The 59,015-nt window shown below is 38.1% G+C and overlaps 1 protein-coding gene across 3 annotated transcripts; it reads left to right on the plus strand.

The window, feature by feature from the left end:
- Nucleotides 1–17,035: 17,035 nt before the first annotated feature.
- On the plus strand, nucleotides 17,036–56,680 carry Mis18bp1 (MIS18 binding protein 1). Of its 3 annotated transcripts, none has more exons than XM_048415572.3 (16): nucleotides 17,036–17,190; nucleotides 20,866–21,488; nucleotides 24,641–25,104; nucleotides 28,389–28,462; nucleotides 30,647–30,777; nucleotides 33,991–34,078; nucleotides 35,207–35,355; nucleotides 38,425–38,528; nucleotides 40,099–40,195; nucleotides 42,939–43,737; nucleotides 46,778–46,950; nucleotides 48,585–48,745; nucleotides 50,790–50,935; nucleotides 53,130–53,223; nucleotides 55,604–55,658; nucleotides 55,827–56,680. In XM_048415572.3, the coding sequence occupies exons 2-16, from the start codon at nucleotides 20,957–20,959 to the stop codon at nucleotides 55,919–55,921; spliced, it is 3,162 nt and encodes a 1,053-aa protein (XP_048271529.3). In that variant the 5' UTR covers nucleotides 17,036–17,190; nucleotides 20,866–20,956; the 3' UTR covers nucleotides 55,922–56,680. The 3 variants fall into 3 exon arrangements, with proteins under 3 accessions (XP_048271529.3, XP_048271531.3, XP_048271530.3); XM_048415574.3 differs by lacking the exon at nucleotides 17,036–17,190 and adding an exon at nucleotides 18,194–18,341; XM_048415573.3 differs by lacking the exon at nucleotides 17,036–17,190 and adding an exon at nucleotides 20,325–20,538.
- Nucleotides 56,681–59,015: the final 2,335 nt, after the last annotated feature.

Consider the following 59,015-nt stretch of genomic DNA (forward strand, 5'->3'; position numbering starts at 1 on the left):
AGCCGGGGCACCTAGCCTCATGGGCTGAACAACTACTGGATACTTGGGTTTTCTGTTGGTCGACAGTCATTGTTGGACATGCTGGACCAATAGACTTACTAACCTGTAAGCCATTCTGATAAAACCCCTTTCTGGGACAACCCTGAAAGACACTGGCAAAATGAAATCGTCACAGTGGGCAGACCTTCAGGCAGTACACATGGCCATGTGTTTTGTTTGGAAGAAGAAATGACCTAATGTGCCATTGTTAACTGATTTATGGGCTGTAGTCAATGGATTGTCTGGATGGTCAGGGACTTAGAAAGAGAACGATAGGAAAATTGGTGAGTAAGACTTCTGGGGAAGATGTGTGTGGATAGATCTCTCCAAATGAGAGAAGGGTGTGAAGATACTAGTGTCCCATGTAAACGCTCATAAAAGGTGACATCAACAGAGGAGTTCAATAATCAAGTAGATAGGAGGACCTGTTCTGGTTATGGGACAGTCAGCCTCTTCCCCTAGTCATTCTTGTCATTGCCTTCTGGAGGTTATGCATGGGTTCTCAACATGGAGTTCTTGTCACCAAGGCTGCCTTGGCTACAGCAGCTGCTGCGTGCTATATATGCCAACAGCAGAGATCAACACTGAGCCCCAGACATGGTACCATTTCCTGGGATGACCAGCCAGTGACCTGACCTGGTGGCAGGTTAACTATGTTGGGCCATTTCTTCCACGGGAAGAACAATACTCTGTCCTTACCGGAATAAATACTTACCGTGCGGATTTGCCTTTCGCGCTCGTCATGCTTCTGTCAAAGCCATCTGTGGACTTTCAGAGCATCTTATCCAACATAACGGTATTGTTTCACACCATTGTGGGAGCATGGGCTCCATTTGTCTTCGCATGTTCCTCACCATCCTGAAGCAGCTGGCAAAGTTACAGTGTCAATTAAGTGGCAGCAGCCTAGAAGACTGGGACATCATTCTCCAGAAGGCGGTATACGCTTTCAATCAGTATCCAATATATAAGATACAGTTTCTTCTGTCGCCAGAATCCACAGGCCCAGGATTCGAGGGATAGGAAAAGGGAATAGTCCCCTTGCTGTCACTCCATTAACCCACTAAGAAAATTTTTGCTTCCCGTTTTCACAATCTTAAGTTCTGCTGGCCTAGAAGTTTTGGTTTCAAAGCGGGCAGGCAGTGCCCCTGCCAGGAGCCACAACAAACATTCCACTGAACTGGCACTCTGACTTTCCCCTGAAGAGTTTCTGATGCCCTGAAGCCAATAACAGGTGAAGAAAGGAATGACAGTTTTAGGAGGAGTAAATGATCCCGAATACCAAGGAGAAACAGACACTGTAACTATGTCTCCACAACGGAGGTAAGAAAGATTATGCCTGGGGTACAGGAGCTCTTTTAGGGCATTTCTCAATGCCACCATGTCTTATAATTAAAATCAGTGGGAAACTACAATATCCTATTCCAGATATGGGTCACTCCTTCAGGAAAAGAGCCAAGGCCTGCTGAGGTGCTTACTGGAGGTAAATACAGGATAGGTAGAAAAGAAAGGTAGCTATAAATACCAGGTAAGGCCACGGGACCAGTTGCAGAAACAAGGATTATCATGAATGCTTCTGTTATAATTTGTTATGAATGTGTTTGTACAGATATTTACATTTTCTTTCCTTGATTTCTTTATCATGTAATAGAACATCAATAAAGAAAGTATCAGTGATTATGTTTACTTTTGAGATACTAAAGGAATATTCCCTCAAGGGATATTGCCACCTAAATTTATGTGTTTGCAAGGGATTATACAAGGGATACAATTATATAAGGAATAGTTATAACATGTTAGGTGTAATTATGACCTTGTTATTGTTTTCATTTGGACATTATGCATGACATAAGAAGATATGACCATGTGTCAAACAGACAAGGGGTAAACTTCTAATGGCTACTCTACATCTGAAATTAACTAAAATCAAGTAGCTGGATACACTCGTGGGGGATTTTTTCTTAATTAATTTGAAGTGGGAAAAATCCACTTTTACTCTGGATCTTTTGCAGTGGGATATGCACATTTATTTATTTGTTTGTTTGTTTAATTTTTCCAAAATAGATTCTCACTATATATCATCTCTGGCTATTCTATAACTCACCCTGTAGACCAGGCTGTCCTTAAATTTACAGAGACCCGGCCAGGTGGTGGTGGCGCATGCCTTTAATCCCAGCACTTGGGAGGCAAAGGCTGGCGGATCACCGTGAGTTCAAGGCCAGCCTGGTCTACAAGAACTAGTTCTAGGACAGCTATCACTGTTACACAGAGAAACCCTGTCTCAAAAGAAAAAATTTTTACAGATACCCAGCTGCCTCTGCCTCCCAAGAGCTGGGACTAAAGCTGAAAGCCCACAACATCCAGCAGAAAATGTACCTTTAAGCCAGACCTTTTGAGAAAGGAAGATCCACTTTTAATCTAGGCCATACCTCCTGTCATCAGCACACATGGAGGACATAAATGACTGAATCTCGCTCTTTGCTTGCTCTCACTTTTCATTTTTTAAAAAGATTTATTTATTTATTTATTTATTTATTATGTATATAACATTCCTTCTATGTATGCTTGCAGGCCAGAAGAGGGCACCAGCTCTCATTTTAGATGGCTGTGAGCCACCATGTGGTTGCTGGAAATGGAACTCAGGGACTCTGGAAGAGCGGCCAGTGCTCTTCACCTCTGAGTCATCAGTTTTTCACTGGCAGTAGGACCTACTTCTTGGCTGGGTGGTGGTGGCTGCAGCAGCGGAGTGAGCCTTTAATCTCAGCACTGCGGAGGCAAATGGATCTCTGTGAGTTCAAGGTCAGTCTGGTCTACAAAGTGAGTTCCAGAACAACCAGGGCTTTTAAACAGAGAAGCCCTGTCTCAAGAAATTAAAAAAAAAGTCTTAGGAATTCTGTTACATACTGAAGACTAACTGAGACATCCAGCTATTTCAGACTAGGTAGATTGCAGCCTAGTATATACATATAGTGTATATTTACACTATAATAAATACACTATACATATGATATTAATATATAATATATATTCAGAAGCACAATTAATAAAAGCTCAGAAAGATAAATTGGGGTTCAACCTGAAGGTCCAAAAATCAAAACAGCCAGTCACTGACTCTTGCCTCTACCTCAATCCGAAATGAAGATCTTGCCTCCAGAAAGCCTCAGAATGAGACTGTGACTGAGAGCTGTCTCCTCCCATGTTATAATCCTCTCCAGGGCTCAGATTAAAGGTGTGCATCCTGGGATTAAAGGCATGCACTGCCTGGCTTCTATGGCAACTAGTGTGGCTACTGACATTAACGGTGTGTGTTATCGCAGCCTGGTCTGAAAGGCTGGCCAGTGTGGCTGTTTTACTTGCTGAACTTCAGGCAAGTTTTATTTATGAAAATAAAATAAAATACCACTGCAATATTTATTCTATAAATTCTGTTCCTCTAGACAACCCTGACTAACACACACACACACACACACACACACACGCACACGCACACGCACACGCACACACACAATACTAGCCAGGTATTGGTACATAACTACATTTCCAGCACTCTGGAAAATGAGGCAAGAGCATTACAAGTTCAGGCCAGCCTGGGCAATGTAGTAAGTTTGAGGCCAACTTGAGCTACATAGTCAGATTCTGTCTCATTTAAAACAGTTTTTTAAAATTTCTAAACAATTTTCCCTCCTAGCAGAGTATTCCCTTTCATAAGCCTTGTTTAGTTTGAACTTTTAATCACCATAGCAGTAAAATTCTAAAGTAGCTAAGTCTTGTGAGACATCCTATATCTCAAGAAACAAATTTTATAAAGGCAGGGTTGAGAACTCTGGTGATGATGTACAGTTCTTGGGTCAGAATGGTCACTAATCTAACACTGAATAAGATTCCTGCTCGCAAAAGAAGGGAACTTGACAAAGTTATGGGCAATAAATCTCAAAAGAGGCAAGGAAGTAGATTCCATAAAAATTATTTGAAAGGTTAATGGCTTTAAAATATAATGAGCCAGAAGCCGAGGTCGGTCGGGAAAAATATGCCAGCGAAGCAAGGTGTGAACGTGTTTGGGCAGAGAGAAAAGGCAGTTTGAATGAAGCTGCTTTTGACATCAGTCTGTACAGTGGGCAGCTCTGTAACTAACCTTAATGGCTTCTGTCTTTCCGGTGGGATATTCCAAGCACCCATAGACGTTAGAGGGAAAGGCACCAATGAAGTCTCAAGTGCCATCGTGTCCTGAAGCGGGGCTGTGCTGTCTGATCATGCTTGTATTGACTCCCAAACGTACCAGTGCACCTCTCAGTGCACAAGATGTACTGAGCTGCCTAACGTTCCCAGGCAAGGACCCTGACAGGATTACTTCAGAATGAGATTTCTTATACACAGTCACTTGAGGCTTCATGGTCAGGCCTCCTGTCTTCCCTGGGGCTTGGAAACAAAAAGAGAAAAAAGAAAAAAAAACGACAACAAAACATGCAACTCTGTACTGAAAATGACACTTCCTTTCTGCAGAACTGAGGGAGCTAACATTCTAAGCGTCTTACCAGCACTTGCCACAAAGTCTACACCACGTCTTGTCTCACAGAAATAAAAGCGCCAGTATCATAGACAAAACTCCTACACATTGCGCAAGTCAAGTGGTAAGATCACCTGCACCTTATCCCACACCTATTTCTGAGTTCTCTCTTACTTTGGAGCCCATTTAAAGTTTTCAGTCTTTATATGACCCAGTGAAGGCGTAAGTCACAGACAATCCCACACCAGTTTGGAATTATGATTAATAGAATGGTTATTTATTCAAAGGGGAAAAAACTTACAGATTACCGTCCCAGACAACAGCCCCTCCGTGCGAACAGGAAAGGAGTCCAGGGGCCGGAAACGGAGCCGGAAGACAAAGAGAGAGTGGAGGACAGCCGCTGCTTTTTTTAAAGGGAGAGACCACGCCCCAATGGGCTGGTAACTCAGCGGCGATTGGCTGAAGGAGCTGAAGGAACTCCCACAGCATCTCCCCCTTTTGTTTAAGTAAGAGAGTTCTAAGCCTACTACGCAATTATATACAATAAGTACAAACCTACGAAATTATATACAATAAATACAAATATCCTATTCTAACTAGCTTAAGTCTTGTATAACAAATAACTTGGCCAAGTCATGAAAGGAAAGTAACTACATTTATATAATCTTCAATCCCATCGAAGATCTGAGAAGGGAAATAATGTTATCTGAGTAATTAGGAAGTGCAATCAAACAACTTCCAGAACATGTACCAAATCGCAGAGACAACTGGCTACCTGGACAAACACCCAAAGTCACATTTGCAGCGTTGAAGCAACCAACTTTGGCTAAGGCCTGATGTAACTGACATACCATTTTCAAAGGCAAGAAACTTCAAAACTATCTTACCCTGTCTTGGCAGGATATGACAGTCTTGTTTTATCCATTTACGGATATTCTGTAACTCTGTCAGTAGTTGAGGTATGAGCATTTTTTTACCCAAAGGCCAGTTCTGCCAAGAAGAAAGGCTCCAGGTGGAGTGTCTTTGGTGCTCAACATTCTCTCGGGCATAGATCAGTGTTGCCAGGAGTGATTGTGTCTCCCTACCATAGAACTCTGAATTAGATTAAAGGCCATTTTCTACAGCTCTTTGAAGAGGTTGAAGATTATCTATCTATACTGAATATAATCTCTATATATCTAAAGAACCTGATTAGTCTAATTATAAATGACAAACTTAGATGACTGTTGATCTATATAATTCTCAATATCTATCTAACTTAAAGACTGAGATAATAAACAAGTGTGCAATAAATGAGGACAATGAGACCTCCAAATATAAACAATGTGCAAGTATACATTGCAATATGGTAAATATATATCAATACATAAACAATATATAAGTATCTTAATCAGAGGTAGAAGTGTACAATGCAATATGGTAAATATACATATATCAATACAATATATATATACAAATACATAAAAATGTTTTAAACAGAGGTAGAAGCATGAAGCATGCATGCATAAAATAGTCAACATAATTTAACTTTGTATCAATATATAAGAATCGATACCAATATGTTTGTCTAAAAGCAATAACTCACAAGTACAAATCTATTTATCCCATAATCCAATTATCCCTCCTTTTTTTTTTTTTTTTTTTTTTAAGATTCCTGTGCTTATAAAATTCCTCCCCCAACCCTCAACCGTATACTAATTATAACCAACCCCTAAATGATGTCCCTAAACCCAAGGACAAACTTTATTGGGAGAGGGGACGTCGTTCTCTAGAATTACTTCCAGCTGTCATGGGGGCGACGTTCTTTCTGGGGGATCCTGTGAAAGTAAAATGATGGTTAAATTTCAAGATCAATGTCTTTTAAAATTGCAAATAGTCTCTGAGTATTTTGTGGAGGTCTGGCCAGAATGTTGTACAAGATGTGCACCATTTCAGCACGTTGGAACCGTCTTGTGCAGCTGGTACCCAAAACAGGTCTTGTAGTAGCGCTATCAGTATCATGACGTCATATCAACCAGGTGGAGTTGTTGTTATGGGGCCCCATCTTCTTCCTGGAAACTTCAAATGTCACTGTAGGAAAAACTCATTGTTCATTGTGGAAAACTTAAACATTAATTATATAGACATATACATGAATACCTATATTCAATGAGAGACATGATAGATATATTTAATGAAGGTATGATAGATATGAAGAAAAGTAAAGATGTTTTCTAAACTCATATTTCTTTCTGTCCCATATCATGGCTCTTGACATGAGACAGAAACTCCAGAAACTCTGGGTTTTTCTTTAAACAACAGGCTTGGAATTAGAGAGGGACTGAGCCAGAGTTCAACTCTAAAACCAGCTCTATAAATTTAGAAATATGATTTAGTATATGGTACTTACAGAACCTATTCAGTTTTCTTGATAGTCCCTATTGGGCCGTTATTTTCCATCTGTCAGTATTCAAATATCCAGGGTCCCTTGAACTTTTCAAAGATCAGTGTTTTCCTGTGGAGATAAGAACAGAACCCTGCCCCCATTCTATATGCTTTTCTTACCACCTGTATGGTTATCATCATTGTAGATGCTGTCATTTCTCCTTTCCAAGAGGTTTCTCCTCTTCAAATCGAACCTTTATTAATTTTGATGGTATCCACAATTTTTCTTCTCCTGTGGAAACAAGAGCAAAACCCCTTCCCCAACGTAGCACATCTCCTGGCTTCCATTGAGAGGTCAGCACGTCTTTGAAATAAACAGGTTGGTTTAGTTCAGAAGTTTTTTCCATTATCCAATGCCTCTCTGCTGCTGTTGTTCCTTTCTCATTAGCATTAAGAAAATTCAAGGTTAATAAAGCATTATGCAATCTATTTCTGGGGGTATCTTTCATCCCTTTCTGTTTGTTTAGCATATCCTTTATAGTACGATTTGATCTTTCTATAACTGCCTGACCTGTAGGATTATTTGGTATACCTGTAACGTGTTTTATATTATAATAAGCAAAGAAGCGTTTCATTTTCTTAGATACATATGCTGGACCATTGTCTGTCTTTATTTGTGCAGGTATACCCATGATGGCCATAACTTCCAATAAATGTGTGATTACCGAATCAGCCTTTTCTGAGCTCAGGGCAGTTGCCCATTGAAAACCTGAATACGTGTCTATGGTGTGGTGTACATATTTTAATTTACCAAATTCCATAAAGTGGAACACATCCATCTGCCAGATTTCATTCCTTTGAGTACCCTTTGGGTTACTCCCTGCAGGCAATGGTGTTTGATTATAGAAAGAACAAGTAGGACATCTCTTTATAATGTCCTTAGCTTGTTGCCATGTAATGGAAAACTCTTTCTTTAAGCCTTTACTATTGACATGATGTTTTTTATGAAATTCTGAGGCCTGCAGAACGCTTCCAATCAATAATTGGTCAATTTCAGCGTTACCTTGTGCTAGAGGCCCAGGCAGACCGGTATGGGACCGGATGTGTGTTATGTACATTGGACAAAGCCTATTCCTAATTATGTCCTGTACCTCGATAAACAATGAAGTCAACTCTGTGTCATCTGGTATGAATTCAGCGGTTTCAATATGCAAGATAACTCTTTCTGCATATTGTGAATCTGTAACTATATTAAGAGGTTCTTTAAAATCCCTTAGCACCATAAGAATGGCATATAATTCTGCCTTCTGGACAGAATTATAAGGGCTTTGTTCCACCTTACTCAATTCTTCTGATTTATAACCTGCTTTCCCTGATTTATTTGCATCGGTATAAAATGTCCGAGCTCCAGTTATTGGAGCATCACGTACAATTCTAGGAAGAATCCAAGAAGTTCTCTTTATGAGGTTAAGTCTATCACTTTTGGGATAGTTGCTGCTAATTTCTCCCAAAAAATTAGCACAAGCTCTTTGCCATGGTTCATTATCTTCCCATAACTTTCTTATTTCCTCAGTAGTAAAAGGCACTATAATTTCTGCTGGGTCTATACCTGCTAGTTGACGAAGTCTCAGTTTACCTTTTATAATTAATTCTGAAACCTTTTCTACATAAGTTTTTAATTTTTTACTTGGTTTATGAGGTATAAATATCCACTCTAAAATAATATCTTCCCTCTGCATTAAAATCCCTGTAGGAGAAATTCTGGAAGGCAGTATGACTAGGATGGAACTAAGATTCGGGTTGACCCTATCCACATGTGCCTCCTGTAATTTTTCCTCAATCATTGTCAGTTCCTTTTCTGCTTCAACTGTCAATTTTCTGGGACTATTCAAATCCTTATCACCATCTAAGGTTTTGTTTAAATGAACTATTAGATCAGGTGTTATCCCAACAGCTGGTCGTAGACTGGAAATATCTCCTAACAATCTTTGGAAGTCATTAAGAGTCCGTAACCGGTCTCTCCTAATTTGTGCCTTTTGTGTTCGAATTTTCTCTAACCCTATTCTGTAGCCTAGGTAATTAATAGAATCTCCTCTTTGAATCTTTTCAGGGGCAATTTGTAATCCCCACCTAGGCAAAACTTTCTTTACTTCTTCAAACATACTTTCCAAAATATCTTTATTTGAATCAGATAATAAAATGTCATCCATGTAATGATAAATTATGGACTTGGGAAATTGCTTACGAATTATTTCCAGTGGCTTATTAACAAAATATTGACACAATGTGGGACTATTGAGCATCCCCTGTGGGAGGACAGTCCATTGATATCTCCTAGTAGGCTGAGAATTATTATAAGTAGGCACTGTGAAGGCAAATTTTTCTCTATCCTTTTTTTGCAAAGGTATAGTGAAAAAACAATCTTTCAAATCAATAACTATAAGAGGCCATCCTCTTGGTAATAGAGAAGGCAAAGGAATTCCAGATTGTAGCGGACCCATAGGCTGAATTACCTTGTTGACAGCTCTTAGATCTGTCACCATTCTCCATTTACCAGATTTCTTTTTTACAACAAACACAGGAGAATTCCAAGGGCTGGTTGATTCTTCAATATGGTTAGCATCTAGTTGCTCTTGTACCAGCTGTTCCAAAGCCTGTAACTTATCTTCAGCTAGAGGCCACTGCTTGATCCATATTGGCTTCTCAGTTAGCCATTTTAAAGGTAGGGCTGTTGGTACCTCTAAAGGTTTGCTATTGGCTGTGTGTTCTTGTACAGCCTGAATGGCTGGTGACCTTTTTCCATAATACCTCATTATATCCTTCCCAGAATTGTGAGTTCCTGGAACTACAGGAATGTTAATCTGGGTATTCCATTGCTGTAGCAGGTCACGGCCCCATAAATTTATTGCAATATTTGCTATATATGGCCTTAATCTTCCTATTTGCCCTTCAGGCCCTATGCATTCCACCCATCTTGTGCTTTGTTTTACACGAGATAGGGTTCCAATTCCCAGGAACTGAACATCTACCTCATGAAGAGGCCAATTCGGATGCCAGGATTCTGGAGTAATTATACTTACATCCGCACCTGTGTCTAATAAGCCTTCAATAAAAATGCCATTTATACAGACTCTTAGCTTTGGTCTTTGATCGTTAATATACGTTTGCCAAAATATACGTTTACTCTGTCCTCCTGAATTTTTTGACTCATTCTCCACATGTAATTCATCATTTAGACCAGTATTACTTTTTACGGCAGACATTGGAGTTTTTAATTTTCTTGGTGAGACACATTTTCGACTGTAACTGGGAATGACTGGGCCACTTTTGGCTTGGGGGCCTGCGAGAGGCCCCTCAAGGAGTTTCCCGATGGTATTGGGTTGCCTTGTCTGTCTGTTGTTGACCTGCATTCGTTGGACCAATGTCGGCCTTTACCGCATCTTCTGCATATACCTGAAGGCTGAGATCTCCTACTTTTGTCATTCCCAGAGGAGATATTATTCCTAGGATTTCTTTGCCTGCAATCCCTTTTCAGATGTCCTAATTTACCACAATTAAAACACCTGGTAGTTTGATGTCTCCTCATAGCTTTGGAAATCGCTTCTCCTACCCAGGATTCATCGTTATAGCTAAACATCTCAACATTCATTGTATGCTGTATCCATTCTTCCATTGGTGCTGATCTAGATCTTAAAGGCCCAATTATCTTTTTACATTCAGTATTTGCATTTTCAAAAGCTAGAGATTCAAGAAGTATTCGTCTAGCTTCTGGGTCTGTTACCCCTATGTCCAGAGCCTTAATTAATCTTTGCACAAAGTCAGTAAAGGGTTCTCTCTGTCCCTGCCTAACCCTGGTATATGATTCGACCCTTTTTGCTGGATCTTGTATTCTATTCAAAGCATTCAAGGCTGCTTTGTGACATAAGGACAGCACTTCTTCATCATAAAGAGCTTGGACCTGTGGATCAGCATATGCTCCTACACCAAGAATTTGATCTTGGGAAACCTCCACACCTTTTGCTCTTCCTTGCTGTTCCATATGTTTGGATTCTTCTCTGAAATAAATTCCAAACATCAAGGAAGGCCCATCATCTAAAACTGCAGACACTAGCTGAGAGAAATCATGGGGGGTAGCTCTGACATTAGAAGCCCAAGTCCTTATCATTTCCTTAACAAATGCAGAGTGCAAGCCAAAGTTAACGACAGCTTGCTTAATTTCTTTTAAATCATTCATTGCTATTGGTGTCCATCTAGCTTCTTTAACTCCCTTTGAGCCTTTGGAAGTTAACCCTTTGTCAGAATAAATTACAGGGTATGTTGTTAGGACCCTGGGTAAGCCAGTTCTAACAGCTGGTAGTGGCATTGTATCCTGTCCTTGTGCCTTCTTACTCTGTTCACCAGCTCCAATAGTTTCTTCAATCATTTCTAATCTTTTTATCATTGTATCCCTTAAATCCTGAATCTCCTGACCTACCCGTGTTTCTAGTAATTTCACTAAGGTATCAGTTTTTTGGTTCCCATTCTGGAGGTTCATTCTATCTGTTACCTTATCAAAACTTTGTGGTAACATCTGAACGTCAAATTCAACAGCCTGTACCCTTTCAGGTAACTTCCTAGTACCCTTGGACATGGAGTCAATTTTGTCTATCATAGTATCCACTTGTTCAGATAACCCCTGATTTTCAATAATTTTAATCCTTTCAACTAGTTGTTCAATATTAGTCCGTAAAAATCGTATCTTTCTTAATGATAAAATATTGAAAAGAAAACTGAAACCTAGCAATAAGTAAATTAATATATTCCCATAGTCATATAAACCTTGCATGACATAATCCATTGTATTAATAAAGAAAACAGTAAAATTGGCGTTGGAAACAAAAACTGCCATATTACCTCTTGTCTAGTTGGCGGCGCTGTTGCCAAGTTGCGACTAGAACCACTGCAAAGGTGACTTAAACAGGTCCTGTTTCAGTGTCTGCCTTAGTATTTGTTAAAAACTAGGAAATATAAGTTGCTCAAGAAAGAAAGTTTAATTAAATCAATTCCATACACGGAACCAGAAACCCAGAATCCAGGGGTAGAAAAGAGCAACCCGGAAGCCGCGTATGCCTCCACGTGACCGAGTCGTTCTGATTCACGCCACTAAAGCACCGCACTTACAAGGGAAATTTAAAAACAACTCAGAAAAGAGCAAACCAGGCAGGCAGAGACTGTCCCGAGCCTGTGGAGCTTGGGAGGCGTGGGGTTTAACTGAACTGCTGGCTCCACACACAGGGCACAGGCCGCAGCTGAGGGAGGTCTCGTGACTAGCCGAGCTGGTAGCAAGCAGTTGAGTGGGGGGGAAGGGGGGGTTCTACAACCAAACGTGGGGCGCCAGATGAAGGCGTAAGTCACAGACAATCCCACACCAGTTTGGAATTATGATTAATAGAATGGTTATTTATTCAAAGGGGAAAAAACTTACAGATTACCGTCCCAGACAACAGCCCCTCCGCGCGAACAGGAAAGGAGTCCAGGGGCCGGAAACGGAGCCGGAAGACAAAGAGAGAGTGGAGGACAGCCGCTGCTTTTTTTAAAGGGAGAGACCACGCCCCAATGGGCTGGTAACTCAGCGGCGATTGGCTGAAGGAGCTGAAGGAACTCCCACAGCAACCCAGTATATGAGTTGTAGAAGTATCCCAATGTTTGTTGCTTACAGAATAAAAAGCTGATAAAAGTCTTTTTAAATATAGAATAGAGCAACTAGTATCAGAGCCCAACATATTATCTCTATTTTATACAGTCCAAGACCATCAGCCCACCCAAAATTGTGACAGGTCTTCTTACATTAATCAACATATTCAAGAGGATACTTACAGGCATGCCCACAGGCCAACCCAACCTAGGCAATTCCTCATTGAGACTCCCTTCCCAGGTGACACTGAACTTTGTCAAGTTGACACTAATGTTAACAATCACAGAGACATTCAGACACACTACTGTCAACGGACCCATAAAATGCTATGCTTTCCTGACCGTGATGAACTTCCCTTGAACTGTGAGCTAAAATGAGCCCTTTCTCCCTTGAGTGACTTTGGCCATGGTATTTCTCGTAGCAGCGGGAAAAGAACAAACACACAAATGTAAACCAGAACTACCGCCTTGAGATTCTGTAACACTCCCATCAAAATGGCAGTCATTAAGAAAGCAGCCAGAGATGGGGACCCCAGCACCCAGGAGGCAGTGACAGGGGGATCATGAAGTCAGGGTCAGGCAGGAGAAATGGCTCAGTGAGTGATTGCGGCACAGGCCTGGCAATCTAAGTTCAACCCGTGGAACTCAGCTTCAAAGCTTAATGTGGGGAGCATCTGCAGTCTCGGCACTCTAATGGCAAGATGAGAGGACAAGACAAGAGCATCTCCTGGAACCTTACTTTCCAGCTGTTAGGTCTCAGGCAGTCTGAGAACTGAGTTTTGTCCATCTCCCACTTACGGCTCATATGTAGAAGCCCTGTATTTATAGGACTATTGTAACAAAATATTACAGGCAGACGCCTTGATTTAGAATCATCTTTTTCTACAGTACCCACGTGTATTTATAAACAGAACCTTTACTATGGCAATTAAGAATAAATGGAATCATAAGGGTAGAGCCCTAATTTGACTACACTGGTGTCCCTTTTAAGAGAAGGAACAGACACTAAATATTTATCTTTTCTTGCACTACAGAAGATCCCCGAAACAAGATGATGCAAGCTTCCTGTCAAGCCTTTTGTTTCTTTAGCTTCCCTTCCTGAATACTGAGACTCTTAAGCTATTAGACAGAGAAGAGCCCCTGGTGCAGGCTGTCTGAGATTGGGCAGAATCGAATAATGAGGAAGTCTATAAGAGCGCTGTCTGATAATGAATCAGAATCACATGGGATGCACCAAGCACCCCATGGCAGGATAGCATGACAAGGAATGTCAGAGCCAAAGGAAGGTGAGAAGAGTGTCTGTACTTTGAAGTCACCAAGCACATACAAAAATGTAGCCCTGTGACTATAATGAGATTCTGAGAAATTATTGGGCTTAAGGGTATTCTGAAACTCTTAAATTCTGTATGTGGAGCTTGAGCTGGGTATGGAATCTTTCAGCTCATCTTTTTCTATCATCACTTTGTCCAGTCACAGCAGCATCGTGAAACTGACATTGTTCTATTCCCCGGTTTTCACAGATGTTCAAAATGGTCATAATGTCACTAAGTTCCTTACCAGCGGCCACTTAAAAATCTCCAATACAGATAATTCATGTATCTCTGTAAACAGCCCAAGCCATAGACCATCAGTACTATCTGGACCTTTCAAAGCAGAGCTGTTAGTATTTTTTTAAGTCAAGGGATGTTGTGAAACCCATTCTGGGAACTACAAAACAATCATTAAGATTCCATTTCTCTAGAGTCACTCCTAGCACCAACATCCGTATTAGTGAATGTCTCTAAGAAAATTAACCAACTGAATAGATAGATGGTAGATAGGTAGGTAGGTAGGCGGGCAGGTAGGTAGGTAGGTAGGTAGGTAGGTAGGTAGGTAGGTAGGTAGGTAGAATAATGATGGGAGAAGGATTATTAGGGGAATTTTAACTGATCCATTCAACCATTACGGTTGTGAAGCCCCCGTAGTAGGCTGTCTAGAAAGTCAAAGACCTCACAACCAGGAAACCCAGTGTGTAACTTCTCTCTGAAGCTGAAAAACCTAAGAACTAAAAAGTACTTCTACCAGTACTTGAGTGCAGAAGTCAAGGAATTTGGAGTTCTGTTGTCCCAAGACAGGCAAGGGTGTCTTAGCTACAGGAATGGAGGAGGAAATGAATGTCTATTTTTCCTCCACTCTGTCCTTTCATACCCTTTGACCCCTCAACCAATTGCCTAGTCCCCACCTCCAGTGAATAAGCATGAGTCTCCTTTACTCCGGGGCTCTCAATCAAACATCCCCTCTTCGTGTCTCACGGGGTGGGGAGTTTGGGGGGGGGGTGGGAGGGTGGGGGTTCTTGCAAGTTGAAGGTCAGTCTGTGGAATTTAGTGAGATAATGTCCCAAAATAAGGTTTTGTTTGTTTGTTTTAAGTGGGTAGGAGTGGACTCAGGGGCAGAGCACGCTAGCCTGCAAAATGCCCAAGTTCAATTCCCAGTTCTGAAGGAAAAAGGTAAACTGAGTTTTAAAGGGCCTTCACAGGCGTACACAGGGATCATATTTTACCAATTATCTGGGAATCCTTTACTCTACTTACTCTAGCCATGCACCTAAAAGTACTATCACAAAGCACAAGGAGACAAAGCAGATGCTTTGTAAGAGAGCAAGGAAGGGGAGGTATATGAGAAGGTTTGGAGGAGAGGAAGGGAAGGGGGAAATAATATAGTCTTTCAAGAACAATTTTTATTAGCCTTTAAAAGAAAGACACCTCAGGGTAAGCAAATTGTAAATCTTAGCAGTTGACCAGAGAAAGAGAGAGGAAAGAAGGAAAAAGGCCACACCAATAGAGTTAAGAAAGCGTGGAGAGCAAAGGAGTCCCTTATCCTGGCAGCTGAGAAGCAATAACTGCGCTTTGCTGTGGAGTCTGCAGACAGTCACACTATTCCTTTCACACGCAGGTATCTTTGGTTTTGTTTGTTTTTAAGATTTATTTATTTGTTTCGTATACAGCGTTCTGCCTGTATGTACCCCTGCAGGCCAGAAGAGGGCACCTGAGCCATCTCCAGTTCCACGTGCAGACAGTAATATTAAAATAACAATCACGCAGGCTTAAGAACTGGGCGTATATGACCTTACTTAAGGCCCTATTCTTTCCCCTAACGTCTAAGGCAGCGGTTCTCAACCTGTGGGCCGGGATCCCTAGGGCCAAAAGACCCTTTCACAGGGGCGACCAAAGATCATCAGGCAACACAGATAACAAAATTACAGTTAAGAAGTAGCGAGGAAAATAATTTTATGGTTGGAAGTCACCATTATATGAGAAACTATGTTAAAGGGTCTTAGCATCAGGCAGGTTGAGAACCACTGCTCTAAGGGCACTGCTCAGGGGCAGAGTCTGACCCTCAGCCATGAGTTCCAAAGGTCAGACAGAAGGCAAGAAAAAGCATTCTGGCTGGAAAACTGGTTCAGTAGTAGTGTTAACCGGCTGCTTCTGCAGGACTTGAGTTAAATTTCCAGCACTGTCGTGGTGGCTCACAGACATCTGTAACTCCAGTTCCAGGGCAGTCAACTTTTTTTCTGACTTCCATGGGCACCCCGTACACATACCAATATGCAAGAATTCATACAGAAAAAAATATTAAAAAAAAATAAAGCCACTGGGAACAGAACTATATTATCGTCCCGGCTCTCCCCTGTGTTCCTGATCCCCCTTCTCCTCCCCAAATTAGGACAGTGAATCGCTGTGTATTGCAGGCTGCCCTCCAATTCTTTATCCTCCTGCCTCAGCCTTCCAGCGTTGGGGGAACAGGCTTCCAACTGGTAAGGCGCACTTTAGGGACCCCGGCCACGAAACGCACTGCCACCGACGTCCACTGAGAAAAGTGTTTTATTTCACCACGGGGCTTAGATTCTTTTAAAGAGAATTACATTTCCGGCCGGGCTAATTCAAATTAAACGCTAAAATGCGAATATAACTTTATGCTCAGTCTACTTCCAGGGAACAATTTTTTTTTCTGGGGAAAAAAAACCAAAAAACCAAAGCCTGGATGGTGAATTGAAAGAGAAACCCCTTCAAAATCACTAAGCATCTTTTCTCCTCAGAAGCGGACTTGAGTGAAAAGGAAAGCGCCTCTCGGCGCGCAGCCCCAGCCTCACGAGTGTGGCCCGGAAGGGTCAAACTTCTTCAACTCCGCCGCTCTGTGAGAACTCTGGGCGTCAACTGTCGCCGGCTTTTCCCACGCAGAGCATCACGGGAGGAGTGGCGAGGCGCTCCTGGGCGGCCTCCCTCTGTGGAGAGAAACAAACTCCACGTGTCACCCGGCGCCGCCCGGGCCACTCGCCGTCCGCTCACACAGCCCAGTCCCGGCGACGCCGGGGCGCGCGCCTCGGGGGTCCTGGAGGCACGGAAGACGTTCGCTAACGTCACTCCCGAGCGCGCCAATCCCGGGCGCCGGGGGGCGGGCCCTTCGGATTTGAATTCCAGCGCTGCTGTCTGTGCCGAGGAAGCGAGTCCCCACAGGGCAGCGTAGCTCGCACTCGTCCGTGTCCCTGCGGTCACGCGTGTCGCCCCTGCCGGGGCTTCGTCCCTGGGCTCGGGGCCGAGCGGTCGCCACGGCCTGGTGCTGCTGCCTTCGCCCAGGTAGGTCGGCTCGGTCCCCGCCGTCCCCTCCTCGCCCCCGCTGAGGCCACGATCGCGCAGGGTTCGCACAGCCGCGCGCCGCCCTCGCTGCTGTGGAACTCCGAACATCGGTTCGAAACTCAGGAGTAGCCGGGAGGACCGTCTCGTTGTCTGCGGGCCGCTTTCTCAGGACGGGGTTTCTCTGTAGCCCTGGCTGTCCTGGAACTCGCTCTGTGGACCAGCCTGACCTTGAACTCAGAGACCCACCTGCCTCTGCCTCCCCGAGTCCTGGGGTTAAAGCGTGCTGCGCCCCGCTTGTTTGTATTTTTGAGGTTATAATTTAATTGCATTTCTCCCTTCCCCACTCCCCTCCCCCCAAACCCTCTTTACACACCTCCCTACCCTCCTTGAAATTAAGTGGTTCCTTTCTCGCCCGTCACAGTTGCATGCATATATGTACTTTTATAGATGCATATATATACTTTTATATCCCTAGATGTAACCTGCTGAGTCCCTGTAATGTTACCTGTGTGTGTGTTTTCAGGGCCGACCTATTTTGTTTTTGTTGTTGTTTTACGGGTTTCTTAAGTGTTTATTCTCCTAAGTGCATGCCTTCGATTTTTTTTTTTTTAAAACGTGGCTATAAGGCCTGTTTTGCCTTTTAATACTGAAAAAATTTAAAGTAGTTTTTGTTGTTCGGTACATTGAATTGAGTTTTATAAATGAACTGTCACGGGGAGAGCACGGCCCTGCCAATTAGGATGTCCCAGCAAGATCTGTCTTTCGAATACGCTCGTTTTATCCACGCAAACATTTCTTTTGATATCGTACTAATATAAAAATTAAACAGACATCTCCCCAAGCAGGCCACAGTTTGGGCAGAAATGCTACTGCAGGGGTCTACTGGGGAATCTCTCCTAGAGGGGAAGCTTCGGAAGTGTGCGGGCTGGAGCTAGCTAGCTCTTTTAGGGCTCAAGCTTGGGGTTGATTCACTAGCAAGTCAGTAGCCTCTTGGGGTTCATTAGCATATGGGCCCTGTCCTGGGCCTGCATCTGAACTTCCTGGTGGCGTTGTTTTCTCCTTGCCACCACTATTTCAAGGTACACAAATCAGCTTTTGAGCTGTGTTCCTTACCTCACCTTGACTTGTGGTTTGCTAATTGTCACTTCAGGGTAAGTGTTTGAACCTAATGCCCTCCAGGCTAGGCAGGCTGCTAGCATCTTTAACCCCATCCGCCCCCACCCCCGCTGTAGCCTCCTGTTTTACCTTTCTTTTGAAAAGTTTAGGATCTGTTGTTGACCTCTCTCTGTAACCCCCTTCGAGGCCTGGGACTTACGATCCTGCTGTGCAAATATTTAGCTAGGACTTTGGGCCTGTGTTTCAGGCCAACTTTTATCCGTCCTTGAAATGTCTTTCTGTTGGTATAGACTGGGCTTGTTTTCAGCTTACTTGCAATTTTTATTTGAGACCGTATATCAGGCAGATGATGAGGATGAGGTTAGGTCACCTTGACCAGACTCTGCCAGTTTCCCCTGCGACTGTACAATCTATTCGATTTTTTTTTTTTCTGAGAGTATCCTTTCACTGGTATTGTTAGTGGATATTACTAACCCCTCTAGGGCTGTAGCTCCGTGGTTATATGCCTAAGGCCCTAGGTTCAATCTCTAGCAATGCTAAAATAATACATTAATGAATAAAGCATATCAACACGTAGTTGTAGAGCAAACATTTGTGAGAAAATTACAATGGCTTTTCTGTCACAGGGCCAGACTTACAAGATAGGTTTGTCAGCTGTTGAAAATACTGTGACCAGCAGGGTGTGGTGATGCAGACCTTTAGTCCCAAGTCCTAGAAGGCAGAATCTGAGTTTGAGGCTGGCTTGTTCTACAGAGCAAGTCCCAGACATGCAGAGAAACACTCTCTCGAAAACAAAAACAGAAAGAAAATAAAGAAAAAGAAAAACTACTTCTCCGTATTCTCTCCTTATAATAAATTATTAGATAAAGTGGGATTTTTTTGTATATGAATTTTCAATTGAGAAAAAAAATGATATCCTTTGATCTAATTGCTTTAGTAATTATTTTTTTGAGACAAGGTTTCATAGCCCAGGCTGGTCTTGAAGTTTCTGTTTTGTTTGAGCCTCCTGAGTGCTAGGATATGGTGTATGCGCCACCATGCATCATACGTATTGGTATTTTCCATGCTAGGTCTTTGCCATTTAGATGATGTAAAAAGTTAATAGAATAAAATCAGTAGTAAAAGATGCTATAAATCTTGACTAGTAAGTTCCAGGTACCTAGGATTGAAATATTAATTTTCCAAATATTACTACAATGTATAGTTCTACACTTGAAATTTTTATTTCTATTTATGGAACATAAAATTTCTATATATGAAGAAAGCCAGGCATGGTAATAAGTAATTATAAGTAAGCTTGTAATTCCTACACTGAGATGGCGAGGGCAGGGAGAACTCAAGGTTGATGCCAGCCTGGACTATAAACCAAGAATGTGTTGCAAAAAAGAAAGAAAAAAACAAATTTAAGAGCATAAATATTTAAATAATTTTCTCTAAAAATTCTAAATAGTAGTACGTTTAAAGAATTGTGATAAATTAAGATTCTTCTTTTATTAGAAGTTTTTAACTAAAATCTTACAATTTAAATATTCTAAAATATGATAGAGCCAGATTATTTATATGATGACATGGGTATATCAGTATTCAATAGAAGCATTGTAGCTGCTGTCTGAAAATTGTAAGTGCATAAAGGGAAGTATCACTTTTTTTGTTTGTTTGTTTTGTTTTTCAAGACAGGGTTTCTATGTAGCTTTGGAACCTCACCAGGTTGGCCTCGAACTCACAAAGATCTGCCTGCCTCTGCCCCTCCCCCCAACCAGTGCTGAGATTAAAGGAGTGCGCCACCACAGCCTGGCTAGTTAATTTATTTTTTTGTATCTTTATGTAGTCCCTAATGCAGATGTCATTCCCTTTTTATGCAAATACTGGATTGGAATTTTTTTTTATTTTTTTATTTTTTTTATTTTATTTATTTATTTTTTTTTTTTTGAGACAGGGTTTCTCTGTAGCTTTTGGAGCCTGTCCTGGAACTAGCTCTTGAACTCACAGAGATCCACCTGCCCCTGCCTCCCAAGTGCTGGGATTAAAGGCGTGCGCCACCAACGCCTGGCCCCTGGATTGGAATCTTAAAGACTTGGTGTTTGAATACATTTCACTGCTGCAGTAGAATGCTTGTAGAGCATGCTCAAGGTCCTGAGTTTGTTTTCTAATATCAGAATCAAAAATGGACGGGGAACCTCATCCTGGGTGGCTCAAAAATCCCTTAAAGGAACACAGTCCCATAGCTGTCAGGTAAATTTCAAAAACAAATATTTGATATTTATAAGTCAGAACTTAAGGATATTAACTAAGTTATTTGTTGAATGGTGCCTTTTTTTCCTTTATTTTTTGTAAGTAGGCAATTTTAAATGCTAAGCTGCTTTTCTCTTGAAAAATGATGAAAATTGTAATTTAATAAAAAGATTAACTATTAGTCTGATTTGTGAGCTATAAATTATCCAGTGTTGATAAGAACCAATTAAACTTTTTAATGGTATTTTTTAATGGTAGAATGTTGTTACAGAAAATCAGTATATTTAAAAATTACCAGACAATAAAAAAAAGTTGATTTTATTACAGGTTTCTCTGGACTCCTGTTGAAGTTCCGCCCGGAGATTTGTATTCACTGACTTTTCTATAAGAAGAATTTTGTTGCCACTGCCTTATCAAGATGAATGTAACATATTTGAACCATTCAGGAATTCATTTGTCTTCTGGGAAATCTCAAATAAGAAATATGCCTGAAGACGCAGTCTTTATTGACAACATTCCTTCAAACACACTTACTCCTATAAAAGAATTGGCGAAATATCGGAAGTCCTCTCTAAAACTGAATGGTCATGACAAGAATCAGTTATTAGAAATGGCAGCTTCTAACAATAAGAAGAAATGTCACTCCACCATGCTTTCAGAGGCTACCCTTTCAAACAGCTGTCCTGATATCAGTGTTATAAAGTGTAACATGGATGGATTAAGAAATGAAATGAACTATGAAACACCAAGGAAAATCTTTCAAAGAATGAAAGAAAAAATACAGCATGACAAAGAACAAGCATCGAGCAGCAGTAGCATGTTGGGACCACCACAGTGTGAACATAAGAAAGTCTTCACCTCTAACAGAGATAAGAAAATTCAGTTGCAACAAACCTACCTCTGTGAAGAAAAAGAAAAATCATTCCAATCTAATAATACTTCATTAGGAGGTTAGTTTAATTACGTATGGATTTAAAGACAATGTCTTTTTCACTGTTTAATGTATTAAACACTTTTAAGTTCTTGGGATAGCATAATGAAGAGAGTACCAAAAATGTCTGCTCACATTCTGGAGAAATTTTTTTGTTGTTGATTTTTGAGACATGGTTTCTCTGTATTACAGTCCTAGCTGTCCTGGGACAAGCTCTTGTAGACCAGGCTGGCCTCGAACTCACAGATCTACTTCTCTCATTCTGACTTTAAAAGTAATTTTTTTTTTGTACAATAGAAGAGAATAAAACATGGCGGGGGGCGGGCATAGTGGCAAATTCCAGCACAGAAGAGGGTATAAGGAGCATTGCTTTGTGTTAAGTACTAGCCTGGACTATTGGGCTAGATAGTGGACTAACCTGAACTACTGAGCTATATAATGGAACTTTGTCTCAAAAAACATTTAAAGGTGTAGTAAAGACAATGGGTATAATTGAAAGCTGTGCTATAGTCAGAATAAGCGTCAATGGGAAGATGAGAGATTTTAGGTGCAAAGGTTTGTGAGGTAATAGATACAATTTGGAACAACTAACCTAAGTTCAGAGACTAATGAGTTTAGGGCATCCTGAGTGAAGAGGCGGCTTAGGGAGCGTGATAGATAAGAAAGTCACTTAGGAAAATGAACCCAAGAGAAACATCTAGAGAGAGAGACATGTGGAGGGGGGTGGAGGAAGGGAAAGAAAGAGTATGTCTTATGATAGGAATAATTGTTGATTTGATAGCATGGTCTAGAAAAACAGAGAAGTGGTAAGAAATGAAAAATGGAAACCTCCCTCCCTTCCCCTGGGGATTAAGTCTGAAGCCTCACCTACTTTATGTAAACACTGTCACTAGCCTTGTGGAGGCTTTGTTTTTGACAAGGTCTTGCTATGTAACCCAGGCCAACCTGAACTTGAGAGATTCTTACCTTAGTCTTCTAAGTTCTAAATTGAAGGTATTTCCACCATACCTAAGAGGTGTAAGAGAATTTGGGGTACAGATCAAAGAGTACACAAAACAGTGTTTCTTATACGAAGTAGGAGGGTAAAAGAACAAATGATATAATTCAGCATGATATATATGTGTGTGTGTATATCATGTGTATACATATATGTTATATATACACTGCATATATGCATGTATGTGTGAGTACATGAGTCAGTAACAGGATTTGAAAGCAGATGAAATTCTTGTCTGAGATTCTAATGACTGTCCAAATATGCACACATTAAAAAGTGATATTTTTCTTCTCTGGCACAAATTTTAAGTATTATTCCTTTTATGTATGAAGAAAAGCCCACGTCTGTATTCAGAAATATATTAAATGTAAAGATTTAGAATATAAATCAGAATAAAAGGGAAATAGTATGACTATTCCATATTTGTCTAGTTGACAAACTTTCATTTCTTTGAAGGCCTAAAAATTATGTTAAAAGCTGGGTGTGGTGATATATTCCTATAGTGCCAGTATTCATAAAGCTTTTCATACTTGAGGCCAATTTAGAATACATGAGACCTTACCACAAACAGAAGAAGTCAAAAGGATTTGCTGTTAGGTCGCAATATTTTTGAATTTTAAATGGTAGGTAGGAAGTCATTAATTGTCCATGGCCTTTGTCATGACCACCCGAGAAGGACCTACACTAGGCCTTGACTTCCTGTTGTACACAACAGCCTGGAATGCGTTGCTAATCTGGAATTTGAGTAAAGCCTGCTCAGATAGCTCCCATGGCTTTTGATGGACTACACAGTCTTTGGTGCTGCTTGTAAGAGGAGGAATCAGGGCAAAGACTACTTACAGAAAACTTAATAGTTGCTTTTTTTTTTTTTAGAAAAGGTGAATTGTAATTTGGAGATACTTGCTTTTTTTTTCTCCCTCAGTATAATGTAAGTATAGAGAGTCAAGTGAAGGCAAGAGGAGATAGTAAAGGCTCTCTCTCTCTCTCTCTCTCTCTCATTGTTTCTGAAGTGCCAACCTACAAGAAGTTCCTCGGGAATCATAAAGCGTTCACTGTCTTAGTCATTGTTCTGTTGCTGTGAAAAGACATAGCAACTTTTATAAAAGAAAGCATTTAACTGGGAACTTGCTTACAGTTTCAGAGAATTAGTCCATTCTCATCATGGTGGGAAAGCACGGTGGCGTACGTACAGGCAGGCTCTGGAGTGGTTGTCAGTAACTGAGATCTACATCCTAGTGCTCAGACAGAGTGGGACCCTCTTATTCACATCACCACACCTGCACTTCCTCCAACAAGACCATAGTGCCTCTCTCTGGTGACTAAGCCCTCTACTCTTTGAGGTTTTCGGGGTAAGGAGCATTCTTAGTCAAATCACTACACTCAGAAACAAAAGATTTAACACCAGCAGAGAAAGAAAGCAGAAAGGCACAATTTAAGTTATGGTAAATGCTTGTGAGTTATTTGGTTGTTTTATATGTTTGCAATTGTCAGTTTTGTTTTCTTTTTCCTTTTTGGTTTTTCTAGACAGGATTTCTCTTTGTAGCTTTGGTGCCTGTCCTGGAACTAGCTCTTGTAGACCAGGCTGGCCTCGAACTCACAGAGATCCACCTGCCTCTGCCTCCTGAGTGCTGGCATTAAAGGCTTGAGCCACCACCGCCCAGCTTCTTCTTCTTTTTTTTTTCTAGTTACTTCGAAGTATTGTTAAATATTCTAGATAGTTACCAGTGGGCAGTAAGAACTCTGAACCTTGACTTGTAATAAGTGAGTGTGGTGATGCATGCTTTTAATCTCAGCCTTCAGAGGTAGGTTTGGTGCTAGCCAGCCTACATAGTAAGTTCCAGAATAATCAGACCTACATAGAAAGACCCTGTCCAAAAAAAAAATAGGCTGGGTGGTGGTGGAGCACACCTTTAATCTCAGCACTTGGGAGGCAGAGGCAGGCCGATCTCTGAGGCCAGCCTAGACTACAGAGCTAGTTCCAGGACAACCAGGAATGTTAGGCAGAGAAACCCTCTCTTGGGAAGCAAAACGAAACAAAAACTAGAGACACTTAAATTGATCATGGGCGCGGGGGGGGGGGCATTCCTAATCTAAATTTTTAATATAAATAGTTTAAAACAACTTATTTCCATAGGATGTTTCTATAAATTTTGTTTTTTTTGTATTTTTGGCAGAGCTTCCAATTTCGGAACAAGAACAAGAAAGTGTTACAGCTTCAAGCATCTCAAGCAAGGCATTAACTAGAGCTCAGTTTGCTAGACAAGTTCTTCATTCAAAAGAGAAAACTGTTAAAACCACTGTGTCCAAAAAGGACCCATTTGTTTTGAAAGGTGTTAATTCTACTTATGAAAAGCTTGGAAATACTGTCATTAAGACTGTGAGTTCTGACTGTGTTCCTATTCGGGATTGTAACCACTTGATGACTTCTGAGAGTGATGTGTCAACAGAAAGGACTGCCAAAGAGGATATTTTAGAACAAAATAAAAAATCGGGCTCTAGAGGAACTATTCGTCATTCCTTGGAAAGTACGTGTGAAATCATACTTGCAAGTCCAAGACTTAATCTAACAATACCTGGCCAGTCTCAAAGAAAGGTTACAAAGCTTGAAGCTGTTGCAAGTGAAGTTAAAAAATACCAGGTAGGAAGACACTTAAGGCAGCTGCTTATTTTTATTTTTTAATTGTCCCCTTATCTAAACCCTCGTTATAGTTTCTCATTTTATTATTGACTGTAGCAACTATGAGCTTAGTGAAAAGATGAATGGGCTGAAAGTAAGGTAACTCAGTCATTCTTGTCTCCTCTATTACTACTTGTAAATTTCAACTATTTACTTACTGTAAGGTAAGATATGAATGCTGACATTGCTACTACTTCTATTCTTATGACTTTTGAGGTATTATTAACAACATTTGAAATAGAAAGGAATTTTAACAGCTAAAGAGTTGAGAATTTTCAGGCTGGACAAAGGGCTCAGAGGTTAGGAGCACTTGTTCTTCCAGAGGTCCTGAGTTAATTCCCAGCATGGTGGCTTACAACCATCTATAATGAGACCTGGTGCCCTCTTATGACATGCAGGTGTACATGCATAAAACACTGTATACATAATAAATAAATAAATATTTTTTAAAAATAAAAAAATAGAATTGAGAATTTTCTTGATAAAAAGTTATATAGGATGAGTAATTAAAAAATTTAAAGCATCAAATTATGTTACATTAAAATGCATTTTTGAAGGAAATGTAATATCAGTTCAAGAAAAAAATAAAAGCATGTATAAACCCCAGGCTTAATCTTCCAACACTGAAAAAAGTAAAAGGACAATGTAAAATTCCCAACTGTTAAAAGTATGTCTATTAACTTTTAAGTAGATTATAGTGAGTATCAAATTGAGATGGTATTTAATTCTATCTTAAATTTTAAAAATGAAGTAGTTGCTGTTTTATATCTCAGTGTGTTTACTAGAAATTGTTTCATTTACAAATATTTAAATTTAATGAATGTTGATTTATAATATATGAAGAAAGTTTGAAAAAGTATTCTAGATTTTCTAGTACTTCATCTCTACCATGCTGTTTATACCAGTTACCATAAGAACTTCAAGCCTTCCAGGACTCATATTCATAGGTGCTTTTGTATATTCCCTAACTCTGATATAGTCTCTCACTCATTCTTAGGTCTTCATTATGTTGTGTCCTCTTCGGCTACAGAGATATATATCATCAGTATTCTGTTATCTATGTTCTAGGAACATTTAACTTGTGCTAACTGAAATGGGCCTTATACAAACTACCTCCTTAATTTCTTTTTCTTTTCTTTTTTTTTTTCTTTTTGTTTTTTTGAGACAGGGTTTCTGTTTCTAACAGTCTTGGTTGTTCTGGAACTCCCTTTGTAGACCTTCAGGCTGGTCTCGAACTCACAGAGATCCCCCGTTTCTGCCTACCTAGGGCTGGGATTAGAGGCATGTGATATCACCACCCAGCAGTTTCTGTTTCTTTAATGATCTCTCTTTTACATTTATCGTCTGCTCAAGCTCTATTCATATCTCATTGCTAGTACATGTACCAGATTCTCAATGCAGATGCATCACATATTACTATCATTCCCCTTCACTAGTCTTTATACCTACCTCCTGCTCGATATTCTGACACCACTAAGACAGCCATTAGTTCATTACATTCCCATGTGCTCATTGCTCTTCATCCCCTGCAGATTTCTGTAGTCCACCATTATAATAACCATTATATTTTAACTCTCAGATCCATGCCTTCATTCTAGTTTACCCTCTCCACATCATTAATCATGGAGGGGTCTTGCTTACTTGCTTACATTTCCTCTTGCTTACCCCTTTCAAGGAATCGTGCTTTTCTGCTATCTGTTTAGGGCTTTTTAGCCTGTTCTTTGATTAGAAAAATCTTATAAAGCACCACTATATACCTTTATTATTCATGGTAACTATGTATATATTTGTTTGGGTACCATCTCCTTTCTTCTTGCTTCTACTTCCTCCAAGTATGCTCTCACACACAGGCAGTGTGTTTAATTGTATCCAGTTTATTTCTTGTCGAATCTCAAATGTCTAGAATAGTTCCTATAGCTCAACTGTTTGATGACAGCCTATTTTAAGTAAGTAGAATAGTGCAAGATTCTAGAATTTGACTTTTAACCCATCAATTTCTCTAGTCATATATTACAGGAAAGTTATTTAGATTTATTTTGTAATTTCTTTTTCTGTAAAACAGAGATGGTGCTTGCTTCCTCGAGTTGTAAAGATAACATGAACTAGGGAGTCTAAGGTGTACTACGGAACGCCTTCCCATGTTTCCTGTTGCCTGCTGGTATATCCACATGTGATGAAAATAGCATTGATCCTAGTCTTCTAACCTTTTCAGTTCTGGAGATTAAACCCAGGGACTTGTGCTATACCACTGAGCTACATGCCCAAAATACCTATATTTTAAAAGAGTAATTAAGAAATGCCATACCAAACACCATCCGTCCATTTTAGCGTCTTTTCCTGGTTCAGTTTAAAGTCACTGAGGAACTGTCTTTAAGTATAAATGCGTGAATGACACTCCTTAGTTGTATTGATTTGGCTTTAGTTCTCTTCAGAAACACTTTAATTATGTATGTTACTAAATTGTTATGAACTTAAAGGTTTTGTTTTTTTTTTCTTTTTGGGACAGGGTTTCCCGGTAGCTATGGAGCCAGTCCTGGAACTCCTTCTATAGACCAGGCTGGCCTCCAGCTGGTAGAAATCAGCCTGCCTCTGCCTCCCGAGTGCTGGGATTAAAGGCGTGTGCCACCACTGCCCAGCCAAACTATAAATGTTTTTATTGTCGGTGTTTATAGAAAATTTTATATTTTAATAACATTTTGCTTACACTAAAATCATTTTCTGAGCTGTTCAGCTGTTTGCTTTGGAATAGAATGGCATTGCATGTTTATTACCAGCTGTGACCTTCATGGCGTATAGAAACTGAAAATATAGCTCTAAGTCAGTTTAACAAATACATACTTAATTGGGGGGAGCAAGTTATATAATATATTTGGCATATTTTTTTTGTTCCTTCAAAATTGCTGTGTTTTCTAAAAGATTTGATGGTTTAGTGTATATGTTACGATTCTCCCCCTTAGGTTAAGTCATTTTTGTATGAATATTTGAAATGCAGATCTTTCTGCATTATAGGCAAACAATATAGTACAACTTCATGTCCGTGTCTATTTTTTTATTTCATCAGTACAGTAGTTTTAAGAATTACTGTTTAAAATGGGCTGGTTCTTAGATCATGATAGGTACTAAGAGAAAAGTAGGATTAATTCGGGTTTTTCTTGTAGTTCAGATTTTTCTAATGTTTAATGCTAATTTTATCATCTGCATGCAAGTAGCATAAGAAATATGTTCTTTGTTTTATGCTTCAATAGGTAGTCCAGCTACAGGAATGGATGATTAAAGTCATCAATAATAATACAGCTATATGCATAGAAGGAAAGCTGGTGTAAGTATAACATTTCAGTGTTCTTTTTTAACATTTAAGTTGGTTTTATGTAAGTGGTCAGTGACAAATAGCATATTCCTACAAAACACATTTTCATGAGGTTGTAAACTGAAGGCAAAAGCACACCATGATGCCAATCCCTTGCTAGTTATCTGATGTAAATTATTGATCCATCAAAGGATCAAAATTATTTAAAGCTGTCAAGTAGTTGCATATTAAGTAACTAATACTTTTTGGTTTTCCCAGAAGTGAAAGCATTGTCAGACAAGTAGGCTAACTCAGCTACTGTTCTCCTTTTGAGAATCAGTTGCTCCATAGTAAAACGACTGTGGTAAAATAGTATAAAGTATCCTGGTTTCTAAGGTTGAATATGTAGTCTTGTTGCCTATATTATTCCCTTTTCCATAATGTTCAAGATGGAATATAAATTGCCTTTGTGAATCCAGTTAATACTGCTTACTGCTAATGTTACTTGAAGAAGTTACTTATACTCTGTGAGGCTCAATTTCTTCATTAGTGCAATAATAATAATACGGCCCAATATTGTGGGAAGACTTTTTCTGGTTTGAGAGTGTCTCATATAGCTGAGGTTGGCCTTACACTACTATGTGCTTAAGTAAGACTTTCAAGTTATGCTCAATGCTCAGCATTGTTGAGAATTAATGTCAAGAATTAAATGAATTAATATTTACAGTATTAAAGAGCAGTGCCTTTTAGAGTTTGATTTAGATGCTAAATGAAACTGTGGGCCATGGTGGCACACACCTTTAATCCCTACTCCACAAGCAGAGGCAAGTGACTCCATATGAGTTTTAGACCAGCCTGGTCTACATAGTTCTAGGACAGCTGGAGCTAGGTAGAGAGACCATGTCTCAACAACAGCAAGCCAAAAAAATAAAATAAAAATAAAAACATTTGCACGCACACGCTTATGCACATGCTCACATACAAAACCAAAAAATATATTAAATAAAACAAAAATGAATCAAAGGTAAGTATTAAGGTATGAGTTTAATCCTATTTGATTTAATTGAGAGAACTTCCTTATAACTCATGTATATGTATGTTTATTATCTATTAAATGAAGAATGCTCAGCACTTATCTAATAGATCTTCATATTTGGTTCTGATTTTATATTTATCGTTAGTTTCTTTAAAGAAGTATGAAGAGTAGGTTTCTGGGTCAGTGATTTGCAACTTTATTTTTTCCCAGCTAGAAGCTCTTTACAAAATGAAAGGTAAAAACATTTGCCTTTGTATTCATGATTAAGAAAAAACAAAGACCCCTCAAAATTACCTGATCTACTTGACATTTCTGAACATGGAGTAAGAGGGAGGGACTAGAAGTGCACATGTAATCTGTAATCTCAGGTACTTGGAGGATGTAAAAGTCTTAGGCTATCATGGGTAACATAGTAAGACTCAAGAGCCAGCAAGATGGCTCAGAGGGCAAAGGTGCCTGATGCCAGATTGAACCGCCTTAGTTTGATCCTTGGGACCCATGTGTTGTAAGTGAAGAACTGAGTCCCAGAACCTGACTCTTGACTCCATATGAATTCTATGTCATACACACACTAAATAAAAATGTGAAAAACAAAACAAAAGCAGCAACACCCCATCTGAATAAATCAAAATAATATTTCTGGAAAAAAAAGGTCAACACAGTGAGGAAAAGGGCTTTCAAATTTCTTTGAAAGTTTAGTAGCTGTTAAGCTGAAGTTCCAAATATTGCCAGCAGCAAACATTTGATGACAGTTGGTTTCTGTTTCCATGGTAATACTACATTTTATATTAGATACATAGATTGATTGGCCACAATATATCTCTTGATATATATACTCCGAGGATCAATTAGCCAGGCAGTTGAGTTCTGTACTGGCTAGCCATCAAGTGTTTTGTAATTAGATTAGGAATACTGTAATTGTTGTGGTAGCTAAAAGTACAAAATTAGTACTTTCTTTTTGATGAATGAAATTATGACTTCATCTCACTATGAAACCCTAGTTGTCATGGCCTCAAACTTGGAACACCCTTCCTGAGTTTACCTACCAAGTGCTGTGATTATATATAACTGTCTCAAAATCATTACTTTATTATAATTTTTTGTGTGCTGCTATATGTATATAGAGCTCCTGGTTAAGTGTAAATGTGTTGACCTTAATAAACTTATTCTTTTTTCACTAGAGATATGACTGACGTTTATTGGCATAGTAATGTAATTGTAGAGCGAATTAAACACAATGAACTTCGGACATTATCGGGGAACATTTATATATTAAAAGGATTAATAGACCGGATTTCCATGAAAGAAGCAGGTAAATGGGTTCCTTAGTTAATCTTTCCATAGCTTCTCCTTTTTCTTAAATAAATACCTGTTGGTGGAGGCTGCTTGTTCATTCCCAGCTGCTCAAACCTCAAATAATCACTCAAACCATATCATTTACAATACTGTTTTGCCAATAGCTTAAGCTTATTTCCAACTAGCTCTTATATCCTAAACTAACCTATCTCCATTAATCTGTGCATCACCACAAGATCATGGCTTACTTCGGTGGGCTCTGGCAGAGGTGTCTGTCTCCTACATGGCTACATGGCTTCTCTCTGTTCCACCTACTCTCTCTTCCTCTTTCTGCTTGGAACTCCTGCCTTGCCCATTTTGCTAATTCACTGGCCAAAACAGTTTTATTCATTAATCAATAAAAGCAACACAGACAGAAGGAGCTCTCTCACCAAACACCCAGGCTCATGAACTGACCCTAACCCTTGTAATGTCCTATATACCTCACTACATTTCTTACCCTTTTCAACCCTTGTAATGTCCTATATACCTCACTACATTTTCTTACCCTAACACTAGTAAATGCCTAGTGTTAACTTTTCCTGGCATGCTGTGGGACAATTGGTCTTGTAACCTTAAAGATTTGTCACTTGTATTGGTTTAATAAAATGCTGATTGGCCAATATAGGCAGGAAGTATAGGTGGAACAACCAGAACAGGAGAATTCTGGAAAGAGAAAAGGCTCAGTCTGCAGTGGTCACCCAGCTACATAGGAAGCAAGATGAGAATGCCTCATTGATAAAGGTACCAAATTGTGTGGCTTTCACAGATAAGAATTATAGGTTAATGTTAGATGTAAGAGTTAGTTAATAAAAAAGCCTGAGCTAATAGGCCAATCAGTTTATAATTAATGTAGACCTCTGTGTATTTATTTGGCACTGAATGACTGTGGGACTGGGTGGGATAGAAACCTTCTGCCAACAAATGGTGCTATTGTGGACAACTACATCCACATAAAACCTGAGAGAGCTTGCAAAGTAATTCTAGAAACAAAAGAACAGAGTTAAGCATGGCTTCTTGGTAAGAGCCTTTTTTCAGATGATCTCTGTTTTCTAGAGGCAAGTGCATCTCATCTAAGAGAGGCTTCCTGACTTAGCATTAGCTTAAAAACCTTGGAGCTCTTTTAAGAGGCCCTGCCACCAAACAATTAAATGGTGTTTGTGAATAACCGACAACATGCTCCTTGATAGTGGCAGGGATCTTGAAACTCCAATAGTTGTGGCAGTAAACATGGCTCCCACCAGTACCTCCGCCATGAAGCTAGACTCAAGAAATCTAAGCAATGGGGTAGATAATACTGTGAAAGCCACGGCTTTAATCCTAGCTGTATCACTTAGCAAATTAGAGTCATGTGGTCAGAAAAAGAGAGATAAACAGTAAAGATAGATTCAGATGAAAAAAACCCCTAAACGGTTTACAGTGTCTTTAAAATTAAATATATGTAGGCTTGGGAGAGAAAAGAAAAAAAAATAAAGTCTTTTAAAAAAGAAAAAGAGTAGTTAGGTGTAGTAACACATACCTTTAATCCCAGCACTTGGGAGGCAGAGGCAAGTGGATCTCTGGGAGTTCAAGGACAGCCTAGTCTACAGAGAGTTCCAAGACAGCCAGAGATACACAGAGAAACCTAACTCAAAAAACCAAAAATTAAAAATAAAAATAAAAGACATAGTTTAAAATAAAGCCACATAACGATGGAAAATACACAGTCTGGATACTGTATGTTGTTGTGTTATCTTTGAATTGTTTGATGGCTGAGGAAGGAGCAAGAGCTGCTAAAAGACATTTGATTATAAATGCTGCTAGATTAATCTAACATATATATTTTGAAAATGCCTTGACTTCAAAATCTGAGTCAAAAGATATGCTACTTTGGAGAAGAGGTTTTGCTTTTGTTTTGGCAGAAAATGAGAAGCTGTGGATTCATTCTAGTTTAAGAAAAATCAGGTTTGATCAAAGAAGACCCCCTAAAAAATTTTTTTGAGCTAATGGCCCAGATGATCCATCATTTCAGAGGACCTCTGTTGGAATGTCTTCTGAGTTCTACATTCAGAACAGCCTCAAGACTGCTGGCTGAGATGATCAAGCCTCACAAAATATTTCAGTCAGGACTTGACCATAATCCTAAGTTTTCTTTAGGTCCCCATAAAGATTATCAACACCCTCAATCAGCAGGAAGTAGCCTGGAACACTATGCCCACATTCCCAAAAAATGGATTATGGATATTTTTCTTTGTTTAGAGTGTTGGTTACAAGTTTTTATGGGTAGTAGTCAGGAAGAAAACTAAACAAATGAGATTAAAGTTTTTGTTTTGAAAAAAAAAACAAACAAACAAAAGGGGGAAGTGCTGTGGGACAGTGATCTTGTACCCTTAAAGATTTGTCACTTCTATTGGTTTAATAAAATGCTGATTGACCAGTAGCCAGACAGAAAGTATAGGTGGGGCAACCCGAACAAGAGAATTCTGGGAAAAGGAAAGGCTCAGTCTGTAGTTGTCACCCAGATGCAGAGCAAAATGAGAATGCCTCACTGATAATGGTACCAAGCCACGTGGCTAACACAGACAAGAATTATAGGTTAATGTAAAATATAAGAGTTAGTTAATAAGAAAGCCTGAGCTGATAGGCCAACCAGTTTATAATTAATGTAGACCTCTGTGTATTTATTTGGGACTGAATGGCTGTGGGACTTGGAGGGACAGAAATCTGCCAATACTGGCAATTCAGTATTGCTGGTCTTCTTTTACAAACAGCCCAACAGGCTTTTCATTTCCCTGTTTCTAATATTCAAATTCCATATTGCCATGACTCATTCCCCCAGGTTCTCAGAACTTGGCTTCCTAGTTCAGAAGAATTTCTCAGCTACATCCTTTTAAATTGCTATCCTCTCCTTTTCTCCCATGAAAATTCTTACCCAGTTTTTTTGTAACAACAGTCCAGCAAGAATTTTTACCTTCTGGCTTCACTTTCTCTTATACGCTAGACATCAACTATGTAGTGGTGGAACTTCCATTTGCTTTACTGATGGGTCCTCAGCGTCTCTAGCAGTGCTTAACATATAGTAGAGCAAGTATGCATTTCTTGACTGACACTGACCTGGAGATGCCTCCTCAAAATTTTAGGCTTTTGGATCATTTTTTTTCTTTTGTAAATTAAAATATTTATGTATTTATTTTGCTTTTTTGTTAAATAGGATATCCCTATTATCTCACAAGAAAATTTATGTTTGGATTCCCCCGAAATTGGAAGGAACACATTGATAATTTTCTAGAACAATTAAGGTAAAGTGTCCTTAATGTTTTTTAAAATCAGCTTTATCAAGGTATAAGTTATGTTCCCTAAAATGTACTCACTTTAGATACAGAACATAATGGTCCTTTTCAGATATATGTGCTTCTGTAACCAATGTAAACTGGTTTTAGTTTGTTGGGGTTTATTGCTAGTTTTGAAGTTTTTTTATGATCTTAGATGTTTTAGAAATCATAACACTTTATTAGAATTTCTGACATGTTGAGTAACTTCAGAGAGAAAATAAAATGCTAGCCATATTTCAAGAATTCTTCAATCACCTGCCCTTGGATGGCTCGTAGTTGTCAAATATTGGTTTGAAGTTCTTGATTAATTTTTCTCCATTAATTTTCAGCAGCTTTTGAGTGTCACATGCTGTTAGCAGACATTGAGAGAAAGAATTTATTAATTGTTCTTTGGGAGCCAGTAGGAGATACAGAGCTTTAAATTTTATCCAAGTCCAAGTAACTTATAGTAGGAATTGAGACTGGTTTCTCCTGTAAAGTGCCAGATGGTATTTTTTTTTAAATTTTTTTTAATATTTATTAAATATACAATATTCTGTCTGCATGTATGCCTGCAGGCCAGAAGAGGGCATCAGACCTCATTACAGATGGTTGTGAGCCACCATGTGATTGCTGGGAATTGAACTCAGGACCTTTGGAAGAGCAGGCAATGCTTTTAACCACAGAGCCATCTCTCCAGCCCCCCAGATGGTATTTTTTCAGACATGTTACTTTTCTCAACCACTCAACTCTGTATTTTCAACAGAGAAGCAACTATAGGTAGTGTAAATTAAAGGAGCATGGCTGTGTTTCAGTGAACGTTATTTACAAAAATAGGCAACTACCCAATAGTGTTTAATTCTGGCCTCACACTTGCTAGGTAAGTGCTCTACCACTGATAGGTCTTTGTCCTGGTGGTTTTCTTAAATCTGCTTAAATAATTGTTTCATTTTTTGAGTGCTCGTTTGTTTTGAGAAGGGTCTCATGTAACAGGTTAGTTTCAATATGTAGCCCAGACTGTACTTGAACTTTTTAATTATCCTATTATTCATGTGTTGAGCTTTTCAGTTTTTTGAGACGCAATATTAGAGAAAAAAAATAACGCAATTGTTTTAGGGCTGGAGAAAAAGACAGGAATAAGACCAGACAGAAAACTGCAAGAGTTCATGAAAAACAAAAATCAATGAAAAATGATGCAGAAGATACACAAACAGATGTCCTCCTAAAAGCCATCAACACTTATGACCTTACTGATGATACCTTGGGTATGTTTGAATTTTTCTTTGTTGCGACAGTGGTAGAGTCTTACACGAACTTAACACTGCTTGTTGTATATAATGTAGTCTGGTGCTCTTTGAGTAAATAATACCGTGACATTCCTGCCTTTTCACTGCTCTACAGACTGCTGCTCATCATCATTATTCCTTTCATTTCATGGGCTAAACCTTTAATCACAATGCCAAAACTCCAATAAGTGTACCAATAAAGGATTGTATTGAGGCCACTAGCGATCATGTAGTAGAGATAAATGTCTGTATTTGTGTTCGTGGAGGAACTGGCATATATTCTTGACTAGCAGGTGCTATAAAGGTAGTTGGCAGAACTGTTCTATATCCACTCTTTTCTAACACTATACTCTACATCTCACACCACCCCACTCTCACAAATAATGTATGAAGATTAACTTACAGTCTTCTCAATTATATACATGATAAAAGTTACTGAAATCTGTTGTGTACATTTCTTGGAAGTTTACTTTAACTCTGTAGCTAAGGACTTTATATAATCTTAAAACTTGTGACAAGTACAGATTGTTTTTGCTAAAGGTATGTATTACTATATTTGATGTAAATAATACATCTCACTCTAATGTTGGTATATCATTTGAACTTTCTTTTTCCTTGAAATTTTCTGTATCATTTTTAGTTCACAAAAAGCAATATTTAAATATGTAAATGATTTAAAAAATTTCACTTACTAAAGCTTTACTTTCTCAACCCTTGCTTTTTACAAAAGTCATCCATTCTTAAGATTGGCAGGTTGGTTATTGACTTTATTAGAACTTCAGGAGTTGTGGGACTATTACTTGAACTTGCCAGCCCTCCCCACTTTTAACTCCTAAATGAAAAATAACCTTGAATAACTTTTTTTTAGGAACGAGAACTGAATTGTAAATATGATTGTTGTAAATGTTTTAGACATGTGGCAAGTGGGATGGAATACAAATTTAAAACACTAAAGTTTGGTAAACTATTTAAAATGCTGTCTGTTCTGTGCACTTCTGAAAAACCAAACAACTTTAAAGCGTCTTTATGGACTTTGCTTCAAATTAGGGATGAATACAGTTTGGTTTCTATTTTTAGCAAGTGCAGTTTAAGGACACATACTGTGCTATTATGATTGAATCATTTTTCTAAAATGATTTGCTATGTCTTTTGTTTTATGAAAATTTATGTAGCATGAATAATAAAAACCCAGAGACAGATATTGGGGTTCAACCTGAAGATCAGAAAGTCAAAGCAGCCAACCACTGGCTCTTCTACCTCAAACAGAAATGGTAGTCCTGCCATCATGAATCCTCAGAATGAGCCTGAGTGTCAGACCTGTCTCGTCCCATTTTATATTCCTCTCTAGTGCTGGGATTAAAGGTGTGCACCACCACCACAAATCTCTATGACAAAGTAGTGTGGCTGCTGGGATTAAAGGTGTGTGCAACCACTGCCTGGCCTGTAAAACTAACTAGTGTGACTGCCTTGCACTGACTGACTTTCAGGCAAGCTTTATTTATTAAAACATAAGCAATATAACACTATATTTGTGTTAATTATTTTACGAATTTTCTTTATTATTACTTATTAATTATCTTTCATAAATTGTTTTGATTGATGATTCTATACTCTTACCGGTTGTTTTTATTGTTACCAATATATCATTACATTTTCTATGAGAAAATAATGAAAAACCATGGTCAGAGAGGTGACTCAGTGGCTAAGAACATACTCCTGTTGAGAACCTGAGTTCAGTTCCCAGCACCCACATCAAGCAGCTCACAGCTGCCTGTATCACCAGCTCCGGGGACTCCAATACCCTCTTCTGGCTTCAGGAGCCACTGCGTGTGTATAAACCCACAACACATATATACACAATTAAAAATTAAATGGGGAAAAAAACCTTAAATGTGCCTAACATTGAACAACTAAGGACGTAAATGACTCAACCCGTGATAATTTAAGATGACATAATTATTTTATTTACCTAATATAATTTTTCATATTTAGTGCTATAACCATTATATCATAGTATTGTACTTTAAAAAGCTCTGTATAACACTTACATAAGCATCTTATGAAGGACTTACTGTAGTATCAGCCTCCTATACTATATAGTAATCTCAAGGGTTAGAGCCATCCAGTGTGTATCTTTACAGTTTCTAAAGGGATAACAAAATACCTTTTAGGCCAGATGTTCTGGCATATACTTGTAACCCCAGCGTTTAGGAGAATGAATCAGGAATATCTGGAATTCAAGTCAGTCTGATATATAATATAAAATTTAGTTGCAAAAGCAATAGTAGCAGTTAAAGCAAAAGTTCTTATTTTAATTAATTAATTTTTGAATTAGTGTTTGTGTGTCAGTGTGGGTGCCCATGAGCCAGGGCACTCCTGTGTAAAAAAAATAATAAGACTTCTCCACAAGATTTTGCCAAAAATAATGTGATTTAATTATACATTGAAGTATATAAATTAACTGAAACATAATTTCGTACACATAAGAAAAACAATCACTAGCTTCCTATTTAGTTGATGTGCAATTTGAATGTATAGGATGTATAAACTCACAAAATTAACTAACTACACTATTCTGTTTTTAGATATAATAAGCGATTCAAAGCAGGTGTAAACAATATGCTTGTTCATTTTTAATATTTTTTAAGGAAAATAAAAGTGATTTTAACTAAGCCATACCCTGTAGAGTTTTCTGTCCTACAAAAATGTTATTTATAATCAAATTAGAGTGAATATACCTGACATTTCATTACACAGATTTTTCTTCCCACAGTTAGCTTTTTTTTTTCCAGTTAGCTTTTTAATGTGGAAAAGCAACTTATCTTCTTGTCCTTCTTCCACTGTTCTTTCTCTCCCTTCCCCTCCCTTTTTCTCACTATTTTCTTCTTTTATCCCCCCTCTTTCCCTGCCTCTTTTCCCTGAGACAGTCTCTTATGTTGCCAACACTCCATCTTAATCTCCGGAGTGATGGGAATACAGGCACAGAACACCATAATCTGCTGGAAAAACACCGAATCTTTATCTAATCCTCCATCTTTGAATTCACAGAAATGAAGAAAAATAAGCACAATGGGTTCCCAGAACCTTCAGAAATAAACATTGGATATAATAATTGTCGAAATAAGCCACCGTTAAGGCTTCTCCATAACCAAGTAAGTGATAGTATTCAAATGGTGGCATATATGATTTAGTCAGTTAGGTAAGGTACTGATGTTTAGGAACATAATGTGGTACCTGAGAAGTTTAAGGGCTGCATCAAAAGATACAATTTTCTTTTTGATGAGTATCATTTATATTGATCAGTCCTAACTCAGAAACTGCAAAAGTCGAAATGACTATTTGAGAACTTAATTGGAAGAATTGTTTCAGGAAAATAGACTCGATAGATATCTTTAAGTCAGTGTTTAAGAGAAGGTTAGAAAAGAAGCTTACATTGAGCAGTACAAATTACTTTTTGAGGGAACTGCTGTTGAAGTTAAACAACTGTTTGTGACAGAGACAATGTCTAATAAATGGGAAAGAACAAAAGAGCATAGGATGGGATATACTTCCATTGGTAGAGTATTTGTGATGTATAAGAGGTACACCCTTAGTTTGGTCCCAGAACTCCTAATTTTTTTAAGTATTTAGCTTGCAAAAATGTCCATAGGATAAAATTTCAGTGATGTAGTTATGCATCTTAAATATATACAGTGATGTATATATAATTTTCTGTTATGACTGCCTGCAGTCAAATAACCATAGTTAATATCTATAGAAAACAGGAAAAATTTGTATAAGTCTTTCCTTTGAAGGCTTCTACTGCATTTTGGGGAAAAAAAAAACTCTGTTAATTTTAATGTTAATTCCCATAGTGTTTTATTTTGCTTTAAAATGTACATTTATTTGTTGGGCGGAGCACGTGCATGCTTTGCTCAGGCAGGCGGGCATAAGAAGACTGCTTGCACATGGCAGTTTTCTCCTTCCATCATGAGCCCTGCGGATCAGCCTCTCACTTGCTGAGCCTTCTCTTCAGCCCTTAGAGATTTTTATTGGTTTTCTATTTTTCATTTGAAAAGTACATGCAATAATAACAAAAGTAAAGGCTTAAATAAAACATAAAAAAAGTACTTTAAAAAGTACAAAATGGTCTTAGTGGTTGTGAATGCTTTCTGTATTGCATTGGACCATAGTTCGCTTCCCTGAACCTAGATCAGTTAGGTTTTTTTACCTCTAGCTCCAGGGGGTCTGATGCTCTCTTCTGGCCTTCTTTGGGCACTCTTACACACAGGGCATATACTCAGACACATACACACAAATTTAAAAGTAAAAATTTTTCATAAAGTAAAACTGCCAATAATAAGACTTTTGATGGATCCTGTTACCCTATGTCCTACAGCTCCAACAGGACATCCTGAATGTTCTATTCGTGAAATTAGTAGAGTAGCAAGTAACTAAATCATCATCATCATCATCATCACCCCCCCAACCCCACCCCACCCTCCAACCTGAGATGGGGTTTCTCTGTATAGCCTTGGCTGTCCTGGAGCTCACTCTTCAGACCAGGCTGGCCCCAAACTCACAGAAATTCGCCTGCCTCTGCCTCCCAAGTGCTGGGATTAAAGGTGTGTACCACCTCCATCTGGAATACCTAAAATTTTTTAATGTGTGATGCTTTTCTGGAAATGCCCAAGATCATTTCTATAGATTGTAGTCTTTAAAAGTACATTGTTTATTTTGAAGGAATTATCTGGAAAAAAGGATTGCAGAAAACTTCCTTCAAAAAACTTTGAGAATTCTGAAAGAATAAATAAAAAGAAAATTCGAAGTCAGAAGCAAGGTAATATCTTTGGTGGTTGTGCAATGACTAGGATAGTAACTTTAAAATAATTTTAACATGATAAATGATCTTTTTAGGTTTCTTGATATTAAAATCGTAAATACATTGGTGGTTTAAAGTAGTTATTTGTGCATAAAATGATCATTTAATGAAATAACATGTTACTTTAAATATGATATTATTTATAGGTTTGCCTTTAATATGATTTCTAAGTAACCTTATTTTATAAAGTTACATATTGCTTTAAATGTGCTCATATGAATGTTTCCTTTATGAAATTTATGCCATAATTAAGGTTTGATAAGTATTGATTCTCAGAGTAATTATAGGCTAAATTTAAAGTGCCCTTTCTCTAAATACTAACAAGTTCAAGATTTCATATTATGGTAAATCCTTGGTCCTAGTGGTATTTTTTTTTTAACTATAACTAAAAAGTGAAATGAAGAACAACTATCAAAATTCATAAAAGTGGTGAGGAATATAGTACTGTCTAGGCTACTAGATTCAAACAAGTACCTGAAAGAGGCTGAATGTTTTTGAGATTATTAAATAAAATGAAATGATAAAAATACTCTCACTAGAATGTTCAAAATGAGAATATTCAGGTTTCAAAAATTTTCTGACCTGGGCAGTGGTGGCAGTGCACTTTAATCCCAGAACACAGAAGGCAGAGGCAGATGTATCTCTATGTATTCCAGGGCAACCAAACCTACAGAGAGAAACTGTCCTGAGAAACAAAAACAATTTAAAAAAAGGAAGAAAGAAAGAAAAAGAAAAATTTCTAACTGAATTTTTTTTTGATTTATGTAAGGAATTGGAAGAAAACACTTTGTAAATCTATGACATTCATGAAAAATCTTGTAGAAATATTTTTGGTTTCGTTTTATGAGGACAGTGGTACTAATCAAATAACTTATCCACAAATTATAATTTTGAAGTCTCCCCACCATTATTAACTGTTAACTATTTATTTTGTTGTTTACCTTTTATGGCATGATATATGTACATAGTCTAGTTAGTCTAGTATTTTGTTATGATGATATGGTGATTTACAATTCTTTTTTCTTTGTTTTGTTTTGTTTTGAGACATGGTTTCGCTATGTATCTCTTGCTGTCCAAGAACTCACTCTGTAGACCAAGCTGGCCTTGAACTCACAGAGATCCCCCTGCCTCTGTTTCCCAAGTGCTGGGATTAAAGGCGTGTTCCACCACTGCCCAACTGTGATTCTTAATAAGTGTCTTAGTCACTGTTCTATTGCTGCGAAGAAACACCATGACCAAGTCAGCTTCTAGAAAGAAGCATGTAATTGGGGGGCTTGCTTATATTTTCAGAGTTAGTCCATGGACATCATGTCAGGGAGCATGGCATTAGGTAGGCATGGTGCTGGAACAGTAGTTGAGAATTCACTTCTGACTCCCAGACATGAGACAGAGAGCTACCTGGTCATGGCATAGGATTTTGAAACCTCAAACCCTGTTTCTCAATAATACATCTCCTCCAACACAGCTAAACCTAGTAATCCCTTGAAATAGTTCCACTAACTAGAAGACCAAACATTCAAACATGTAGCCTATGGTGGCCATTCTGGGTCAAACCACCACAACAAGCATAATTTAATAAAGTTAGAATTTCGGGTAGATTTGCTTCTGGTTTCTCTAATTTTAGATTAGACAGCTGGTCTCATTTGCTTTCTTCCCCTATAAGATGATAAAGATACTAAGTTCTGCAATTTTTGTTATTTCCCATGATAATTCTTGGAGATCGGGAGAGATTTGTAAAAAGGTCCTGCTTTGGCTATACTGGAGATGAAAGTAGAGCTACCGGTATGCAGAGAGTCCCATGTTTTCCTGATTGCATCCTGAACTAATGCAACTTTGTTTTAATCTTATATGCCTGCTTAGATTTAGTTTAGGTTAGTGACCCTAGTAGATTCCTTATGTCTCCTATTTTACATTCTGAGAATAGATTTTTTTGTTGTTGTTGTTGGTTTGGTTTTGGTTTCGTTTGTTTGTTGTTTTTGGAGGGGGTTTTCTCTGTTTCTCTGGTTTTTGGAGCTTGTTCTGGAACTAGCTCTTGTAGACTGCACACTGGCCTCGAAGTCACAGAGATCTTCCTACCTCTGCCTTCTGAGTGCTGGGAAGTGCTGTAACACCACCTCCCGGCTGAGAATTGATTACTAAAATGTTTATTTAGTATCTACTAATATTTGAGTCTATTATAATATCAGCAAAAAAAGGTTCATGAAAATAAAGTTTTGACGTTATTTTCTTTATATAAAAGATGACTGGTATGCAATTAAAACAGGACATCAAAGTGGCATTTTAAAAAGTATTCTGAAAATGTAAAGGATGGAGAGCTTCCAGTTCAGCGTGGGTTAAAGAGTAGGGTCTCTCAAGCAGTAGTTCTTCTTATAGATAAGTAAAGGAAATTTTTCAGGGAGAGTAAACAGTGAAAGTTCAGGCCCAAGCAGATTTGAGAAATGTGTTCTAATGCCCATAAAGAATGGTTCTAATTTGAGGTCAGTGAAAGACTGAAACTATATTGGAGACTTTGTGGAAAAGCTTACATGTATGCCAGTAAACTGGGAAGCCCTTGGCAGGATTGTATAAATAACTACATGCTTACATTCGAAGTGACACTGATCTAAATAGATCAGTGCTTTGTGTAACCTCGAGTGGGGGGGAATTGTTTTATTTCTATACTTAAGAGATTTTGGTTTTGGTTTTGTCCACTGAAATAAAGAGAGAACCGAAGTGTTAAATGTACCGATTGGTACCCTGAACTCACTGGAGCAGCCTACCTCTGACAAAGAAAGAGAACACCTGCCTCTGAATCAGAAGGAAGTTTGTGTTTTAGTAACACCACTTAAAACTATAAAGAGAGTAGAGAAAAGATGTAAAGAGTTCAATCTCTCTATCAAAGGAGTAACTGAGATTTTCAAACCAAAGCATCAAGAAGAAAGTGAGTCAGATGTGCATGTAAGTTCTACCCATAAGTCCTCAGAGATCTTACACAATGTGGGTTATGAAAGTAGCCCCAAGGAAGATTTCAGTGAATGTGATATACTCACCGTCAGAGAGAGCATTCACATACCTTGTCCTAAAAATAAGCAAATGGTCACCAAGGATTTTAAGAATATCAAGTTGCCCTCAAAATTGGAGAAAGCTGAACATCGAGTCGCCGTATCATCGTTGAGTCAGTCCTCATCTCCTACGTCAAGTGAAGAGGAAGAAGCAGAGATTAGAAGGAAAGCCAGAACAAGAAACTGCAAAGAAAGGCTGATGGACCAGAGAAAAAGCACATGCACTATCGCAAAAGATATCCTGCTGGTTTCAGAATCTGAAGGTGAGATTGGTTCTCATATCACATCACAGAAATCTAGATCTGCTAAGGAAATTTTTCCAAAATCTGGTGTTAGCAGGAAGTTCCCAGTTGAAGTTAAGGGATCTGATACAACAAACAGGAAACTGTTAGGCCGTTGTCCACCTGGTTTCATTGATAATGAAGAATGGAATGAGCAAGAATTACAGAAACTTCATTGGTAAGTACTTTTGTCTCTGGAATATCTGCAGACTGGTTATAGAACAGCAGGAAAGGCCTGACTTAATGACTCCTCATCAGTCCTAGTATAGTGATGTTAGTAATGTATTCAGAAGAAATGAGCAATTATTCTGTCTGTTACTGGTGATAAATCACATTCTTTAAGAATTGAATTTGAGGGCTGGAGAGATGACTCAGGTTAAGACCGCTGGCTGTTCTTCCAGAGGCTGTGAGTTCAATTCCCAGCAACCACATGGTGGCTTATAACCATCTGTGATGCAATTTGGTGTCCTCTTCTGGCATGTAGTTACAGGCTTTTCCACAGGATCTGGGTTTGATAGCCAGCACCAAATAGTGATTCACAGCCTTCTGTAACTGCAGGGAATCTGCTTTTCTGGCCTCTATGCACAAATATAGATACAGCCAAAACACTCATACTCATAAAAATTTTTATTAAACTACAGAGACTACGAGTTCCAATAGTGTGTTAGTAAGGAAACTAAATCATAATTGTGCCATGAAGCCTAAATGGGAAGAGTAAAGAGATAGGACAACATATGTGGACATATCAAGAAAATCAGAAATTGTCATTGCATTTAATAGTATAGCTTCATAACTTCATGTTTTTATATTCTGCTTTACATCAAAAGCAGACCATGTTAGTAGTTTTACCTTTTCTAGCTGTATCACATTATTTCCTTATAATATAGTTTCTTATAATATCTTTACTTTATATTTCAAAACAGCTAAAGAAGTTTTAAATTTTTCTTTAACTCCCCTCCCCACCCTGCCGCCATGTTGAGGATCAGAGTCAATGCCTTCCTTATGTTAGGCAAGCATTCTAGCACTCAGCTAAATATGCGACCTCAAGACAGTCACATCTCCGGACTGCTGGACTATAAAGGCTTGATTTTCAATAAGGTAGATTCAGTGTGTTGTTTTTGAGCTCTATAGTTAAAACCTAGACAGAATGCTTGGCAGCATTTGTCAGTTTAGGAAAGTAAACAGTGGTGACTCCGTTGGAAAAGTCTGGAATGTCACATATCTCCAAAACTGGGGTGAATGTCCACTTTGACCCCTTTTGTATCCCCACCTAAGCTAGACTTAAGGTTAGAAGCAGTGGGCCCTCAGGCAAATTAAGTTTGCCCATTCTAAGTCTCAGTTCTCTTGCTTTTCTCCTTTCTCTGTAGTCCATTCCCCTTGTGATCCCACACAAAAACCTATTCTAGTCCTCCCCAATGATTGATGATCATCTGGAAAATGCAAATTAGTTCCCAGTCTGACTTCGTGAATTGAATTCTTCAAGTGATTCTTAATATTCAGCTCATCGCTTTGTAATTTTTTATTGTGTTTATAGCCAAGAAGGCAGATATTTAGCATATATAGTAATCATTGTAACAAGTTTATGAGAATATGTGTTTATGAAACTATATAGTTTGGCCTAGTATAGATGAATATGTGAACTAAGAAGTGAAGGATAAGTCAAAAGTGAGCCAAATATTGAAGATACGTACATTTTGTTTAGAAAAGAGAGGACATATTTAGACATCTTGAACGAAGGCTAGAATGGACAGAAGACTGAAAGTTGAGGAGAGTGCAAACACAGCGGTACTGTCAGTCAGAATGTCACCGGAAGTTATAGCAAGGGTTTTTAATGAGCTCTGATTACATTTTAATTTTGCATTATTACTTTACCGGGAATAACCTGGAAGTCATTGATAATTACTGACTTATTAAATGTATTAAGAACTATTTTTTTACTGAAAAATAGTTCTTTTAGAACATAAACAGTCCTAGATTTGCCAGTAGCTTTATACTCTACTAAGAAGCTTTATAAAGTTGGAATAATATTGTTATTACTAATCATAATATTATAACTATAACTAATATTAGTTATCCCTAATCTAAAAACGTAAAAACTCCAAAATCTATAACTCTTTGTGACAGCAAATAACACTAGTGGAAAATTCTGTGCTCAACCTTCTGTGATGATTGAGCACAGTTCAGAACATAAGGTGCATTAAAAATGGCTATATGAAATTATCTTCTAGAAGTTGATGTGGCTTAATAATAGAATGCTTCCCAGCCATCGACGAAACAAAACTATAACCACCTGTGGTATGTATATAGAAGGTATATATGAATATGAATTAACTTCATGTTCTGACTGAATACCATCCAAGATATTGTATATGTATCTCAAATCTGAAACACTTGTGTCTTAAGTATCTGAGATAGGGAGTATTCACCCTGTACCATTTTAGGGTAATTGCTGAATTGGTTATCATCTGGCTGAACTGTTGCCTTAACTACAACATAGCTTGATGGAACTATATGGAGGTGGAAATAGTAGGGTAGGCGTTAAACAGTTATTTACAAATGAACTTTTTTTATAGGTGAATTGGAACCACCTTGTATTTATATCTTGTTAGTATTACTTTCCTTTCGATTCTTTTATCTCATTTTCTCTAGTGATGGAATTACAGGTGTGTTCCAGCTTCATTTTTATTGATAGAAGTATTAAAACATCATTTGTGTGTATTAATGTATCATATTTCTATATATGCACATATTATGCATTGATTGTGCATTACCTTGACCGTTCACCCCTATACCATAAAACTATATAAGAACTAGGAGTTCATCTGGCAGATTTAGAACTAGTAATACGGGGTAAACAATTTATAAAAGTTAATTAATGCCAGAATTCCCTAAAGATCAAGTCATTGAATAGTTGAGCTTCAGGGGGGGAAATGTTAAAAGATTGGGAAAGCTTTCATATTTAGTAGAAAGTTTGAAAGCATTTTACTAGCCATGTACAGTTATGTCTTCTTCATGTTGTATTTATATTATAATAAGAAAGTTATGGAATAGATAGAGGTTGCTATCTTTTTTTATGAACAGTTATCCAGAATTATTTTGGTTTCAAAATACTCATCCAGCTGTGTAAATATCACTGACTCAGTTTGCTCTCAGAAGGCCTTTTTTTTTTTTTTAATGACTTGAATGTTTTGTTCTTAACTGGTTTTGATCTCCCATAGTGCTTTTACATCTCTTCCAAAGCACAAGCCTGGTTTTTGGTCAGATGTAGCTATGGCGGTAGGCTCTCGAACTGCTGATGAATGCCAGAGGAAATACATAGAAGATTCCCAAGGCAAACGATCCCAAAAACAAGTCTCTAAGAAAAAGCAAGCCAGTTTCAAGGTCAAAAATGGTAACTTATCATTGTTTTCTGAGTGCTTAGTGTATACTTTTAAATGCTTATGAATTATATTTTATATTTACTCGTGAATCTTGTATCAGTTGTTTCCTTCAAATTATAAAATCTACAACTGAAGATAATATTTTAAGCTTTAACCAATGTAGCTAATTCTACAAATAATAGTTTAATGGGCTTTTTGCTCAGAATTTGTTCTAATAAATTTGAAATTGGATAAATATTTTAACATCTGAGAACATAATTTAACTTGAGTGTTTGCATACAGTCCTTTATAAAAAAAAAACTAGTAGATTTTGTTTTTGTAATCTGAGACTCAATCCTATATGTCAGAGAGGTCCCATAGTAAACTTAAGAGAGTACCTAATGTCCATACATAATAGCAATTAATAAATAAAGTCTATCTCACAGTGTAACTTTATCGTATGTGGGTTGGTTGGTTTGTTTGGTTTTTGAGGCATGATTTTCCTATCTAGCACTGGCTGTCCTGGAACTCACTCCATAGAGGAGGCTGGCCTCGAACCACCTGCTTCTGCCTCCCTAGTGCCACTAACTGGCTATCACCACTGCCCTGGCTATCCTGTAACACACTATGTAGACTAGACCACTTAACCTCATACATCCTACTCACTAGGAATATTACAGAAACTAGGAATATTACAGATAGCATTTATCTCAATGTGGGAAGAATTATTTATGATGCCTTCATTACCAGACTCAGCCTATATATGACCAAGAACTTTTTTATCTGCCTGTGCCCAGCAATAAGTCTGAAGAGGTCAAGAGCCTGAGACATAATTAAAAGCACCACAGAGCACCTTGTGGCATTTAGTTATTTGTTTTAGGAGGCAAAGGTCTCAGTTTGTTGCCCAGACTGAACTCGAGAGCTTTCCAAGTAGCTGGGAGTACAGACCCCGGTCAAGGACCCATGCTTCTAAAGCCCCCAAGTTTTGTTTTTGTTTTGTTTTTGGTCTGAGCTGTGCCTAGTGAGCTTTGTTAGGAGTTTGGCTTCAGGACTAAAAGTTTTAGATTGGAGGCTGCCTCCTTCCTTTGATCTTTTTTTTTAAATTTAAATTTTCACTGTTTATTTATGTGTGCATGTCTATGCTTGTTGGTGTGTGTTTGCCAAGGCATGAGAATGAAGGTCAAAGGACAGCTTTAGGGAGTTGGTTCTCTTCCACCACGCAGGTCTCAGGGATTGAACTCGGGCGGTTAGGCTTGGAGAAAGGTTTCTTTACCTGCTGAGTCATCTTGCTAGCCCACTCTTGGTCTGTAAAAATTAAGTCATTCTTAAAACAGTTTATTAAAAAGTGAGAGTGGTCCTAGAGAGATGACTCAGGTTAAAAGCATTTGTTATATTCGCAGAAGACCAAGGTTTGGTTCTCAGCAACTCGCATGGTGGCTCATACCATCCATAATGCCAGTTTCAGAGGCTCCAGTGCTCTCCTCTGATCTTCACATGCTTCATGTATGCATGCAGTGCACATATGTACATGTAGGCAAAACACACATACACATAAAGTAAATCTTTAAAATTTATTTGTTCTGTGTGAAACAAAACGAGAGGGTTTTAAGCTTTATAAGGCAGGTAAAATTACCAGATCATATCAAAATGTTTTATTAACTCTTAGGTGAGAAAGAAAATGCTGTTGAGAAAAATACTGTTAAGATAACTGCCAGAGCGGGAACTCTGAAAAGGAAACGACAAATGAGGGATTATCTGGAACAGTTGCCACAAGACAATCACGATGATTTTTTCACTGCAACACCCATGCAGAAACAAAGAATAATGGTAAGAGTGCTGAATGAATGAAATCTGCATTCTTAGACTGATTTTGATATTTTTCATTTTTATGCATTGTTAGTGTTTATCACTAATATTTAAGTCAAGGATCTGTAGTCTACATCCAAGAACATACATGTGTACATATAGGAAGAGATCTGTTGATCTATGCTGTCTTGTCAGTTTCTGGGGTCTGCCCTTGGGTGTTATTCAGTTATTTCGATATAATTGAATACAAAATGAAGAGATGGGCCAAGGGCAGTACAAGATAGATAACACCCAAAGCAATGGGGTAGACAGCTGCACTGTCAAAACTTAGAGTTACAAGTTGAACATTTGTAGACCAATTGGATTTCATACCGCTATAGGGGATACAGGCCTCTGATTCTCCATCCCTGGGTCCTCACAGATGTCACTATACTAGAACAGGAGCTCATCCTCACTAACCAACTAGTCCCAGCAGTGCAACTCGCTCAGTACTGCGCTACAGGAGACAGATGGTGCGGCTGTTGGAGTTTAAAAGGTTCCCATATAACAAATGAATTGTTGTGTTTATGGGATCTGTGTAATATAATTAGCCCACTTAATTCTCATGAAGAATTTATAGGCTAGATGAGATGAGTGGTACAAAAGTGATTTTATATGTAGAAAAACTTACATGAATAAGTTGAGCAGAATGGCAGGATCTAGGGATGTCACTCACTGTCACACGTGTCAAGCCCAGTGTTTTATCTTTTATCATCACAAAACCTGCATTTGCAAAAGTAGTAGCATTTATATACACCCTCAGTGGACCAGCTGAAAAAAAGGAAAAAGCATTTCCATTTGCAATATTCAAGAAAAAAGGCACGGAAAAAAATTTAATCAAGTGGGTGAAGTCTCCACAATGAAAGTGATTTTAGAAAAAAAAATCTGATAAAAAACATTAAGGACACTAATAAGTGGAAAGATGTTTATATAGTGTAAGAATTGATATTGTTAAAATATCCATACTGTTCAAATGACATTCTTCATTGAATTAGAAAAAAAAGATCACAAAGTTCATAGAGGAACAAAAGACCCAGAATATCCAAGAGAATCCCAACTCCAAACAACCAAAGAGACATAGATAGCAGTTAATTAATTTCCTTTTCTATACCATAATTCCACTTTCTATATGCCCCCCCTCCATTTTTGAGACATGGTCTTGCTGTATACTGCCAGGCTGGCCTTAAATTCACATCCTCTGCTTCAATCTCCTGGGTGATTATAGCCATGAGTGTTCACTTTATGATTTTACTGTAAAGGTAAGTAAAACCGTAAGCATTGACTTGGTTATTGGAAATAATATATACACAAAAGTGTAAAACTAATTGAGTTGCCAGTAAGTGCCAAAACAATAGTGAATGAATTTAGGTTTTGTTCTAGTAACATCTAAATTCAGCAACGTAAGAGCCAAATCCAGCCTCTCACCTATTTAAAAAAAATAATTATTGGAAAAAATTGTGTGTGCCTGTGGAGGTTTCATGGAGTCAGTTCTCTCCTTCCACCAATGTATGGGGCTAGGGATGTCGCTCTGTGGTTGGAACCACATTGACTTTAACTTTACATGGGTCCAGGGATTATACTCATGTTACTTCGCTTCTAGAGGACCTTTCCTGGCTAGGCCATCTTGTTAACTCTTTCACCTTCTCTTTTTTTCCTTTTACCTTTTTTGTTTTTATAAACAAAGTTTTATTGGAATACAACTATACTCATTTGCTTTCATATTGTGTATCACAGCTTTCATATCTAAACAAGAAGCTCAAGTATTTGGGAAAGACTATATATAGATATAAAGCCTAAAAGCTTGAAAGGTGCTTAGAAAATACTTGACTCTCTCTGGTCGCCATGGCCTTTGGAAATAAGTGTACTTGTATTTTTCACAAGAGAAAATTGTTTTTGTAGTGAATATTCTGTTTTACTACTTTTAATTTTAAAACTTGAAAAAATTATAGAGGAAAACAACTTAATCCACAATTATTTTGTGATAAGAAAATTTTGAGTGTCCATGGTGAAAATATTTGTTTCCTAGCTGCCAAGTTTTCAGTACAGTCAAGATGAAGATTTTCAGCTCGATGTCGACAGGAATCCAGCCTCTCCATCATCAGTTACTTTGCCATTGACAGACACTCCACAGTGTCAGCATGTCAGTCCTGGTATGCTAGCCTCTATAAAAAGGTAAATGTGAATGTGGTGGGGTTTTTTTCCTGATTTATTTAAGAACATCGAAACGTTTTGTGACATGATAAACATAGATGTATCAAGGGAAAGAGTTATCATTTTAAAAAATTGAAGAATAGATACTTCAAAAAGTTAAGTTTCAGCAAGTCAGGGATTATACTCAGTACATAATATTAGGACTAGTGAGAAAAAACTAGTGGAGTCGTGTTATGCACGCAGGTTAACAGTCTTTGTAATTTGTTAATCCAGAAATCACTATGTTTTACTTGCTATCAATCACTGTAAACAATATGAAAACAGAGAAAAGAATGTTCTACTGGATCTAGAGAAATGGCTCAGTATCAAAGAGCACTTAGTGTTCTTACATAGGACCTGGATTAGGTCCTAGCACCCAGGTCTTGCAGTTCTCAACTAATATATTAACTGCAGCTTCAGGAGCTCTGACTACTTCTGTCTCTATGCATGTGTATAACCTCCTCACTTCCTGTTACATGAGGAGGGAGCCCTTTGTTTGTCCCAGCTGCCCGGCTAGCTTACACCAGAAATAACCACACAGAAACTGTATTCATTAAAACACTGCTTGGACCATTAGCTCTAGTTTCTTATTGGCTAATTCTTGCATCTTAATTTAACCCATTTCTATTAATCTGTGTATCGCCACGTGACTGGTTTATCAGCAAGATTCTAATCAGCGTCTGTCTCAGGCAGAAGATCCATTGTGTTTCTCACTCTGCCTTTCTTCCCAGCATTCAGTTCTGTCTTCTCCGTTTACCTAAGTTCTGCCCTATCAGACCCAAAGCAGTTTCTTTATTCATTAAAGCAACAGATGAACAGAAGAACTTCTACACCACTTCCACATGCACAAATAATTAAAACTAATACTATAAAATACAAAAATGTTCATTTCTCTAATTATTAAGCATGACTGCCAATTAGTAATAAATCAGTAACCTTTTTATGGCATGTTAATGAAAAATACACATCAGTATTATCTGTGCAGCTGCATTTGTTGGCAACTGTTAATTTTGACCTAGGAGTCCGACTTTAGTAGTTGCAGGGTTCAAGGTGGCTAGAAATTAGTTTGCTATTCATGGTTGTACATGCCTTTAATCCCAGCTCTTCTAAAGTGAAAAACTTAATCTATGTTGTAAAAAACAATCTTTTGGAGAGTAGACCTATAGGGTGCTAATCTGGGTAGACCTATCATTCACTAAGCAGTATATTAACAGCTGGTGGGTTTATTCATTTGCACAGCAATGTTTATGATTAAAATATATCTTTATAATAACAGATTATAAATCTTTATATGTCATATCTTTGAAGCTGAAATAGTTAATAAGGAAAAAAATAATAGACTATACATATAAGATCTTCAAGCCACGGGATGGCATGCAAATAGCCATCTGTTTGACTTTAGCTTCTGTGTATGCAATACAGGTCAATCTTTGCTAAACTAAACTCTTCATAGTGAGTCTAGGGAACACAAGAAACACTATTATCTAGAAAGTCATAACTTGGTAAGTTGGATTGGAAGCTTGATATGATTGGAAGATGTAAATTGATAGTTTTTGTACATCATAGCTTGAAATTGATCAACTGTAATATCTGATTTAGATTAATGGAAGTGAACAGGAAAAATACCAAAGGCAGGAAGACAAAAGTTTTAGAAATAAACCTATATGGATGCTTAGTTACTGTTCTGTTGTGAAGAGACTTTGTGACTAAAACTCTTATAGAAGAAAGCATTTAACTGGGGCTTGCTTATGTTTCCAGAGATTTATTCCATTATCATCATGGTGGGAGCATGCAGACAGACATAACACATAGAAGTAACTGTGTGTTCTACATCTAGATCTACGGGCAGAAAAAAGAGTGCACTGGACCTGGCTTAGGCTTTTGAAACCTCAAAGCCTACATCCAGTGACATACTTCCTCCACCAAGGCTACACCTCCTAATCCATATCATGTAGTACCACTCCCTGATGACTAAACATTCAAATATATGAGCCTGTGGTGGCCATTCTCATTCAAACCACCACAGTGGGATAGCAACTAATAAGCAAAACATAATTTCCTAGAAATTCTTTTGAGAAAGTTAAGTAAATTTTAGATTTTTATTAATTGCTGTTCAACATATGGATTAAATTATAATGCTGACTTGACATCTTGATATTATTTTGTATTCATACAGTGATGATTATGATAAATATGTTTTCCATATGCAAAAAAATGCGAAAAAGTATGGCAAGTGTGGTCTTGTGTGGGGCAACATTAGGAAAAAAACAGTAAGTATGTTTATTATTTATCCGACACTTTTATGTAGAACAGTTATAATACTTGATAAACTGTGGTAGTTATAAATTGTATAACAGTCTCTACCCTCTAAGAACTTACAACCTAATATGATTCTAATATGAAGCTATTAGTGAAATAAATAAATACATAGATGACATACATACATAGATGACAGCTCTTAACTGAATCAATTTAACCAAGGCGAGAATGGCTAAGAATTCTCGTTTGGAAACGAATAGCAGTTCAGGAAGGACATTTTAAGCAATATAAAAATATATTCTATCTTTTCAATAGCTGTTAGTCTAGAGTAATTGATTTCTGGCCTTTAGAGAATAAGTATTTCATCTAATTTCTTACAACTTTGAAACGGGTTGAGATTCTTTTAGATTTAGTGACTCCATTTTTGTTTTAACATTCCAGTATTTAAAATCTAAACACAAACTTTACTTGAAGATCGCCTTCATAATGGACTATACCCTGGACAAAAGCAACACCTTTTTTATTAGTGCTGGAAGCATGACTCAGTAGATGTCTGGTGTGCCCATAGGCAGTAGCTTCAAACACCTTAGCTGGCACAGACCTACAGTCTCAGCATCTGGGAGGTGGAGGCTAGAGGATCAGGAGTCTGTAGTCTCAAAAAACAAGTTTTTAAAAAAACTTTTTGTTTTGATATTATAATGTAACTATTTCACCTTCTCCTTTCTTCCCTCAAAACCTACTATACCCCTTTTCAAATTCAGGACCTTTTTTTCTCTTTACCTTTTTGTATTGCCTTTAAATTTTTTACTTTCAAATTTTTAAATGATTAAGTTCTGAATGTTTGAATAAAACATAACCAAATATTTAGATTCTAGAAAAGGTAATTCTCCTAAGATTGTTTTCAAAATAGTAATTTTGGAGAATAACTTTCATAGATGAACTGTGAGATTACCTATTTAGGAACATAATTCTTCAGGCTAGATATGGCCACTTCTTCCTCTCTTTAAAGCTTTTATTTACACTTCAGACTTGCTTATGTAACATTCTCCTTAGACTGGAGTTTTATAATCATATCTGCCTTCATGGGCTTAGCCACAAGAAATAGCAAATACTTCATCAGAGACCTTGGTTTAAAATTAATCTAGTGATTGGTTCATTTCTTAAAAAGAAATCGAAATCTGTTTCATACATGTAGGCAGCCTGCTTCTTCGTAAACTTGAAATTTTCATCTCCATATTCCTGAATGAGAATGAACCTTTGGTTCTTACAAAACAACCTGAAATTAACATCGTTAGGAAGCCTTAAAACAGTCTTTGTGTGTGTGTGTTCTTAAAGTTCTAAGTGTTTCCTTAGTTGAAATGTTCATAGAAGTCACTTGAGGATCTGGTTTAGTCAAGATTCTGATGCAGTACACTTGAGAAATTTACATTTCTAATGTTCCCTAGGTGATGTCCATTCTTTTTTGATCCATGGTCGACCATGGATCAGCACAGCAAATTAATACACTTGATTGTTTTCTCTACTAAATGAAGAGATGTTAGTTTTGATATATCATTGGGTCCTTCTATTAGAAACACATTTTTATTTCCCTGTCTTTTTGTTGTTGTTTTGAGGTAGTGCTGTGGCTCTGTGTAGCCTTGGCTGTTCAGAAACTCCCATTGTAGACCAAGGTGACCTTACTCACACTCAGAACTCAAGAGATCCGCCTGCCTCTGTGAACAAAGTGTTGGGATTAAAGGCACCCACCACCACACCTGTTTGGTTTTCTTTCTTTATTCAAGTTTCTTTCTTTCTTCTCTCCCTCCCTCCCTCCCTCCCTCCTTCCTTCCTTTCTTCCTTCCTTCCTTTCGTTTTTTGAGACAGGGTTTCTCCTGTAACTGCCTTGGCTGTCTTGGAACTAGCTCTTGGCTGGCCTCAAACTCACAGAAATCCTCCTGCTTCTGATTCCCAAGTGCTGGGATTAAAGGCTTGCACCACCACCACCCAGCTGGTTGGTTTTCTTAATGTGTTTGAAGTAAGCAATGCTAATGACTTGTTCCTGAGTGGTTATGAAAAGTAAATTATGTCTTTATGTCATCTCACAAGAATAGTAATAAAGTGTCTAAACCAAGATAAGTACTCAGTACATTTGGCAACTTTTATAGGATATAGACGATATTTTGCCTTCTGTAGCATAAGTTTATATTATTATATATGTACATACATACATATAACACTTAAGGTATGAATTTTGCTCTGGATAAACTCAAGAATTTGGTTCCTATAGTGACTAAAAGTGATGAAACAGGCCTATGTTTAAAGTACTCTGGGAATAAAAACATTCTTAATTTCATCTAGGAGGTATCACAGGAGATTCATTCAGATTTGTTACTAACACATACTCTTTTATAGGTTGAAAGTGATTTCTCACCTACGACATCAATACGAAAAGCCCTGTTTAACAAAGGTATTGTATTTCTTTATTTGTAGCTTAGTTCCATTACAATACAGTCTCTATTTGATGGTGTAAGATTAACTAGTTCTCAAGTAGACAGACTACTTTAGTTTGTTGATTTTAGTTTTGCTAAAATTACTGGAAATATATTAATCCTTTTCATTAAATTTGTCTTTACAGATTTAGGTGAAAACACTGCTATCACAAAGTATTTCGATGATGCTATAGAATCAGACGAAGAAGAGAAAGATTATTATTTTTCAAACTCTGACTGATAGTAAATATGATTTACAGGATTTTTACCCTCAAGCAGAGCATACTTATATTCTCATTTGATGAATGGGTATTTTCTTTGTAATGAGGGAATGCCGATTTGTTTCCAAAAGATATCTTATGTTTGTTTGCAAGGTTACCATCCTTTAGAGCATTCCTCAGTGTTGCAATAAAATACAAGTAAAAGTACTTTGTGTTTGTATGTATTTGTAAGTTTTATTTGTAATATTAATATACATAAATCTTAAGTTTCTTGACTACCCAAGTCTGTTTACTTTGGTAATCATGTCTCAAAAAGGTGTCTTAATCAATTTTAAAACCCTGAAGTGAGGAGAGGTAAGGGACTGGAGTTAAGGAGTTAGCATTGATGGATACTGGAATGAAATCTTGCCACCTGGTATCAGACTGTTTATGTTACTCAAATTGCTTTGTGTTTTTTTTTATGTTTTACATGTTTTTATCTTCTGATAGTTTTACTTAAAATTTATCGTAAGTTGGTTTGTTTGTGAAATTGCTCTTTGTTATTTTATAACCAGAACCAGAGGACAGGCGCTATTGTATTTTACAACTGTGTTATGTATAGTTGATAAGGTGTTACTATGCCATAATAACCAGGTTTTCCCTTTCTGACAGCCCCTTTAGAAAGTAACATTTATTTTGCCATTGTTTTAACATTTATTTGTCCTCTGGTTACATTACGTATTCATTTACCCTTTACATCCAGTTAGACTGTTCAAATAAAATTTTAGATTTGTGTAGTATGTGTTTCTGGATTTTTCCTTTTTAAACTATTTAATCAGAAAAATAGTGCATTTTGTTGTTATAAGTGTCACAGCTCTGAGGAGGAAGGTTTTCCCAATGCAAACGTTAAAGCTTGGATAAAGATATCCAAGCAGCCGGAGCCAAAGAATACTGTACAGTCACACCACACAACAAACCTCACATAAGGTTTAGTGGGAGGGTGGCTGCCTCTGCTTGGGCAAGCAACAGAGAACTGAGAAGTAATGGTTTATATAGTACTTCAGGGACAATTAGTGGGATTTCAAGTTGTGTTTGTTGTTTTGTGGGTTTTTGTTTTATTTTTCTCAAGACAAGGTTTCCCTGTGTAGCTTTGGAGCCTGTCCTGGAACTCATTCTTTATACTACGCTGGCCTCAAACTCACAGAGATCCACTTGCTTCTGCCTCCTGAGTGCTGTGATGTAGGCCCAATATTTCTGTATGGTATGGCACCCAGGCTCAGGCCATAGTTCTCACTTACCCTTCCAGACAGGCTGTCACCACCCTAACAAAAGGTCAGGATGTTGTTCTGCTCCTTTGTAATTTGGTGGACGCCTAAATAGAGATGATAATTCAAGCCTTTGTGACTGAGCTAGCATGCAGACCAGGAAGACATGACAGAGGAGACATAGGTAAATGTGGAGGTGACTAAAAGCCATTCACCTGCTTACCTAGGAAACAGAATGCTAATGAATTTCCCCCTCAGTTTATGTTTTGATATAAAAGCTGTTTGGAGAATAAATGCAGAGGAATTTCCAGGATTTCATGAGGGATCACGGAGAATCTCCCTCCCGATAAAGCCATGTGAGTTGTGTCTTTATTCCTGCGCCTCCACACCGGTCCGGAGAGAGATATTTTATGGTCGGGCCAGACCACGACACTGCGATTAAAGGCATGTGCCACTGAGTCTTTACTCTGTTGGGTGAAGCTTGGTTGTCTACATCTAGAGGGGCTGGGTCCAGCCTTATAGCCCATAAGAGTGTTCTGTGGGCAGACATGGAGGGCCTCGGGACGGACCTGGACACTCCTGAGCCTAGAGGGCTTCAAAGTTACTGCTCCCGCTTAAGTTTCCTAAAACACATTGGAACACATAGTATATAATCATTCCTTTATTCCTTTATTTTTGTCTCTTCTCTCCGAGTCAGAGTCTCAGGGTGTGTCCTGACTGCCCTGGAACTTAGTTTGTAGAGCAGGCCTTTTTATTAAGCAGTTACTAGGCCTGGTGTTTCAGTCATGGTTCAGCTACTCAGGAAACGGAGGCAGGAGGAACTTTTGCAAGTTCAAGGCCAACCTAGACAATTTATTAATAAAGACCCATCTCAAAAACAAAATTAAGGGGGTCAAGAAATGGCTCAGCAGTTAAAGAGTACTTGCAGCTCCTTTTGAGGACATGAATTTTGTGCCCTGCACCTATAATTTCAGCTCTGGAGATGGAATACTCTCATCTGGATGCCACAAGAGCCTGTACTCAAATGTACACATATACATACATATACATAATTTAAAAAACAGTAATAAAAGATGTTTTTGAAATATAAAAATGAAGTTCCTAACATGATGGAGGCAGCTGGACATAGCAGGTACAGCGCTTGTCCACTATTCAGAAGGCGCCAGGTACAATCCCAATAATACCCTCCCCCAAATGGCCGGCAATCATCAGCAGGTGTTGGTTGGTTGGTGCAGAACAAAAGTAAGGACAGAAGGAATGAGTTGTCAGTCTTCAATGTGGAGCTTTGCTGGCTGAGGCTAATAGGTAGTATTTTAGAAGGTAGCCACAAAATCTGCTCTATACCTAGCAGCATTTATTTTTTTAAAAAGTATTCTGATTACTGAAGAGATAATCAGAGTATGTGGACTGAAGTAATTGCTAAATGCATACTGGCCAATATTTTTGCATACTTTTTCTCTGATTTTAACATAATTTTGAACAGCAAATACGTCTGTGGGATTTTAGGATATTGGGTTTTAAAATTATTTCAGATGACTGAAATTCAGAATTAATTTTTTGTAAAAAAACAAAAACAAAAAAAAACAAACTTCTTCCTGGGTTTTGTTCCTAAAATTGACAGTGTAAATATGAACAAGCCACTTGTTTCAAGAGCTCATTTTTATGATCTGATAGGCAATAAAATCCAGGTTGACTTGGATGCACTCTGAAGTTTCTGCATCTTCTCTGTGTATGCAGATTTGTACACAAAGGTAAGCATGGAGATGTGTGGTGACCAGAGATGCCCATGGGATATTTTTTGTTATTGAGTTTTTCTGTTTTGTTTGTCCTTTTTCAAGACAGGCTTTTTCTGTGTAGCCCTAGCTGTCCT

Source organism: Myodes glareolus, chromosome 11 (genome assembly GCF_982192425.1).
Source record: "Myodes glareolus chromosome 11, mMyoGla1.1, whole genome shotgun sequence".
In the NCBI taxonomy this organism is placed as follows: Eukaryota; Metazoa; Chordata; class Mammalia; order Rodentia; family Cricetidae; genus Myodes; species Myodes glareolus.

What these genes read in the sequence shown, in the direction of transcription:
- Mis18bp1 (XM_048415572.3), top strand. Translation starts at nt 20,957, where the DNA reads ATGAATGTAACATATTTGAACCATTCAGGAATTCATTTGTCTTCTGGG. An exon ending in GTGAAGTTAAAAAATACCAG is followed by an intron (nt 25,105 to 28,388) that starts GTAGGAAGACAC and finishes ATGCTTCAATAG; the next exon opens with GTAGTCCAGCTACAGGAATG. An exon ending in GCAACATTAGGAAAAAAACA is followed by an intron (nt 53,224 to 55,603) that starts GTAAGTATGTTT and finishes ACTCTTTTATAG; the next exon opens with GTTGAAAGTGATTTCTCACC.